This window comes from Aotus nancymaae, unplaced genomic scaffold (assembly GCF_030222135.1).
Source record: "Aotus nancymaae isolate 86718 unplaced genomic scaffold, 86718_ANA_hifiasm-v0.15.2.pri h1tg000057l, whole genome shotgun sequence".
NCBI lineage: Eukaryota > Metazoa > Chordata > Mammalia > Primates > Aotidae > Aotus > Aotus nancymaae.
This window is the reverse complement of record NW_026988471.1, coordinates 63,909,454-63,981,074: the sequence shown is the minus strand read 5'-3', so window position 1 is coordinate 63,981,074 and position 71,621 is coordinate 63,909,454. Positions and strand designations below refer to the sequence as shown.

Below are 71,621 nucleotides of genomic sequence, written 5' to 3'. Positions count from 1 at the left end.
CTCTATTCCTGGTATACATCATTCTCCCGGTCGTTTGTTTGTTTGTTTAAATTCATTTATTTATTTTGAGATGGAGTCTTGCTCTGTTGCCCAGGCTGGAGTGCCGTAGCGTGATCTCAGCTCACTGCAACTTCTGACTTCCAGGTTCAAGCAATACTGCTGCCTCAGCCTCCCTAGTAGCTGGGATTACAGGCACACACCACCATGCCTGGCTAATTTTTGTATTTTTGGTAGAGATGGGATTTCACGGTGTTGACCAGGCTGATCTTGAACTCCTGACCTCAGGTGATTTACCCACCTCAGCCTCCAAAATTACTGGGATTACAGGTGTGAGCCACCATGTCCGGCCATTCTCCTGTTTATATTGGAGATATATTTATGAATTAAACTTTTTTTGGATCTTCTGAGTGAGAACCTAATAAGGTTGATCCAACTACAGTCTTTCCTGCAACACTGAAACCTACTCCCCCAATCTCAAAAACAGTCGTTTCAAACTTTCTCCCCGTCTCCATCTTCAGAATCTACCACATTTCTCCTCACTCCCTCAAGGGGCCAGATCTAATTCCCAGCAAGAACATTCACATCAGAGGACTTCCCCAACTTTTTATGACCCAAACTGCAAACCCATTTGTTTGCACACCTGCCTGCCTTTCTCCAGTCATTAGCACTTTACCAGAAGAGGTGTTCCCCATGCTGTCACAGGTTATGCCCTTCATCTGTGCCCTGAATTTTCCCTACTGCCACAATCTCAGGGACCCATCTAGCAGTAATTCTCTCTCATCTGTTCTCTCCAAGTTCTCCCTCTCTACTGATACCTTTAGACATATTCTGTTATCTTCTATTTTAAAAATAATTATCAACACTACACCTACCTTAAACACCTCCCTGGCCCTTCTTTCATAGTCACACTTCCTGAAAACGTCATCTAACTTGTTTCTCCTTCACCACCCACTTCCCTGTTCTTTTCCTATTTGATTTCTCTGAACATTTGACACTATTAACCATGTATATTAGTCTCTTTTCATGCTGCTAATAAAGACATACCTGAGACCGGGTAATTTATAAAGAAAAAAGAGTTTTAATGAACTCACAGTTCCACATGGCTGGCGAGGCCTCACAATCACGGTGGAAGGTGAAAGGCCTGTCTTACATGGGGGAATACAAGAGAGAACGAGAGCCAAGCGAAAGCAGAAACGCTTCTAAAACTATGTCATGAGACTTACTACCGTGAGAGTACTATGGTAGTACTACTAAAGTAGACCTCTAAAGATGTCGTGAGACTTACTACCGTGAGAGCGGTATGGGAGAAACCGCTCCCACGATTCAATTACCGCCACCGGGTGCCTTCTACAATATGTGGGAATTATGGGAGCTACAACTCAAGAGGAGATTTGGGTGGGGACACAGCCAAACCATATCACCATGCCATTCTTATTTTTAAAAAGACAGCTTTGGCCAGGCCTGGTGGCTGGCTCATGCTTGTAATCTCAGCACATTGGGAGGCCCAGGCAGATGGATGACTTGAGGTCAGGAGTTTAAGACCAGCTTGGCCAACATTGTGAAACCCTGTCTCTACTAAAAAAAAAAAAAAAAATTTTAGCCGGGCATGATGACTCACACCTGTAATCCCAGTACTTTGGGAGGCTGAGGCAGATGGATCACCTGAGGTAGGGAGTTCGAGACCAGCCTGGCCTACATGGTGAAACACTGTCTCTACTAAAAACACAAAAATTAGCTGGGCATGGTGGTGGGCACCTGCAATCCCAGCTACCTGGGAGGCTGAGGCAGGAGAATCACTTGAACCCGGGAGGCGGAGTTTGCAGTGAGCCAAGATCCTGCCACTGTACTCCAGCTTGGGCAACAGAGCAAAACTCCGTCTCAAAAAAAAATTTTTGTGTATGTGTACAAGTTTTTGTGTGGACATATATCTTCTTTTTTCTTGGGTACCTGCTTAGGAGTTGAGTAGCTGAGCCATATGGTAACTTTATGTTTAATCATTTGAGGAACAATCAGATTGTTTTCCAAAGCAGCTGCCCCTGTTTACAATCTCATCAGCAGTGCAAGAAGTTTCCTATTTTTCCACATCCTCTGATATGATATGGCTTGGCTCTGTGTCCCCAGCCGAATCTCATCTCAAATTATAATCCCCACATGTCGAGGGAGGGACCTAGTGGGAGATGACTGGATCGTGGGGATGGTTCCTCCATACTGTTCTCATGTTAGTGAGTTCTCACAAGTTCTGATGGTTTTCAAAGTGGTGGTTTCTGGGAGGCGGAGGTTGTGGTGAGCTGACATTGTGCCATTGCACTCCAGCCTGGTCAACAAGAGTGAAATCCCGCGTCAAAAAAAAAAAAAAGTGGTGGTTTTCCCCTCACACTCTCTCACTCCTGCTCCCTCTCTCCTGCCACCTTGCGAAGAAGATGCTTGCTTCTCCTTCTGCCATAGTTGTAAGTTTCCTGAGGCCTCCCCAGCCATGTGGAGCTATGAATCAATTAAACCTCTTTCCTTTATAAATTATCCAGTCGTAGGTGGTATCTTTTTTTGTTTGTTTTTTTGAGATGGAGTCTTGTTCTGTCACCCAGACTGGAGGGCAGTGGGATGATCTCATCTTACTGCAACCTCTGCCTCCTGGGTTCAAGCAATTCTCCTGCCTCAGCCTCCCAAGTAGCTGAGACTACAGGTGTCCACCACCACCCTCAGCTAATTTTTGTATTTTTATTTTTTAATTATTTTTTATTTTTATTTTTTTTGACACGGAGTTTTGCTCTTGTTACCCAGGCTGGAGTGCAATGGCGTGATCTCGGCTCACCGCAACCTCCGCCTCCTGGGTTCAGGCAATTCTCCTGCCTCAGCCTCCTGGGTAGCTGGGATTACAGGCACGCGCCACCATGCCCAGCTAATTTTTTTTTGTATTAGTAAAGACGGGGTTTCACTGTGTTGACCAGGATGGTGTCGATCTCTTGACCTCATGATCCACCTGCCTTGGCCTCCCAAAGTGCTGGGATTACAGGCTTGAGCCACCATGCCTGGCTAATTTTTGTATTTTGAGTAGAGATGGGGTTTCACCACATTGGCCAGGCTGGTCTCAAACTCCTGACCTCAAGTGATCCTCCCACCTCTGCCTCCCAAAGTGCCGAGATTATAGGCATGAGCCACTGTGCCCATTGTTTGGTAGTATGTTTACAGCAGCATGAAAATGGACTAAGACACTCATGAACCTTTGTTATTATCTGACTTTTTTACTCTAGCCATCCTAGTGGACATGAAGTGGCATCTCATTGTAACACATCATTCTTCTTGAATATGAACCAGTCCTGTGACTTCTATAAGACTATACTCGGAGGAAGAAAGTATGATTTTCTTTTTCTTTTCTTTTTTTTTTTTTGAGACCGAGTCTCATTCTTTACCCAGGCTGGAGTGCAGTGGTGTCATCTTGGCCCACTGCAACCTCCACCTGCTGGGTTTGAGCAATTCTTCTGCCTCAGCCTCCTGAGTAGCTGGGATTACAGGAAGCTAATTTTTGCATTTTTAGTAGAGACGGGGTTTTACCACGTTGGCCAGGCTGGTCTTGAATTCCTGACCTCGTGATCCACCCACCTCGGCTTTCCAAAGTGCTGGGATTACAGGCGTGAGCCACTGTGCCAGGCCGTAACAAAGTATAATTTTCAAAAAAGTTTAAGAGATGACACTTAACACATGGGCAAAATGTGTCAAAACTTTTTACTCATTAATTAAGGATGAAACCAGTAATATGGTAAATTAGGTACAAAGAGTGTTTTGAGAAATCAGAGTTTATATAGTCCTTTTAAAAGTTTAGAATAAAATTACTAGGTTAAATGCAAAATTGGTTAATGTCCTTCAGGCCAATAAGCCATAAATAACTTTTCAGGTTACCCAGTGGTATACTGGAGCCAGCTCACACCAGCTCTTGAGAGCTAATTTTGAAATATTCAGGAATTTTGCCAGCCAGACCTCCTTCTCCTAGCCAGTTTATCGGCACATCAACTGATGTTACCATTTCTACTAGAAAGAAATTATTCAAATGTCTACCAAACACAGTCTAACATGTTAGCAAGTAATTTTATGGATCTCATCCCTTAATTAAAAATAAGGAGTGAAGTCAAACAATGCTATATTGTCCTTGAAAATTGAATCATCCTTGGGTTAACTTGTTAAGCAATGCCTCAGTATGACATTGAACAAATATAAAATCGTCTTCGTGGCCTCATTTCCAAATTTTGAATTTTCTTCTTAAAAAAATTATTATTTCTTTTCTGAGAATTATTTTTCTTCTTAAAAATTATTATTATTATAATTATTTCATTTTTTCTCTTCTTATAAGAGTTTCACTCTTGTTGCCCAGGCTGGAGTGCAATGGCACGATCTCAGCTCATTGCACCCTCCGCCTCCTAGGTTCAAGTGATCCTCCTGCCTCAGCCTCCCGAGTAGCTGGGATTACAGGCATGTGCCACCATGCCCAGCTAATTTTGTATTTTTAGTAGAGACGGGGTTTCTTCATGTTGGTCAGGCTTGTCTCTCGCTCCCAGTCTCAAGTGATCTGCTCACCTTGGCCTTCCAAAGTGCTGGGATTACAGGTGTGAGCCACCACGCCCGGCCAAAAAAAATCATTTTCAGAGACAGAATTTTGCTCTTTCACTGAGGCTGGAGTGCCGTGGTGTGATCTTGGCTCACAGCAACCTCTGTCTCCTGGTTCCAGCGATTCTCCTGCCTCAGCCTCCTGAGTTGCTGCGATTACAGGCGCACGCCACTACGCCCGGCTAGACATCTTTTTAAGTCTAAGAAACATGTACAGTTCTATTCCCTATGAGCCTGCTACCTGGAAGCCTCATCTGCATTAGAACCTCGGCCTCTGCAACACCTTATCTTAACCCAGACACTCCACTTTTATGGATTCCAGGTCTTTTAAGATAAACTCTTTCTACCAATTGCCAACCAAAAAAAATCTTTGAATCCACCTATAAGCTGGAAGCCACTCTGCCCACCCCTTTGAGTTGTCCCACCTTTCCGGACTGAAGCAATATACCTCTTACATGTATTGATTGATGTCTTACGTCTCCCTAAAATGTATAAAACCAAGCTGTAGCCCTACTGTCAGAGGTGTTCAAACAAGAGTGACTCCATTTTGAGTGAGGCCTGGGAAAATGAGGCTGAGACTTTCTGGGCTGTATTCCCAGAAACTTATGTATTCCTAGCCTCTAGAGTTTACAGTTAAGGGAACAAATTAATAATGTTTACGAAAACAGACCTGGACTTGGCCGTGTCCAGAAATCCTGATATCTGGAGAACAAAGGCATTCCTAATTTTGCTTTAAAGATAATAATATCCAGCCAGGCACGATGGCTCACACCTGTAATTCTCGCACTTTGGGAGGCTGAGGCAGGAGGATCACGAGGTCAGGAGATGGAGACCATCCTGGACATCATAGTGAAACCTTGTCTCTACTAAAATACAAAAGATTAGCCAGGCGTGGTGGTGCGCCCCTGTAGTCCCAGCTATGCAGGAGGCTGAGGCGGGGTACTCACTTGAACCCAGGAGGTGGAGGTTGCAGTGAGCCGAGATTGAGCCACTGCACTCCAGCCTGGCGACAGAGCAAGACTCTACCTCAAAAAAAACCAAAGATAATAATATCGAGGCCAGGTGTGGTGGCTCACGCCTGTAATCCAAGCACTTTCGAGGCCAAGGCGGGTGGATCACCTGAGGTCGGGAGTTCAAGACCAGCCTGACCAACATGGTGAAACCCCGTCTTTATAAAAAAAAAAAAAAATTAAAAAAAAAAGATAATAACATTGATTCTTGCAAGTAGCAGAGCACATTTCCCCATATATGCAAGCATTGTACCTAGGGTGGATGCATTTCTTCTCTTACTTTTGGGAACATCGTACTCTGTCTAGGGAGTAGCTGTTCTTTCACCACTTTACTTTCTTAATAAACTTGCTTTTGGGCCGGGCGCGGTGGCTCAAGCCTGTAATCCCAGCACTTTGGGAGGCCGAGGCGGGTGGATCACGAGGTCAAGAGACCGAGACCATCCTGGTCAACATGGTGAAACCCCGTCTCTACTAAAAATACAAAAAATTAGCTGGGCATGGTGGCGCGTGCCTGTAGTCCCAGCTACTCAGGAGGCTGAACCCAGGAGGTGGAGGTTGCGGTGAGCCGAGATCGCGCCATTGCACTCCAGCCTGGGTAACAAGAGCGAAACTCCGTTTCAAAAAAATTAATAAATAAAAATAAACTTGCTTTTACTTTGCACTGTGGACTCTCCCTCAATTCTTTCTTGAGAGAGATTGAAGAACCCTCTCTTGGGGTCTGGATTGGAATCCCTTTCCTGTAACACTATCACCTTGGGCACATGTTCACAGGTTCTACTGGGGCTGTGTCACAGACCATAGCCATTTGTATTTGGCTTGGAATAAATCTCTTCAAATATTTTATGGAGTTTGGCTTTTTTTTTCTTTTTGAGACGGAGTTTCGCTCTTGTTACCCAGGCTGGAGTGCAGTGGCACGATCTCGGCTCACCGCAACCTCCGCCTCCTGGGTTCAGGCAATTCTCCTGCCTCAGCCTCCTGAGTAGCTGGGATTACAGGCACGCACCACCATGCCCAGCTAATTTTTTGTATTTTTAGTAGAGACGGGGTTTCACCACGTTGACCAGGATAGTCTCGATCTCTTGACCTCGTGATCAACCCGCCTCGGCCTCCCAAAGTACTGGGATTACAGGCTTTTTTTTTTTTTTAAGACTCAGTCTCGCTCTTGTCTGCCAGGCTGGCGTGCAATGGTGCAATCTTGCCTCACTGCAACCTCCATCTCCCAGGTTCAAGTGATTCTTTTGCCTCAGCCTCCTGAGGAGCTGGGATTATAGGCGCCTGCCACCATGCTCAGCTAATTTTTGTATTTTTAGTAGAGCTGGACTTTCACCATGTTGGGCAGGCTGGTCTTAAACTCCTGACCTCAGGTAATCCGCCTGCCTCAGCCTCCCAAAGTGCTGGGATTACAGGCATGAGCCACCACGCCCAGCCTTTGATTCTTTTTGTCTACACATACTACTTCACAGTAGCATGGGAAACAATTTTCCATGGGTCTCTCACGTTTTTGCATGTATCCTAACCAGAGGCACTGACAGGCTTTCCTTCCTCCCTCCCTCCCTTCCCTCCCTTCCTCTCTTTCTCTTTTTTTTTTTTTTTGAGATAGAGTCTTGCTCTGTCACCCAGGCTGGAGTGCTGTGGCACAATCTTGGCTCACTGCAACCTTCACCTCCCAGGTTCAAGTGATTCTTCTGCCTCGGCCTCCTAAGTAGCTGGGACTATAAGTGTGTGTCACCATGCACAGCTAATTTTTGTATTCTTGTAGAGACCGGGTTTCACCATGTCGGCCAGGTTGGTCTTGAACTCCTGACCTCAGGTGATCCACCCACCTCGGCCTCCCAAGTGCTGGAATTACAGGAGTGAGATACTGTATCCAGCCAAGTGCTAGCTTTTCAACGATAAGACTGCCTCGGAGGATGGAGATTGCACCTTCTGCTAGAGCAGAATGTAGGTTTGCTTGCTGTCCAGTATTATTAGGAGTATTCCCCAGGCTGGGCGTGGTGGCTCACACCTGTAATCCCAGCACTTTGGGAGGCTGAGGCAGGTAGATCATGAGGTCAAGAGATTGAGATCATCCTGGCCAACATGGTGAAATCTCGTGTCTTCTACTAAAAATACAAAAATTAGCTGGGTGTGGTGGCGCATGCCTGTAATCCCAGCTATTCAGGTGGCTGAGGCAGGAGAATCGCTTGAACCCGGTTGGCAGAGGTTGCAGTGAGCCGAGATCGTGCCACTGCACTTCAGCCTGGGTGACAGAGTGAGACTCAGTTTCAAAAAAAAAAAGTGTTTCTCTCTTGGGTGAAGGTTGGTCAATGTGTTTGCTTGTAGCCCACTATACAAAACTAGGGTTTTCTAAGCCAGGGATTTCTTTCCTGTAATGCAACCCCTGAGGTGTGCAGGCATCACCTGGGCCTCATTGTATCACCTTTAGGAGGAATTGGAATTGGGGAACTAATGCAAGAAAATGATGATTCTTTGGCTATTACTATTGCTGTAATAAACTATCGTTTGACACAGATTTGTCTTGGTTTCCATCCACAAAATTGGCAGACTATTTGCAGCTACTAGCTATTTGCAAGTAGAATAAAATCTCAAGCTCTTCACAGTAATTGACACAAAGCAGCTATTTTTTAACATTCATAGAGACTGGGTACAGTGGCTTATGCCTACAATTCCAACACTTTGGGAGGCCTAGGCGGAAAATCCCTTGAGTCCAGAAGTTTATGACCAGCCTTGGCAACATACGGAAACTCCATGTCTATAAAGAAAAGCACAAAAATTATTAGCCAAGCATGGTGGTGCACACTTACAGTTCCAGCTACTCAGGAGGCTGAGGTGGGAGGATTGCTTGAGCTGGAGAAGTTGAGGCTGCAGTGAGCTGTGATGGTGCCACTGCACTCCAGCCTGGGTGACAGAGTAAGACCCTGTCTCAAAAAAAAAAAAAAAAAAAGCCAGGTACTGTGGCTCCCACCTGTAATCCCAGCACTTTGGGAGGCCAAGGTAGGCAAAACATGAGGTCAGAAGATCAAAACCATCCTGGCCAACATGGTGAAATCCCATCTCTACTAAAAATACAAAAAACTTAGCCGGGTGTGGCGGCGCATGCCTGTAGTCCCAGCTCTCGGGAGGCTTAGGCAGGAGAATTGCTTGAACCTGGGAGGCAGAGGCTGCAGTGAGCCAAGATTGCTCCATTGCACTCCTGCCTGGGTGACAGAGTGAGACTCCATCTCAAAAAAATCACATTACTCTTGCTCTCTCTTGTGCTCTCTTTGCCCTTCTGCCGTGGGATAATGTGGTAGGAAGGCCCTCACCAGATGCCAGCCTCATGATCTTGAACTTCTCAGCCTCCAGAACCATAAGCCAGTAAATTTCTGTTTATTATAAATTTTTTTAAAAATCACATTAATTGTTTGGTGATCCGGAAGGAAATATTTTAAGCATTTTATATCTTGATGTAATTGGTTGCCAGGTGCAGTGGCTCACACATGCAATCCCAGCACTTTGAGAGGATGAGGCGGGTGGATCACGAGGTCAGGAGATCGAGACTATCCTGACCATGGTAAAACCCCGTCTCTACTAAAATACAAAAAAAAAATTAGCCAGGCGTGGTGGTGGGCACCTGTAGTCGCAGCCACTCAGGAGGCTTAGGCAGGGGAATCGCTTAAACCTGGGAGACGGAGGTTGCAGTGAGCCGAGATCATGCCACTGTACTCCAGCCTGGCAACAAAGCAAGACTCTGTCTAAAAAAAAAGGTCTGGTGCGGTGGCTCAAGCCTGTAATCCCCAGACTTTGGGAGGCCAAGGCGGGTGGATCACTAGGTCAAGATATCAAGACCATCCTGACCAACATGATGAAACCCCGTCTCTACTAACATACAAAAATTAGCTGGGCATGGTGGCGCACACCTGTACTTGGGAAGGCTGAGGCAGGAGAATTGCTTGAACCCGGGAGGCGGAGGTTGCAGTGAGCTGAGACTGTGCCTCTGCACTCCAGCCTGAGTGACAGAGCGAGACTCCATTTCAAAAAAAAAACAAAAGAAAAAACAATAATACAAAATAGCCTCCCCATTTGGGTTTTCACACCAAGCAGAAAAATTTCTGCTTTTCAAAAGAGCTTCTCTGCTATTGAGTGAGAGACACCTGTGTATTCGTTCATACCTACTGGTGTGTTGTTCTAGAAGTACCTTAATTCATCTTCTCAGATGTAAACTTAGCATTGTCACAACCACCCCCTCATTCTTCCTATAATCTTCTGTTCAAGTATAATCACTATGCCAATAAGGTGGATTGTGCTTTCCCAAGATGGCAGCAATGATATCTTCCACACCTCATGCTTTTGTGCAATGCAACCTTGTCGCTCTCTTTGCAAGTAGTGGAGTCTATTTTTTTTAATCCCCTTGAATCTGGGAAGGCCCTGTGACTGCTCTGACAAATAGAATATGGCAGAAGTAACACTGGGGAAGTTCAGGCATAATCCTTTACTGGCCTGGCAGCTTTTCCTCCTGCCTTGTGGAACCTTTGTTTCTGGGCTGCTTCCTCTGAGAATTCAGCCTTCATGTTGTGAGAAGCCCAGGCCACACAGGGAAGCCATAAGTAGGTGGGTGCTCTGGGTGGCAGCCTCAGCTGTGCTCTTGACCAACAGTCAGCATCAACTACCAGACAGGTGAGAAAGCTACCTTAGACATCTAACCTAGTTGAGCCTTCAGATGACTGCAGTTCCAGCTGGCATATGACTACAACTACAAGAACTGAGCAAGAACTGCTAAACTAAACCCAGCCAACCCACAAAACCATAACAAAGTGTTATTTTAAGTGACATTGTTTTGGAGTAGCTTGTTGCACAGCCGTAGATAACCAAAACAAAGAGGTCCCTGAATAAAGAACTTCACTTGAGCACATGTTTTTAAACCAATTCTTATGTCCTCAAAGGCAGGAAGCAAGTTTTACTCATGATCCAACATGGCAGCTTGTGCTACTAGTAGACCTTATTTAAGCATTTTTATGAATTGATAAATGTCTACAAAACTAAAATCACTATAAAGCACATATCTTCAACCCCAAATCAATTTTTTTTTTAAAGATGGGGTTTCACCATGATGGCCAGGTTGGTCTTGAACTCCTGACCTCAGGTGATCCACCCACCTTGGCCTCCCAAAGTGCTAGGATTACAGGCTTAAGCCACCGCGCCCGGCCCATTTTTTTTTTTTTTTTTTTAAGAAATTTCCTCTGTTACCTAGGCTGAAGTATGATAGCACAATCACAGCTTACTGCAGTTGGCAGGCACGGTGGCTCACACCTGTAGTCCCAGCACTTTGGGAGGCCAAGGAGGGTGGATCACCTGAGGTCAGGAGTTCAAGACCAACCTGGCTAATATGGTGAAACCCTGTCTCTACTAAAAATACGAAATTAGCCGAGCATGGTGTCACATGCCTGTAAAAAATCTCAGGTACTCAGGAGGTTGAGACAGAAGAATTTCTTGAACCCGGGAAGTAGAGGTTGCAGTGAGCCAAGATCACACCATTGCCCTCCAGCCTGGGCAACAAAGCAAAACTCCATCTCAAAGAAAAAAAAAGTTGTTTGCTAAATTTCAAACCAAGCACTTAGAAATAGCTTCTTCTTCCTTAATTTAAATTTATCTGGTTTCTTTTTGCTTCCTCTTGGGCATGGCCAGATCTCCAGACCAGAATTCAGACAACCCGTTTGACCACAAGTTTGGGCTCCAGTAGGCGGATATTCTGGAACTGGTTTTGCTATTGTTGGGCAACAGTTTGAATCTAATGTTATTGTGGTAGCTCAGCATGGAGGCTCATTTGCCACTGTTTTGAAGGGCTTGAGAATGGTGATCATAATTCTGGGAATACAATCTTCAGATACCAGAGCATAAAGTGTTTTTGTTTCAAAAAAATAGTCATTGGGAAACATAGCAGTGGACAGTGTTGGGGTTCAGAAGCCAATACCCTTAAATATGGGGCTTTGATATGCTGAACTGAACCAGCAGCCTCCAGGTCTCTCTGATCTTCTCCCTGACCTCCACGCACCATCTCTCCCAAAGCACAGTGAAATTCCTTTATCTGCCTAAGATCTGGAACCACCAGAAGGAACAATTGTTTTTTCTTCCCACCTCCAAGACCAAGAACGTAATCACACCTGAACAGATCCTTTCACAAGATAGTGTACAAATTAATCTCTTTTCTCTGAGTCATTCTTTGGCCTTAGTAATCCACTCAACAGAAACTCTCTTCCCCACTCCTGCAGACTGTTTTGCCAGGATGGTATATAAGCTTCTGATCTCCCTCCGGGGTAATTACCCTGTGGTTCTTCCCATGTACAAGTTCATAAAATTTGTATGCCTTTTCTCCTGTTCATCTGCCTTTGGTGAGTTGATCTTTTCAGCAACTCTTCAGAGGGCAAAGAGGAAGTTTCCCCTGGCCTCTACAACAGAATGCTCTCCACCCTCTTCATCAGCCTTCACAATGTGCCTCTACCCTCTCACTTCCTGTGCTCCAGCCTTGCTGATTTTGCAAGTCTTTAAATACACCATGTTCCTTCCTGCTGCAGGACCTTTGCACATGCTATCTCATCCTGCCATATCCACTCTCCACTTCATCAAGCCAAACTCAACATTTTGCGTCAGTTCAAAGATGAGTTTCTCAAGGATGCTTTTCCTGACCTCTGCAGAATTGGTAAGGTGCCTCAGTGATATGCTCCAATTGCACCCTATATTTCTCCATAGCATGTTTTGTAACTGTAACTACATATCCTTAATTGTGTAATTATTTCTCCTGAGGTGCACATTTTTGACATGTTTATGACATAGCTTACCCTAAGCATTAACATGGCTTACTATTGTACTGCCATCATCAGCATAACTTTACCATTCCAGGAAACGCTTACTCATGAAGATAGAAGTTGAAAATAATTTTATTATTGATTTCAGAGACTTCCAGAAAGACCCATCAACTGTTAAAATAATAAATCAAATTGAATCCCAAGATTCTTGGAATCTATTGCCTCAGATTGCTATGCCAACCAATCCGAAATTATCGTATCATGACTCTTATCCAGTGCCAGCCAAAACTTTTCTTTTCCAGCATTAAAAGATTCTCCTTAAACCAAATTTTTACAGCTCAATAAATAGCCCAATCTTGCCCTTACTCTCCTCTGAAATGCTACAAAGACTGTCTAGAAAGTGCTCTGCCTTACCACAATAAGCAAGAAACTAAATGTTGTCTCAGTGACATGTTGCTTTGGTGATATTTTGGGGAAGGTGTTTTTGATACTAACATCTAATCCTGTGTATATTTAATGTGGGAGTACATTTTATCTTTCCTGAAAAGCTGTTATTAAACCCACTGTGGCAATCAATGGTGCCTTAGATTTGAGGAAATACAGTAATTGATTGATAGATCTTTCTCATGAGAATTTTTTGTTTGTTTGAAACAGAGTCTCAGTCTATTGCCCAGGCTGGAGTGCAGTGGAGTGATCTCGGTTCACTGCAATCTCTGCTTCCTGGGTTCAAGTGATTCTCCTGCCTCAGCCTCCCAAGTAGCTGGGATTATAGGTGTGTGCCACCATACCCAGGTAATTTCTGTATTTTAGTAGAGATAGGGTTTCACCATATTGGCTAGGCTGGTCTTGAACTCCCCACCTCAAGTGATCCACCCGCCTTAGCCTCCCAAAGTACTAGGATTACAGGTGTGAGCCACTGCATCCGGCCTCTCATGAGAATTTACATTCTCCAGGAGGGTCTAGACCTAGTGCGTTTTGAAAACTGGCATATCTCCATATCAGAACAGAATCGGTAATTAATACACAACTGAGTGAATGACTGGATCAATAAATAGATGAAAGATCAACACAGGATGGATTTCATGGGGTATATAAAGGCGACTCTTACTGATAAGACTTCCTGGCCGACCCTCTTGTGGTAAAGTGAGTAGGAAAAGATAACTGCACTTTCTCGCCCTTCTGCTCTAACCCAGTTCCAGAGAATATCGCTCAATATATAACATTTTACATGGAGCTCTAATGTGAACTCATATTGTCGTATAGCTGCTTATCTGCTGGTTCAGGATTCTGATTTGCCCAGCCTAGTTATGTGGTATCACCATTACATGAAATAGAAGTTGTCCCCAGGGTTGCCATTGACAAGGAAGTGAAAATGGGTTCCTTTGGGGCACATAGCATGTTGTTATGGCTTGGCTGACAGAAGAGTATCAGCCGATACCTAAGTAACCAGTAAGGAAGGCTATGGTGCCACACTCACAGGTGGTGCCACAGCAGCAGCAATCTGTCACAAGAGCGCCATTATAGAGATTTATCAAACAATGGTTTGGTTGATACAAGCCCGTCATTGTTACATACATATCAGAATACAAGTGACCAGAGGATTGTGACTTGCTTTTTTATTGGGTTTATCTAGAAACTTCACACACTCAACATTTCCTCAGTGCTTAAAACATCTTAGGCACTGTGTAAAGTGCTTTGAGATATATAATTTTTTTTATTTTTTAGAGATATGGTCTTTCTATGTTACCCACAGTGGAATGCAGTGGCACATGACATCCCCCAAACTCCTGGGCTCAAGCAATCTTCCTACCTTAGCCTCCCAAGTAGCTGGGGCCACAGACACATACTGTGGGGCCTAGCGAAATATTTAATGTGTGTGTGTGTGTGTGTGTGTGTGTGTGTGTGTGTGTGTGTGTGTGATGGAGTCTCGCTCTGTCTCCCAGGCTGGAGTGCAGTGGCGCGATTTCGGCTCACTGCAACCTCTGCCACCTGGGTTCAAGTGATTCTCCTGCCTCAGCCTCCCGAGTAACTGGGACTACAGGCACATGCCGCCACACTTTCAGCTAATTTTTGTATTTTTATTTATTTATTTATTTATTTTTGAGATGGAGTTTCCCTCTTGTTGCCCAGGTTGGAGTACAATGGTGCAATCTCAGCTCATGGCAACCTCTGTCTCCTGGGTTCAAGCGATTCTCCTGCCTTAGCCTCCCAAGCAGCTGGGATTACAGGCAACACCATGTCCTGCTAATTTTTGTATTTTTAGTAGAGACGGGGTTTCACCATGTTGGCCAGGCTAGTCTAGAACTACTCACCTAAGGTGATCCACCTGCCTCGGCCTCCCAAAGTGCTGAGATTACAGAGGTGATCCACCACACCTGGCTGGAAAGTGGACTTTAAACTGCATCTTTAGGATGAGCAAGACTTGAAGAAATAGAAAAAGGAGGCATGTTTCAGCGCTAGATTTGGGAAAGGAAACAAAAGCAGAGGGAGTTTACATTTTTGAGACATCCTCTACGGAAGGCATTTTCACAAACATCAGCTTCATCTAATCATCTCAAAAAATATGTAGGACTGTGATGGTACTGAGGGCCCTGACCTCAAGGGTACAAATATTACACTTATAACAATGAGACAACAGTAGATGTTAAGTTAGAAAACACTGAACTGAATATAATTAGGTATGGCTCAGCTCTTGTTTGCTGGTGAATTTCTTTTCTTTTTCTTTTTTTTTTTTTTTTGAGGCAGATTCTCACTCTTTTGCCCAATCTGGAATGCAGTGGCATGATCTTGGCTCACTGCAACCTCTGCCTCCTGGGTTCAAGTGATTCTTCTGTCTCAGCCTCCTGAGTAACTGGGATTACAGGCACAGGCCACCACATCTGGCTAATTTTTGTATTTTCCGTAGAGACAGGGTTTCCCCATGTTGGCCAGGCTGGTCTCGAACTCCTGACCACAAGTGATTCGTTTGCCTTGGCCTCCCAAAGTGCTGGGATTAGAGGAGTGAGCCACCATGCCTGGCTTGCTGGTAAAGTTCTTAGGTTCCAGGAACTAAGTCCCAAAGCTATCCTAATTGACTGAGATCAGATAGGTAGGTGAGAACTGGGTATGGTTGGATGTATGTTCCAAAACAAGTTGTCCAGATTGGCTAGCTAAGCCCTGTGTCACCCCAAGCGCAGGGTATCTGGAATGGTTCTAAGCCCTATTTAGAGAATTTCAATTTGACTTTATCCAACATACCTGTGGCCTGCCCTGCCAATTGTTGAACATGATGGTGGCCTTGGCAGTACTTTGGCCTCATGGAAATATTTCACCATGGTATGTGCAAGCTCTGCAGAGAGAGAAAAAAAGGAAATATTTCACCATGGGAGTTGGGAGTCAGGGAACTAGGTATTCAGGTGGATGTTCCTTTCAGAGGAGAAAAGGCCTGGACTTCAGTATCTGTGGTAGATCCCTTCCTTTGCCCTTTCTTCCCACTGGCTATGCCTGGATGCACAGAAATTTCTTTCTTTCTTTTTTTTTTTTTTTGAAATGAAATCTTGCTCTGTCGCCCAGGTTGGAGTGCAACGGTGCAATCTCGGCTCACTGAGAGCTTTGCCTCCCGGGTTCAAGCCATTCTCTTGCCTCAGCCTCCCAAGTAGCTGGGATTACAGATGCCCACCACCATGCCCGGATAATTTTTTATATTTTCAGTAGAGACAGGGGTTCACCATTTGGCCTAGGCTGGTCTGGAACTCCTGACCTCAGGTGATCCGCCTACTTTGGCTTCCTAAAGTGCTGGGATTACAGGTATGAGTCACTGTGCCCGGCCTGAATTTCTTATCTGTTAGGCATCAAATGGATTATTCCTACTGATTTACTTTTGACTGAGGAAAAAGTAAAAAGATTTATTATCCCAAAGTTTATTAATATGACTGTTCTAGCAGGGCGAAGTGGATCAGGCCTGTAATCCCAGCACTTTGGGAGGCCAAGGCGGATGGATCATCTGAGGACAGGAGTTCAAGACTAGCCTGGCTAACATGGTAAAACTCTGTCTCTACTAACAATACAAAAATTAGCCAGGCATGATGGCACATGCCTGTAATACCAGCTACTTTGGAGGCTGAGGCAGAATTGCTTGAACCTGAGAGACAGAGGTTGCAGTGAGCTGAGATTGCGCCATTGTACTTCAGCCTGGGTAACAAGAAGGCAACTCCATCTCAAAAAAAAAAGACAGTTCTTTCCTGAGGATCCCATCAGCAAATAAGTCCAGTGTCTATTAGGTATAAAGCACTGTGCTAAATGCTGGTGAAAAAGGGTACAGAATGGTAAAGAAGGCGTCCTGCCCTCAAGGAGTCTACAGTCTAGCTGGAAAAACAAAACATATACATGTACAAAACATACACATGTAAAATTATAACTAATTTTACACTTATTGCTATCCAATGGAACTTTCTGCCATGATGGGAATATTCTCGCTGGGCGAGGTGGCTCATGCTTGTAATCCCAGCACTTTGGGAGGCCAAGGTGGGCAAATCACGAGGTCTGGAGTTCGAAACCAGCCTGGCAAACATGGTGAAACCCCATCTCTACTAAAAATACAAAAATTAGCCAGGCGTGGTGGCAGGCACCTGCAGTCCCAGCTACTAGGGAGACTGAGGCAGGAAAATCGCTTGAACCCAGGAGGAGGAGGTTGCGGTGAGTCGAGATTGCGCCATTGCACTTCAGCTTGGCGACAGATCAAGACTCCATCTTAAAAAAAAAAAAAAAGAAAATTCTATATCTGCACTAATGTGGTAGTCACTACCCACATGTAGCTGTTGAGCACTTGAAATGTGGATAGTGCAACTGAGAACTTTTAGCTTAATTTTAAATACTTTAAATAATCATATGTGTCTTACGGCTTCTTAATTGGACAGCTTAGTATGAGACATTCCATGATGGGCACTAAAAATAAGAACCAGCCGGGCATGGTGGCTCATGCCTGTAATCCCAGCACTTTGGGAGTCTGAGGCGGGCAGATCACAAGGTCAGGAGTTTGAGACCAACCTGACCAACATGGTGAAACTCTGTCTCTACTAAAAATACAAAAATTAGCCGGGTGTGGTAGTGCACACCTGCAATCTCGAAAAAAAAAAGAACTGAAGAGATCAGAAAAAATAAAGGTCATTCATTTCAGGTTGATTTGGATAGGCAGGGCTTCCAGGAAGGGGTGTGACTGGAGTTGAGATCTTAAGGATATGTAGGATTCTGATAGGAGAATAAGTAGAAGTTAATACTAGATTCTAGAAATTTTCAGAGAACTGCTGAGGAAACCAGAGAGTAAATATGGAACAGAGTAGAATCCTCCTCTGGCTTTCATTTCATTTATGGTGTTAAAAAGATCATTGGAGGCTGGTGACCTGTAATCTCAGCACTTTGGGAGGCCAAGGTGGGAGGATCACCAGAGCCCAGGAGTTCAAAATGAACACGGACAAAACAGGTACACCTCATCTCTATCAAATATGTCTGTATCAAACATATATATATATGTGTGAAAGTTTACAATTATAAATCCCTTTTCTACCCTTTGAGATGTAAATCTACCACCCAGAATGGTTCTTCAAGGACCTGAAAGCCTCTCTTTGAAAGGCCAGCATTCAAGGAGATAACTCTCTGCCTTACTCCCCAATCAGTAGGTACCTTGCTGTAACTTGCATCACTGCCTCCTGTCATAAATATGCAAAAAGTTTATTTCTCCTCCAGATAAGTCCTAGTGAACAATTGCAGGTGGCCTAATCACGTGGACCAGCCCCCCTTAACACCCCTCAATGCCTTTCCCTTAGCACATCACAGCCTTTAAAAAGTCTCCTGCCTTTTGTTTCCACAATGTTAAGTTCAGCTCAGACTGGGCACTCTTCCCTTTTGCAATAGTTATTTCTGAATAGTCTATCCTTACCACTTTGACTATTGCCTGGCTTCGTTAGTTCTGTTTTTTGTGCTGATTCAGAAGGGAAACAGTGTCTGATATTCCTAGTACTTTCACACCAGGGCAGCTCTAAGTCACCTCAAGCCACACAGCGCTGCCTGTCTTCCTTCTCTGTCCCACTCCAAGCCCCTCCTTGCCTGTTCGCTCACTTGGGGCCCTGGTTCCCTTGCTGGCAGTTAAACTGGATATCTCTGGATTATCTTTAGCTCCTCCCTTCATGCCTTCAGATTCTATCTCCTCCTCTCTGGCATCTCCCCTTCTTTCACGTCTTGATGCAATTGCCCTAGGTCAGGATGCAACATCTCTTGCCTGAATGAATCTAATTACCTTTTTTTTCTCATTTATTTATTTATTTATTTAGAGATGGGGTCTCCCTATGTTGACCAGACTGGTCTCCTCGAACTCCTGGCCTCAAGCTGTCCTCCAATCTCTGCCTCCTAAAGTGCTGGGATTACAAGGCTGAGACACCACACCCAGCTTTACCTATCTTTTTAACTAATCTTCCTATCTTCAGTTTCCACAGAGCTCCTTCTAAAATACTGAACTGTGCCAGGCACGGTGGCTCATGCCTGTGATCTCTTTGGGAGACTGAGGGAAGTGGATCACGAAGTGAGGAATTCAAGACCAGTCTGGCCAACATAGTGAAATCCCGCCTCTACTAAAAATGCAAAAATTATCCAGGCCTGGTGGCAGGCATCTGTAATCCCAGCTACTTGGGAGGTTGAGGTGGGAGAATTGCTTGAACCCAGGAGGTGAAGGTTGCAGTGAGCTGATGTGGTGCCACTGGACTCCAGCCTGGGTGACAGAGTGAGACTCTGTCTCAAAAAATAAAATAAAATAAAATACTGAACTTATTACCTCACATCCCGTCCTTCTCATTACTCTTCTTAGCTCTCCACTGCCTACTGAATAGAGTCTAAATCCCTTAGCAGGCATCAGGGCTCCCCATGATCTGACCTTAGCCTAAGCTTCTCCCACCTCATCTCCCATGGAATCTGTGATCACTATTTCTTAAATACAATACACAGGCATATCCACACATCTGTGATTCTGCTTATATCCTCTTGTCATTCCGGGATAAACAGCTTCCTCATTCCCATTTCTACCAGTGATCAAAATTTTATTTTTTTTCAAGGCCTAACTCAAATATTATCTCCTTCAAGAAACTGTTCCCAATTGTTTGAGTTGGAATTGTTTCTTTCCTCTGTACTTCCACTTCCATTTTATTTTTTTTTTAGATGGAGTCTCACTGTCACCTGGGCTGGGGCTGGAGTGCAGTGACGCAATCTCAGCTCACTGCAACCTCTGCCTTCTGGGCTCAAGTGACTCTCCTGCCTCAGCCTCTCAGGTAGCTGGGATCACAGACATGTGTCACCATGTCCTGCTAATTTTTGTATTATATTTTTGGTAGAGACAGGATTTCACCATGTTGCCTAGGTTGGTCTCAAACTCCTGAGCTCAAGTGATCCACCCACCTCAGCCTCCCAAACTGCTGGGATTATAGGCGTGAGCCATGATGCCTGGCCCCACTATGTATGATTTTTTAAATGTCATGTTCATAATTGAGGTATAATTTATGTACAGTTAACTCACCCTTTTTTGGCACATAGTTTTTTCTTTCTTTTTTTTTTTTTTTCTTTTTCTGAGATGGAGTTTCGCTCTTGTTACCCAGGCTGGAGTGCAATGGCACGATCTCGGCTCACCGCAACCTCCGCCTCCTGGGTTCAAGCAATTCTCCTGCCTCAGCCTCCTGAGTAGCTGGGACTACAGGCGCGCGCCACCATGCCCAGCTAATTTTTGTATTTTTAGTAGAGACGGGGTTTCACCATGTTGATCAGGATGGTCTTGATCTCTTGACCTCGTGATCCACCCGCCTCAGCCTCCCAAGGTGCTGGGATTATAGGCTTGAGCCACCGCACCCGGCCAGTTTTTTCTTTTATTCTTTTTTTTTTTTTGAGATGGAGTCTTGCTCTGTCGCCCAGGCTGGAGTGCAGTGCTATCTCAGCTCACTGCAACCTCCGCCTCTCAGGTTCAAGCAATTTTCCTGTCTCAGCCTCCGCAGTAGATGGGACTACAGGCGCACACCACCATGCCCAGCAAATTTTTGTATTTTGAGTAGAGACAAGCTTTCACCATATTGGTCAGGCTGGTTGTAAGAGTTTTGACAAGCATATGCATTTGAGTTACTAATCATCACCACAATGAAGATATAGGATAGTTCCACCAAACCCAGCTTGGGAAACAGTGAGATCCCATCTCTTTAAAAAATTTTAAAATTAGCTGAGCATAATGGCACACGCCTGTAGTCCTAACTACTTGGGAGGCTGAGGCAGGAGAATTGCTTGAACCTGGGTTGCGGTGAGTTGAGATCACGTTACTACACTCCAGCCTGGGCGACAGAGTGTGACTCTGTCTCAAAAAAAAAAAGGAAAAAAGCAAGCTAATAAATAAATGGACAAACAGCCCTAGGATAATTCTGACTCAACAGTAGGGCAGCCAACAGGGCTCACATTAGTTTAATGAATTAGATTCTGAGTTATTCACTTGAACTAGAAATGTAACTACTTCTAAATACCTAAACATAAAATATATTAAAGTTTGAGCTGGGCGCAGGGGCTCACACCTGTAATCCCAGCACTTTGGGAGGCTGAGATGGCCTGATCACCTGAGGTTAGGAGTTCGAGACCAGTCTGGCCAACACAATGAAACCTGTCTCTACTAAAAATACAATAAATTAGCTGGGCCTGGTGGTGCGCGCCTGTAATCCTAGCTATTCAGGAGGTTGAGGCCAGGGAATTGCTTGAACCCGGGAGGGGGAGGCTGCAGTGAGCCTAGATCAAGCCACTGCACTCCAGCCTGGGCGACAGAGTGAGACTCCGTCTCAAAACAACAAACACACACAAAAATATATATATTAAAGTTTGAATCAGCAAAACTTTTAAAAAGTATGATTTTTAGCTACTTTAAATTTGGGAAGGAATTCTTAATGCAATTGCACATAAATTTCATAAATTTCAGTGGGGGTAGGAAACACCCACCTACCACTCCCAGGCTAAGCTGCCTCTGATCTCTTTGCATAATATTCTACAACACGATAGCTAAGCTATGAGCCTTTCTGTCTTTGGTACACAGCAAGTACACTTAAGACTTTCAGGGAAGCTGAGAGAAACAGATGTTGGGGCTCAGGACATACTACCTCAAATGTCACTCTGGGGGACTAGCATATGCCCTCCTAAAATATACTTCTTTCGTGGCATGTTTTGAGCTGGTTATTCTGAGAAACCTGCAGACATAGGAATAGCTCTGAAAAGCTTTCCTTTTGTAAAATAAATGTTATGTCTATAAAGGAAATCTATATTAGTAAAGTATCTGTATCAGAAAGAGGGCTGTCTCAAGATAACATTTATTACCTGAGAGACTTTTTATCTGCAAGGCTGGACAAACTTTCTTCACCATGCATTTCCCCTCTTGCCCTCCTGTAGCTTATCACTGCCTCTCCCAAGGCCCCAAGCCCCATTCTTTTTGTAAGATGGATTCTTGCTCTGTCGCCTAGGCTGGAGTACAGTGGTGTGATCTCAGCTCACTGCAACCTCTGCCTCCCCTGGGTTGAAGCGATTCTCCCACCTCAGCCACCTGAGTAGCTGGGATTACAGGCATCCGACACCACACCCGGATCATTTTTTTTTTTTTTGAGGCGGAGTCTCACTCTGTTGCCCAGGCTGGAGTGCAGTGGCACCATCTTGGCTCACTGCAACCTCCATCTCCTAGGTTCAAGCAATTCTCCTGTCTCAGCCTCCCCAGTAGCTGGATTACAGGAACCCACCACCATGCTTGGCTAATTTTTGTTTTTAGTCAGGCTGGTCTTGAACTCCTGACCTCAAATGATCTACTCGCCGGGCCTCCCAAAGTGCTGGGATTACAGGTGTGAGCCACCACACCCCAACAAAGTTTTGTATTTTTTTTTGAGATGGAGTCTCGCTCTGTCATCCAGGCTGGAGTGCAGTGGGGTGATTTCGGCTAACTGCAACCTCCACCTCTTGGGTTCAAGTGATTCTCCTGCCTTAGCTTCCTTAGTAGCTGGGATTACAGGCACCTGCCACTACACCCAGCTAATTTTTTTTGTATTTTTAGTAGAGACAGGGTTTCACCATGTTGGTCAGGCTGGTCTCGAACTCCTGACCTCATGATTCACCCACCTCAGCCTCCCAGAGTGCTGGAATTACAAGCATGAGCCACTGTGCCCAGCCGCTAATTTTTGTATTTTCAGTAGAAATGGGGTTTCACCATGTTGGCCAGGATGGTCTTGATCTCCTGACCTGATGATTCACCCACCTCAGGCTTCCAAAGTGCTAGGATTACAGGTGTATACCACCGTGCCCAGCCAGACATAATTCTTTGTTGGGAAAGAAAATAGTTAATTAAAAGAAGTTTGGGAGTATACTTCCCAGGGGAGGACAGATTGTGTTTTTGGCTCAGGATGAGTTCTAGACATTTTTCTGAGGGGTTTTTGGTGTGTATGTGTGTGTGTGTCTTTACCAGTGACTCAGGTCACAGTTTTCTGAGATTTTTTTTTTTCCCTAAGATGGAGTCTTGCTCTGTCACCCAGGCTGGAGTGCAGTGGCGTCTAGGCTCACTGTAACCTCCACCTCCAGGGTTTAAGCAATTCTCCTGCCTCACCTGCTGAGTAGCTGGGATTACAGGCACGCACCACCATGCCTGCCTAATTTTTGTATTTTTAGTAGAGATGGGGTTTCACCGTGTCGGTCAGGCTGGTCTTGAACTCCTGACCTTGTAATTGGTCAATCTCGGCCTCCCAAAGTGCTGAGATTACAGGTGTGAGCCACCGTGCCAGGCCAGTTTTCTTAGTTTTTATTCTTTGAAGTTACAATAAACAGGAAGGGTCATAGACTTTAGGGTCCAGGGTAATGATCACTTTTTTTGTGCCTATTACTGAACCATTCAGGATACTCCTTGGTTGGTGACGGTGTTCATTTCAGAAGCCAACATGTGAAGAAACTCGTATAACTTTTGAAAATTTATCAACTAAGGCCCATGGCAGAATTTGAGGGTTAAGGGGTGTAATTAGTGTATAGGTAGATATAAGTGCCTTCTTTCTATATTTTGGCGTTGTAGGAATTTAGAGTAATTCTGCAGTAAGTCTCAGGAGACAATTTTCTTAGTTCTTAGAAGCTGGAAGATAAACTTTGGACAATGTATTATACTATGCCCTTTGTAATTAAATAACTCAAGATAACGTGTTAAAGTTTAGTGGAGATTTAAATTCCTGAGCTGATTAAAGAGAGCTGTTAAGACCACAGGTTTTTAAAAAATGAGTTAATAAATAATACTCTCAGAAATTGTAGGCATTATGAAGTGATGAATTGCATGTTTTTATTGTTTATTATTTTCCAATCTTGCAGAATGGCTCAGGATTAGTAACAACTGAAAATAAGACATTACAACTTAACTTGAAGGCTGGCACGAAGGGAGGACTTGGATTTTAGGCTGGCTCTGGGCTGTGTCCCTCCCATCCATGGAATGTGGAGCCATTGAAGGTTGTGGGGTCACGGTAGAGGTGCTGTCTCAGAAAGATACTCCCGATTGTGTGCGTAAATGGGCTGGGGCGGAGAAGAGAGAGGCAGAGCCCATTAGGAGACTACTGCAATATCCAGGCTGACGAGTTAAGACAGGGGCGGCAGTAAGAATGGGAAGAAATCAAAGAAAATGGTAGTGTGCGGGGCCAACAATGGACGATGAACGAACCAAGGTGTGGCCGGGTGAAAGAACCGCTCCGGGCTGTCCAGGGAGCCCCTTGACTTCCCTTCGGTCCTTAGAGCGGACGTCCTCCGACTAGCCAGCCGGGTGGCGCAAGCCTCAAGCTGGTCAGGTCAGCAAAAGCCGAACGGGAGGCAAGACACGCACGTCCCTCGGCCACCCCCCTTCCCCCGCCTCGCCCCGCCCCGCCCCGTCCCTGCACCCCGGCAGTCTCTCTAGTTTGACCACTCCCTCCTGTCCCACCATTCCCTCCGGTCCCCCGCCTTCCCCGACCCCCAGCCTCAGTCGGCCGCCGGCACCGCCCTCCGCCCCCCTCCGCCCCCTCCCGCGTGGGGCGCTTACTCGCCCGGCTGCCACGTCTCACTGCTGACATCATCAGGGTCGCTCGGCCTTAGCCAATCCGCCAGGGGGAGTCCGAGCGAAGTTCTAGCCAGCGAGTCAGAGGGGAGGGGAGCAAGGAGGGGCGGAGGGTGGAGAGGTGAGGGAGTGGGGAATGGGACAGGCGACAACCCTTCAAGTACGCATGCTCCAAACGCGCGGGTCTTGGCGGGAAAGTGAGTCCTGGACTCCGCTGCGCACCGTCTGTTTTCAGCTCGCGTAGCCGCGCTCGCGACTCCCATTCCCGGCATGCCAGGCGGTGCGGCCGCCCTCCGGCTGTGTAAAGGCTCTTCGGTCTAAGGCTTCCCTATTTCCTGGTTCGCCGGCAGCCATTTTGGGTGGAAGCGATAGCTGAGTGGCGGCGGCTGCTGATTGTGTTCTAGGGGACAGAGTGGGGGAAGACGTTTGCTCTCCCGGAACAGCCTATCTCATTCCTTTCCTTCGATTACCCGTGGCGCGGAGAGTCAGGGCGGCGGCTGCGGCAGCAAGGGCGGCGGTGGCGGCGGCGGCAGCTGCAGTGACATGTCCAGCATGAATCCTGAATAGTGAGTTCAGGACAGCACCGGTCGGCTGGGTCCGTGGGCCAGCTTGAGGGATCTTAAAGGGGGCGAGGAGGGTTGGGGCGGAAGTCGGAGCCTCAGCTGGGGTGAGGCAAGGGTGACGGGTCAGGAGAGGCTGGCGGCCGAGAGCCGGACCCCATTGTCTGACGCGGAGGGGCGGCCGGGCGGGGGAGGGGTCGGGCCGGAGGGGTGAGACGCTCGGGCCTGGACCAGGTCAGGTTGGAGGGCCTGAGTGTGGGGCGGGTGCTGAGGAACTGTGCCGAGGGGCCTGAGGCGGTGTGAAGGAGTAGCTTTTTTCGGAGGCAGTGACTTTTGAAGGAGGACTTGTTTCTGAGGGGAGGGGATGGCGTGGGAGAGCTCTCCTAGAGGGCACTGGCAGACCCTGCGCCCGCACTCTGCGGAACTGTCAGGATCCTCGGGGTGGAAACCAGCTTTACTTGCAAATCCTGAGCTTCTTGGCTCCCTCTCCTTCCATCCTCTCCGCCAGGTTTCAGGTAATATGGATGCTTTTCGGGACTGCGTGGGATTGAGGGGAATGAATAGATGGTGAGAAGCGATTAAACATTTTTAAGTTCTCTTTTTGAGTTGTGTCTTGAAAGAGTTCTTTAAGAACTCGGCGGTTCCATTGCCCTCCTAAAAACCTGGGCACTTGTGAGAAATTTTTTTTTTTTTTTAGAGGACACCTAAGTCATTTTGTCTTCTGTAGGTCAAGGAAAAAAAGCACACACACAACTAAAGCCAAGGAATGTTTTTCTGATACTACCAGATTAAAGGAACCCTGCTGTCAAGTTAAAAGAGAAACGAATGGGACCTATGATAGATCTGTATGTAGGTTTTGGATTACCTGCTTGAATGCTTGCAGATAGGGAACGATAGGCAATGAGGTTCCATGACGTGTCATGAAAAGTTAATGCATTTCTTTTTCTTGCTTACTCAAGAAGTCACCACAGCAGATGTGACACACCTGGCACCTTTCCTGGGAACTGGTGTTCACTTCCCTTGGGTAGACATTGTTGGCTCTCCTCAATGGCCCTTTAAACATTTCCTCTACAGTTTACATATATGTAAAGTAATGAGTAATGGGAAGAGATAGAATTGGTATTCCTTTTCAGTGTCAAAAGCCTTTGAGGGATGGGGGAAATGAGTATTTGTTGTAAAAGTTGAGTTTATTTGCTGCTTTGATCAATTACTGCTAAACATTTTCCCCTAAAAAGTCCACCCCACCAGTTTAGCTGACTGTCATATGTGTGTCACATGGCTCTTGCAAAATGCATTCTTCAAGTTTTGTAACACCGTGGCTTGATGCTGAAATCTTTTGCACTAAACTGAAACCATAGTATTTTATTAGAATTTTATGCTTTAGAAGTTGACAGTAGTGTACTTGTAGTGACATATTTGCTTTGTTGACAGTTAAAAAAATTTTTTTTTCAAGGGCTCCAAGGACAAAGTTGGTTTTGCACAGGTGAACAGAGTTGAACTTGAGGTTCTTAATTTAGTGGTTTTCTTGGTAACAGTAAAGAACATGGATTTACCGCTCTATCAAAGTTTATAAACCTGTACTATTAAGGGCTTTTTCTGAATTTGCTATATATATGTTTAGTACTGTAAATAGATATTCAAGATTAGTTGAGAACTTTGACAAGTTAGCCTCTGAATTTATTTCCCCTTTTGTTAAATAGGATAATTGGAATCATTATTCCTTTCAGGGTAGTGGTGAAATTCAAATGTATATAAAAGAATTTGGAAAACTGTATGAGCATTCTTCAGGTAGTATGCATAATTTTCACGAAAGGTATTCGATTAGTGCTAAGATTTAGGAATACAATCTTTATGCTTAAGGAGTTTAGGAATATAGATACAGATTTTATACATGTCAAATACCAGTAAATACAGCAAATTCCAGATGTGTGTCGTTGATGAGAGCAACAAGATTTCAGGGGGAGCTATCTGGGTTTTGGAAGACTTTGTAGAAAAGAGACCTGAAAGGAAATTATCAGCAATTAGATTTGGAGGAACAGAGGGAGTGAGGAGGAATTTTCAAGGGGGAGAAGCAGGAATGGCTCATAGATGACAAGGAAAGTAATTCTTGAGTAAATGTGGTGTCACATCATCCTTTTCTTTTGAAGACTAGATTAATGACCTCAATGGGATCAAATCCAGAAATAGTTTTTATATTTTTTCTGGCATCAAATACATGAATATCTGGCCTACTATGTTTGTAGTCTATCTAGACTGTCTAGTAAAGTAAAACAGGAATTTGGGAAAACTTTTGCTAAAGTGTTAGTGAAAATTAGGGTTAAGAGGAAGTGAGGGATATTTTATTAGAGAAGGTTACAAGGCAGCCAGCAATCAGATTTTTAGCAATCTGACTTTAGTAGTTTCTTTTTGTTTTTAATGAAGCTTGTTATCTTTGTAAAAGTAATTAGAGAAAATTTGGAAAATAAAGGAAAGAAAGAAAAGTTCTTTAGTGTTTTATCACCCAAATACAAATTCATTTGTTTTAAACATCTTGTTCCAAACTCCAAAGTCTTATGCTTTCTCTTCAATTACAACTTTAATGGGTGGATACTTTTCCTGCTTCCAGTATGTTATCTTAGTACTAACAATGGTGTATTAGCTAATGTTTACAAGTGTACTCCAGATGTTCCTTAACTTACTTTGGTTTATCATTACTAATTTATATTGTTTCTTTTAGAAATTTATAATCTATGTTATGGGTGCTGCTGAATTTGGTAGTGAAAATGGATTCTTGACAAAAAAGTTCTCAAGCAACAGAATTTTTAGATTTATATTGGTTTACATAAGAGTTGATAGCTGTATTCCCTTTTTTTTTTTTTTTTTTTTTGAGACGTAGTCTTGCTCTGCCGCCCAGGCTGGAGAGCAATGGCGTGATCTTGGCTCACTCTTACTGCAATGTCCGCCTCCAGGTTCAAGAGATTCTCCTGCCTCAGCCTCCTGAGTAACTGGGATTACAGGTCCCAGCCACCATGCCTGGATAATTTTTTGTATTGGTTTAGTAGAGATGGGGTTTCACCATATGAGCCAGGCTGGTCTTCAGCTCCTAACCTCGGGTGCTCCGCTTGCCTTGAAGGCCTCCCAAAGTGCTGAGATTACAGATGTGAGCCACTGTGCTGGGCCTTTTTTTTTTTTTTTTTCTTTTGTGAGATGGAGTCTCACTCAGTCCCCTAGGCTGGAGTGCAATGGCACGATCTCTTCTCACTGCATCCTCCACATCCTGGGTTCTAGCAATTCTGCTGCCTTAGTCTTCTAAGTAGCTGGGATTACAGGCATGCGCCACCACACCCGGCTGATTTTTGTATTTTTAGTAGAGATGGCGTTTTGCCATGTTGGCCAGGCTGAGGCAGGTGAATCACCTGAGGTCAGGAGTTCGAGACCAGCCTGGCCACCATGGTGAAACCCCAGCTCTACTAAAAATACAAAAAATTATCCAGGCGTGGTGGCTAGCGCCTATAATCCCAGCTACTCTAGAGGCTGAGGAAGGAGAATCTCTTGAACCTGGGAGGTGGAGGTTGCAGTGAGCTGAGATCACGCCATTGCACTCCAGCCTGGGCCACAGAAGGAGACTCCATCTCAAAAAAAAAAAAGCAATTAAAAATGTAATCTGAACAGTGAAAAAAGTAGGTGGAAAGGGTCAAAGCTTTTTTTTTTTTGGATCTGAAGAAAAATTTGGAATTTTTTTGAGCTAGGTATTGAAGCAGCCAGTGATTATTTCGGCACACTGGTTAAGAAATACTTAACATGGCTGGGCATGGTGCCTCATGCCTGTAATCCCAGCACTTTGGGAGGCTGAGGTGGGTGGATCATTTGAGGTCAGGAGTTTGGGACCAGCCTGGCCAACATGGTGAGACACTGCCTCTACTAAAAATACCCAGACTGGTAGTGCGCGCCTGTAATCCCAGCAACTTGGGAGGCTGAGGCAGAAGAATCGCTTGAACCTGGGAGGCGGAGGCTGCAGTGAGCCGAGATCGTGGCACTGCCCTTCAGCTTGGGAGACAGAGTGAGACACCATCTCAAAAAAAAAAAAAAAAAAGAAAAGAAAGAAATACTTAACATTATTTTCATACTAGAAACATTTTTCATAAACTGTTGGCTTCTAGTGGATTTTTTTAGTGTTGAGAAAGTCATTTTGATTGCTTCATCTTTAAGGAATGTGTTAATAATAAAGCATGTGTACCTTTCTTCAGTATACTAGCTAACTAGAGTAGGAAGAAATATAGTAGTCTACTTGGATCAACCATAATTCTTTAATGCAGAAAAATTACCTTGTTTTCAGCCCCGACCCCCTTAAGTCTATGATGGCTCCGGAATCTCTGAAAATTTTATCAGTGCTGTAGACTTTGCTTTCTTTTCATGGTAGTATCAAGGAGCATTTGACTTTTTTTTTTTTTTTTTGCCTGCATTGTATTTCAAATAATTTTTTTTTTTTTTTTGAGTTGGAGTTTCACTTGTTGCCCAGGCTAGAGTGCAATGGCATGATCTCGGTTCACTGCAACCTCCGCCTCCCGGGTTCAAGTGATTCTTCTGCCTCAGCCTCCCAAGTAGCTGGGATTAAAGACACCCACCACCACACCCCACTAATTTTTGTATTTTTAATAGTTTCTCCATGTTGGCCAGGGGTTTCTCCGTGTTTAGACAGGGTTTCTCCATGTTGGTCAGGCTAGATTCAAACTCCTGACCTCAGGTGATCTGTCTGCCTTGGCCAACCAAAGTGCTGGGATTATAGGCGTAAGCCACCGTGTCCACCCTGTTTCGAATAATTTTTTTTAAAAAACTTAAGTATTTGAAAGTGAAAGCAGGTTGTCTTTGTGACTTTTGGTGGTGGTGGTTTGAAAAACTCAAAAAAGTTTAAAGAAGAAAGATAACTAGTATTCTTGTCTAGAATATGATTTTTTAATGTCCATAGAATATCAACATCTGGTAATTCTTCCAGTAATTGAAGTTTTTCAGTAGTTGTATAGAACCTTTACAAAATATATATTGAGAATTTTAAGTGAATGAGATGATGATCTTGTAGGATCATTTAAAGATAAGAACAGAGGCCCAGCTCAGTGACTCATGCCTGTAATCCCAGCACTTTGGGAGGCCCAGGCAGGTGGATCACCTGAAGTCAGGAGTTTGAGACCAGCCTGGCCAACATGGCAAAACCCCATCTCTACTAAACATATAAAAAGTAGCTGGGTGTGGTAGCACCTGCGTGTTGTCTCACCTACTTGGGAAGCTGAGGCGGGAGAATCCCTTGAACCCTGGAGGCGGTGGTTGCAGTGAGTTGAGATTGCGCCACTGCACTCCAGCCTGGGCGACAGAGTGAGACTCCCATTCAAAAAAAAAAAAAAGATAACTGAAATTTCATGTTAAAAATTTTTTGTAGCCACTGGGCCTCCTGTGTTGTCCAGGCTAGTCTCAAACTCATGGCCTCAAGCGATTCTTCCAAAGCACTGGGTGGGCTACCATGCCCAGACTGAAATTTTGTGTCGAAAAATTTCCCTGTTTCGGCTGGGCGAGGTGGCTCACACCTGTAATCCCAGCCCTTTGGGAGGCTAAGGTGGGCGAATCACTTGAGGTCAGGAGTTGTACACCAGTGTACTCCAACCTGGGCGACAGTGAGACTCGGTCTCAAAAAAAGATAAAAATTTCCCTCTTTCATCAAATTAAGTTGAAATGAAGGAAGTTGGATTTTTTTTTTTAACCATCAAATCTTTTAGATTTTATTTTTAAATGTTGTCTTAAAGATGAAAGTGCTTCAAAATCAAATATTCCCTTGCTAGTTCTCTACTTGGCTTTTTTGTTTGTTTGTTTGAGACGGAGTCTTGCTCTGTCAGCCATGCTGGAGTGCAATGGAGTGATCTTGCCTCACTGCAACCTCCGCCTTCCAGTTTCAAGTGATTCTCCTGCTTCAGCCTCCGGAGTAGCTGGGACTACAGGTGCACACCACCACGCCCAGCTAATTTTTGTATTTTTAGTAGAGATGGGGTTTCACCATGTTGGATAGGCTAGTCTCCCAACTCCTGACCTCAAGTGATCTGCCTGTCTTGACCTCCCAAAGTGCTGGGATTACAGGTGTGAACCACTGCTCTGGCCTCTACTTGGCTTTTAAAGAGAATTTTGCTTTCTGAGTAATTTTATTTCTCAGATATCTTGGTCTTTTTAATTCTCGAAGCAGTCTTAATAATTTACCTATGTGGTAATAACATCCTTCTATATTCACATTCCATAGCAATCTGTTAGTTGTGTGTTGGATATGTGTATGTTTTTTCTTTCCTGGGTAGTTTTGACTATACCTGTGATAGTTTCACTATTTGTAGTTGTAATAGTTAAGTTTTATTTTGGATAGTAAAGAATAGTTTTTTTGTGTGTATGTATGAAAGGTATATACTTTCTTAATATATAAACATGTTTAGGGTAAAATAAAATGCTGTTTAAGGTTTTGAGATTCAAAACATTTGCCAATCACTTTTGAGTGTCTGTTTTTTGAAATACAGGGTCTTACTCTGTCACCCAGGCTGTAGTACAGTGATGTAATCAGAGCTTACTACAACCTCCAACTCCTAGCTGGGTTCCAGTGATCCTCCCACCTCAGCCTCCTGAGTAGTTGAGACTATAGGTGCATGCCACCACACCTGGCTAATTTTTTTTTGGTTTTCTTCCTAAGAATGGGATTTCAGTATGTTGCCCCAGGCTGGTCTCGAATTCCTGGTCTCAAGGGATCCGCCTGCCTCACTTTCCCAAAGTGCTGGGATTATAGGCATGGAGCCCTACGCTTGGCTGAGTTATCTTATGATGAAGAAAAACAGAAAATGGGTGTAGTGTGCCAGTGCATGAGGTATTTTAAATGTGTAGCTTACCAGTTTTTTGTTTTTTTTTTTTTGAGATGGAGTCTCGCTGTCACCCAGGCTAGAGTGCAGTGGCGCGATCTTGGCTCACTGCAGCCCCTGCCTCCCGGGTTCAGGCATTTCTCCTGCTTCAGCCTCCTGAGTAGTAGGAGCTACAGGCGCCCACCACCACGGCTGGCTAATTTTTGTAGTAGTAGAAACGGGGTTTCACCATGTTGGCCAGGCTGGTCTCCAACTCCTGACCTCAGGTGATCCACCTGCCTTGGTCTCCCAAAGTGCTAGGCTTACAGGCGTGAGCCACTGCATTTGGCTGCTTATCAGCTTTTTACCACTTTGTTGGAACTATATTTTGGAGTTTTCCTTTGAGAATTAGGCAAGATGCCCAGACTTCCCTTCCTCCCCCTTTTAGAGGGAGAGGGGAGCAATTAGACTATCACTTTGTTTTCCTAAAGAAGGTGGGGCTTTGATTACTGCTTTGATACCTGGAATGTAATTTAGGGAAGAAAATTTAGGTCTTGGCCTTTGGAACCACCCTGGGAGTGTTGCAGATTATAAATAGGTAATGGTAGAATGAGATTCAGGGGGAAAAATGGTTCTGAGGAGCCAGAGAACTAAGTGTTAGTTTGTTGGCTGACTGAAACATGTGAGAAATAGGGTACAGAAAAAGTAGGAACTAGTTTTCCTTGGTACTTCTGTGACAGGTTGGCCCAGTTGGCCAGAAAACCCTACACTGCTTTATTAAATCCAAGGTTGTGATAAGTTCCAGTTAAGTTTACTGTGTTCTATGCTTATAGATTTCCTGATTAGGAAAAGTAGTGTTACATATGCATGACTTTATTCACAAGAGGTACCATTCTTCGGAAACATCACTTTTTAATAATACTAAGTACTGTTTAACTAGCGTTCACTCTTGGTGCCAGCACGTGGCTATGGTCTTTTTTTTTTTTTTTTGAGACAGGGTCTAGCTCTGTCACCTGAGCTGGAGTGCAGTGGCACAGTCATGGCTCATTGTAGTCTCAACCTCCTGGGCTCTAGTGATCCTCCAGCCTCAGCCTCCTGAATAGCTGGGACCATATCTGGCTAATTTTTTTTTTTTTTTTGAGACAGAGTTTCGCTCTTGTTGCCCAGACTGGAGTGCAGAGGTGTACTCTTGGCTCACTGCAATCTCTGCCTCTTGGGTTCAAGCAGTTCTCCTGCCTCAGCCCCCCAGCTAGCTGGGATTATAGGTGCTTGCCACCATGCCCGGCTAATTTTTGTTTTTAGTAGAGATGAGGTTTCGCCATGTTGGCCAGACTGGTCTCGAACTCCTGACCTCAGGTAATCCACCTACCTTGGCCTCCCAAAGTGCTGGGATTACAGGTGTGAGCCATCGTGCCCAGCCTTTTTAAAAAAATTTTTTTAAGAGATGAGATGTTGCTATGTTGCTATGCTGGTCTCGAACTCCTGGGCTCAAGTGATCCTCCCACCTGAGCCTCTCAAAGTGTTGGGATTACAGGTGTGAGCCACCACATTCAGCCATCCGTGGTCTTTTTTTTTTTTTTTGTCCTTAGCTTTTCAGCACCATCTATGGTCTTTACATAGGACATTTTATACAGTCCTGCACCTCAAACTAGTGATCTTCAACAGTGAAACTCAGTGAATTATGTAATTCATGTTTTCCAAGAACAGTGATGGATTTAATTTCTCTGAATGTATTTCCTTTGTATAACAATAGTACTTAAGTGGAATTATTCTTTGTCCTTTTTCCTCTGCTTATAGACATTTTCTAGTAACTAGGACAGTTACATTTAGCCCTCCCTTTTTTTTTTTTGAGATGGAGTCCCATTCTGTCGCCCAGGCTGGAGTGCACGATCTCAGCTTACTGCAACCTCTGCTTCTCCAGTTGAAGCGATTCTCTGGCCTGAGCCTCCCAAGTAGTTGGGATTACAGGCATGTGCCACCACACTGGCTAATTTTTGTATTTTTGGTAGAGAAGGGTTTCACCTTGTTGGGCAGGCTGGTCTTGAACTCCTGACCTCAGGTGATTCGCCCGGGCCTCCTAAAGTGCTAGGGTTACAGGTGGGAGCCACCGCTCCCAGCTGCTGCTAAATTGGTAAAAGCCCATTTGAAACAATTTGGTGAAATATGTGGATAATTATGTAGTGCTTTTGTGTAGATTGATGGTTTACATCTATCCTGATGAAGAGCAGTTAGATTCATTACTTAACTAAAGTTAGTAACTAAAGTTAGTGAAATCTGAACTCCAAATTAGGCATTTCACCAGGCTCTTTTGAGCTGAACTAACCTACTATCTTTATTTTTATTTTTTAGACTAGTCCAGTGCAGTAGTGAGAAGGCGGGAAAGAGTAGAACAAGGAGTTCAACCTGTAACTGACTGTGAACAATCAGTTGAGATAACTCACTACCTTTGAAACAGCCTATTTGTATTAATTTTTTTTTTCTTTTGCAGACACAGGATCTCCCCATGTTACCCAGGCTTGTCTCTGACTCCTTGGCTCAAGCAGTCCTCTTGCCTTAGCTTCCCAGAGTGCTGGGATTACAGTCGTGAGCCACTGTGCCAGGCTGAGCTTATTCTATACTAACAAAAGTGTTCTAATTTAATTTAAGCAGTGAATTACACTTTGTATCTGGTCAGGTTCTGAGTGCTAGCTTATATATGATTTGATTTATTCTGATAGGTTTGTTTTTGTTTTTGTTTTTGAGAGAGAGTCTAGTTCTGTCACTCAGGCTGGAGTGCAGTGGAGCGGTTGCTGCCCATTGCAACCTCTGCCTCCCAAGTTCAAGTAGTTCTTCTGCCTCAGCTTCCTGAATAGCTGGGATTACAGGCGCCCACCACCATGCCTGGCTACTTTTGTGTATTTTTAGTAGAGACAGGGACAGGGTTTCACCATGTTGATCAGTCTGGTCTTGAACTCCTGACCTCAGGTGATCTGCCTGCCTTGGCCTCCCAGAGTGCTGGGATTACAGGCGTGAGCCACCACGCTAGGCCTCAAGAACTTTTTATTTTTAATTTAATTAATTTATTTATTTTGAGATCGAGTCTTGCTCTGTTGCCCAGGCTGGAGTGCAGTGGCTTGATCTTGGCTCACTGCAACCTCCGCCTCCTGGGTTCAAGTGATTCTCCTGCCTCAGCCTCCGGAGTAGCTGGGATTATAGGCACAGGCCACAACGCCTGGCTAATTTTTGTATTTTTAGTAGAGACAGGGTTTCACCATGTTGGTCAGGCTAGTCTCAAATTCCTGATCTCGTGATCTGCCCGCCTCAGCCGCCCAAAGTGGTGGGATTACAGGCGTGAGCCACTGCACCCAGGGGACTTTTGTTTTTGAGACGGAGTCTTACCCTGTCACCTAGGCTGGAGTGTAGTGGTGGGATCATGGCTCACTGCAGCCTCGACCTCCTGGGCTCTGGTGATCCTCCCACCTCAGCCTCTGGAGTAATCAGGGCTACAGGCGCACATGCATGCCTGGTAGTTTTTGTAATTTTTTTTCTTTGTTTTTTTTTTTGTAGAGACTGGATTTTGTATGTTGCTCAGGCGGGTTTTGAACTCCTGAGCCCAAGCGATCCTCCCTCCTCAACCTCCCAACGTGCTGGGATTACAGGCATGAGCCACTGTACCTGGCCTTTTTTTTACCTTAAAAGCTTTTTATTAAGAAACAACGCAAATCTTCTTGTGGTTGTGTGTGTGTGTGTACACACACACACACACGTACACGTACACACATGGAGAATTTTACCTTGGAGGAAAGCTTGGTAAAGAAAATAGCCCTTTTGACCAGATTTGGTGGCTCACACCTGTAATCTCAGCACTTTGGGTGGCTGAGGCAGGTGGATGACCTGAGGTCAGGTGTTTGAGACCAGCCTGGCCAACATGGCAAAACCCCGTGTCTACTAAAAATACAAAATTAGCTGGGTGTGGTGGCAAATGCCTGTAATTCCAGTTACTCAGGAGGCAGAGGCAGAATTGTTTGAACCCAGATTGCGGAGGTTGCAGTGAGCCGAGATTGTGCGACTGCACTCCAGCCTGGGCAACAGAGTAAAACTCTGCATCAAAAAAAAACAAAAAAAAAAAAAGGAAAATAGCCCTTTCTGTATGATCAGAGTATACTAAAGAGTTTTTTTTTTTTCCTGTTTTTTAAAATTTTTGTTGTTTATTTTACATTACAAAACATGGACTTTGTTTCAGGGGCTTACAAATTAGTTAAGAAAATGACTCATGTTTAAACAAGCATAATCAATATAACAGTTAATACAACTTAAATATTGTGATATGTTTAAGGAATAGGATGGCTAAAGATTTGGGAAAGGTGCCTATGATTTCTGTTAACAGAAAGTATTAGTTATGTAGATTCAACTGGAGAGGAACAGAGCTCCCAGAAGGACTCCAGAACCCTTGATGCTTGTCTGAGTGGGGTCAGCAATCAGCACTGAGTTCCCACAGGCCAGAAAGTTTGTATGTGTACATTATTTCCTTTAACGACACAATAATCCTGTGAAGAAAATGTCCTAGTTTTACAAACAAGGAAACAGAGGCAAAGAAGAGTTAAATGGCTTGCCCAGGGCATTCAAAGTAAGCAGCTGAGTTGGAATTTTAACTCAAAGGCTTTGGATATCACAGTACAAATAGGCTGTTTCTACAAATTTAACATTTTAGGCTGGTTGTGGTGGCTTACCCCTGTAATCCCAGCACTTTCAGAGGCTGAGGTGGGTGGATCGCTTGAGCTCAGGAGTTCAATACCAGCCTGGGCAACATGGTGAGATCCCGTCTCTACCCCCCCCCCAAAAAAAAACAGTGGCACGTGCCTGTGATCCCAGCTACTTAGGAGGCTAAAGTGGGAGGATCACTTGAGCCTGGGAGGTGGAGGTTGTAGGTTGTAGTGAGCCGAAATTGGGCCACTGCACTCCAGCCTAAGTGACAGAGTAAGACCCTATCTCAAAAAAAAAAAAAAAGAAAAGAAAAGAAAAAAAGAAATATTTTAGTCAAGTAATTAGACACTAACATTTTGTGGTCAGTTACTTTAAGAATTCATGATTAGAGGCCTGACAGATCCCCTCTCTACAAAAAATTTAAAAATAAGCTAGGCATGGTGTTGTGTACCCATAGTTTCAGCCACTCGAGAGTCTGAGGTGGGAGGATTGCTTGAGGCCAGGAGTTTGAGACCTGGGCAGCATATGAAGACCTCGTCTCTACAAAAACTAAAAATAAAAAATAGCCAGGTGTGGTTGGTGTGCTTGTGCTCCCAGCCACTTGAAAGGCTGAGGCAAGAGGTTTGTTTTTTTTTATTTATTTATTTTAAAGAGACGGGGTTTCACCATGTTGGTCAGACTGGTCTTGAACTCCTGACCTCAGGTGATCCGCCCACCGTGGCCTCCAAAGTGCTTGGATTACAGGCGTGAGCCACCATGTCTGGCCCTGAGGTTTGTTTGAGTCTGGGAGTTGGAGGCTGCCATGAGCTGTGATTGTATCATTATACTTCAGCCTGGGTGACAGAGCAAGACCTTATCTTGGTGATGCTGGTGGTGGTGGTGGTGGTGGTGGGCGGGTCTGGGGGGCAGTTAAGAAGGGTTTGTGAGGTGTGTTATTTATAAATGGGCTTAACTTTACCTTTATATCTTCGGTTGAAAGTAATTGTATCCATTCTCGTTTTTTTTGTTTTGTTATATATTTAAACTTGGAGCCTTAGAAGTCATGGATATGGCTCATGCCTATAATCCCAGCACTTTGGGAGGCCGAAGCGGGTGGATCACGAGGTCAGGAGATTGAGACCATCCTGGTCAACATGGTGAAACCCTGTCTCTACTAAAAATACAAAAATTAGCTGGACATGGTGGCGCACGCCTGTAGTCCCAGCTACTTGGGAGGCTGAGGCAGGAGAATTGCTTGAACCCAGGAGACGGAGGTTGCGGTGAGCCGAGATCGCGCCATTGCACTCCAGCCTGGGTAACAAGAGCGAAACTCCGTCTCAAAAAAAAAAAAAAGTTATGGATATGTTTCTATGAAAAGCAAATGAAGCGGAGAGCTGCCTTTTGCTGTAGAAGGCACATTTGCTGCAAAACATGTTACTGTTTTATGCCTTCTAGGCTTTGGGAATTGTGACTTGTATAATCATAGTACTTATAACTATTAGTTGGCAATTTTTAAACTTTCACTTTAGATTATATATGTCAACTCCTGTGATTGTTTGTCACCAATTGAACAGAAGCTTTGGATAAATAGCTTCAGAGTTTTTGTCTATACCTCTGAAATTTGTATTGTTACCTCATGGTTTTGGTAGGAAGAAGGAAAAATAACAATGACCACTTATTGTGCTTCTGTATGTGCCAGACAATATATGCTAGATGTTTTAGAAACATGATTTATAATCCTGATGAGAAGCCTATTTGGGTGGTAGTGGGTGCTAATTGAACTTTCCTTCTTTTTTTTTCTTTTCTTTCTTTTTTTCTTTTTTTGAGATGTTATCTTGCTCTGTTGCCCAGGCCGGCGTGCAGTGGCACAATCTCAGCTCACTGCAACCTCCGCCTCCCAGGTTCAAGCAATTCTCCCTGCCTCAGTCTCCTTAGTAGCTGGGACTACAGGTGCCTGCCACCATGTCTGGCTGATTTTTGTATTTTTAGTAGAGATGGGGTTTTGGCCTGTTGGCGAGGCTGGTTTTGAACTCCTGGCCTCAAGTGATCCATGCACCTCAGCCTCCCAAAGTGTTGGGATTACAGGAGTGAGCCGCTGCACCTGACCAGCTTTGAATTTTTAGAACACTATTCTAAACAGAACTAAATTGCAACCTGGAAAATTAATCTATTGTCTTTTATTTTTATTTTTTTATTTTGAGACGGAGTTTAATTCTGTCGCCCAGGCTGAAGCAGTGGGGCGATCTCGACTCACTGCAACCTCTGCCTCCCAGGTTCAAGCAGTTCTTTGTGTCAGCCTCCCGAGTATCTGGGATTACAGGTGCCCGCCACCACGCCTAGCTAATTTTTTTTTTTTTTTGAGACGGAATCTCGCACTCTTGCCCAGGCTGAAGTGCAGTGGCTCCATCTTGGCTCACTGCAACCTCTGCCTCCCTTGTGCAAGTGATTGTCTTGCTTCAGCCTCTGAAGCATCTGAGATTACAGGCGCCCTCCACCATGCCCAGCTAACTTTTTGTATTTTTGGTAGAGACGGGATTTCACTATGTTGGTCGGGCTGGAAGTTTTGTATTTTTAATAGAGACGGGGTTTCACCATCTTGGCCAGGCTGGTCTTGAACTCCTGACCTTGTGATCTACCCGCCTCCACCTCCCAAAGTGCTGGGATTATAGGTGTGAGCCAGCACGCCCTGCCCAATCTATTGTCTCTAAATTTAATCAAAGAAAAACGTGTAATTTTAGTGGTTGATTTTGGGAACAATTTCTTTAAGATGCTTCATCTGAATGGAAACAGTATTTGTTTTTTAATTGCTGGAGTATTTCTTTAAATTTGGAAAAGACCGTTGCCCTCTCAGATTCCTGGCAGTTGGTCATTTTGACTATTTATTTGACTGACAGGCTGCTTAGTCCACAGCTGAAGGTTTATTTAGTTTTTTTAAAAAATTATAAAAGTAATATATGCTCACTGTAAAATTCACAGTATAGATGCATATGAACTAACTAAAAGTTCTTACCTCTTGTCTCCAGCAAATGCCAGTTTTGAATTATATTCTGTGGAGTGTACTTAAAGTGAGTAAAGAAGATTATGTCAAAAATGATCATTGCAGTTGAAGTTTTTTATTAATTTCATATCCCAATTTTATTAAAATAGTATGTAGTTGAATAGTCTTGATAATTTTTCCTTAAACTTTATTTGGCCAGTGTATCAGGATTTTTTTTTTTTTTTTTGAGATGAAGTCTCACTCTGTCGCCCAGACTGGAGTGCAGTGGTGCAATCTCGGCTCACTGCAACCTTTGCCTCCCGGGTTCTAGTGATTCCCTGCCTCATCCTCCAGATTAGCTGAGATTACAGGCACCTGCCACCATGCCCGGCTAATTTTTTTTGTATTTTTAGTAGAGATAGAGTTTCACCATGCTGGCCAGGCTGGTTTCAAACTCCTGACCTCAAGTGATCTGCCTGCTTTGGCCTCCCAAAGTGCTGGGATTACAGGTGTGAGCTACCACGCTCGGCCCAGGATTTTGTTTTAAATTTGATATGTGAGCTTAGTTTTTTGCTATTTTCAAGTAAGATATTTAGAAGAAGATAAAATAACATTACTGTCTTAGTCTGTTTTCTGCTGCTATAACAGAATAGCACAGACTGGGTAATTTATAAACAGTAGAAGTTTATTTGGTTTATGATTCTGGAAGCTGGCAAGTTCAAGAGCATGGTTTTGGCCTTTGTGCTGTATTTTATATGGTGGGAGGTGGAAAGGCAAGTGGGTATGTCAAGACAGATAGCAAGAAGGGACTTGAACTCACTTTTATAACAAAGTGACTGCGGAGATAGCTAACCCACTTTTGAGAGAACCCATTGCCCTCATGACCTAATCACCACTCATTAGGCTCTGCATTCGTACACTGTTGCATTGGGATTAAGTGTCCAACACGTGAACTTTGGAGGATACATTCAAATCATAGGAATTTCTGTCTGAAAATGAATCCATTCTAGATGAAAGAGAATGAATTTAGCTTCAATGGAACTTTTTAAAATAGGCCTTTTCTTAGGTACTTACAGCTGGTATTATAAAACTTATGTTTCTGTTTGTATAAATTTGTATTTGTATTTCTATTTGTACAAATACAATTACATACTATAGTTCTCTCCTGTTAGACTTTTTTTCTTCCTTGGCATATGTTTCCAAAGGGTGGAATGTTGAAAGTTGGATTAATGACCATCAGCTTTAGTATTCATTGACATGTAAACCTTGTCTGGAAATCTAGATGTTATTTCATGAAAGAAGAAAAAAATATATTCTCATTTAACCCAAAAAGTTAACTTTATATACTTGTGGCTGTATGGGAGCATCCCATTGCTGTCTGTTAACAACCTTGACCTACTCTACCTACATAGAAGTAATTTGTGTTATGATAGGTGTGCTGTACTGACAGATATGCCAAACACATTTGCAAGGGTGTTAACTCATTGAATAAAAACGCTTTTCTCCTCCTTTTAAATAACATTTTTTTTCCTGGTTATAAAAGTTGTACAACCTTACTGCAGGCTGTTAAAAAGGTATAAAGAAGAAACTATTGATCCATTATAATCCTATAATTTAGAAATACTAATTTTCTTTCAAATCTTATGTTTGTGCAAAAACATTTTATTTTTTAATTTATTTATTTTATTTTTTTTTTTTATATTTTAAAAAAAGACAGGGTTTCACCATGTTGGTCAGGCTGGTCTTGAACTACCGACCTCAGGTGATCCGCCCACCTTGGCCTCCAAAGTGCTTGGATTACAGGCGTGAGCCACTATGCCTGGCCAATTTTTTAATTTTTTTAGAGATAGAGTCTTGCTATGTTGCCCAGATGGATCTCCTGGTCTCACGTGATCTTCCTGCTCCAGCCTCTGAAAGTGCTGAGATGAGCTAGCCATGCCCATGGCTAGCTTTTTTGTTTAAAAAACAAAAAAGATTGTATTTAAAATTCTGTAATCCTTTCACATAACAGTATTATTTTGGAGGTTTTAGAATTCCCAGTAGCATTTTAGATTCAGAAAGAAGCCGATTCATCCGCTACTTCATACTTTAGGCAAGAAAAGCATTTCACCTAAATAGAATTTTGAACCTAAAATCTATTTTTCTAACTTTCTATTTAAAGAATATTGTTCCATGCTTTCACAATAGTGATTTTTAATTTTTATATTTTTTATTTTATTTATTTAGAGATGGGATCTCACTCTGTCAGCTAGGCTAGAGTGAGTGCAGTGGTTTGATCCTAGCTCACTGCAACCTCGAACTTCTGGGCTCAAGTTACTCTCCTGCCTCAGCCTCCTAAGTAGCTGGGACTACAGGTGTGTGGCACTGTACCAGGCTTTTTTTTTTTTTAAGGTATAGAAAATTTTAGTGCTTGCATACAAAAATGGCATAGATGTGTATATCAGTGAACATCAAGATTATATTCAGATCATAAATGTACATATATGTACCGATGCCATTTTTGCTTGCAAACAAATAATGGAAATAGAACGCTAAACTGAAAGTTGAAACAAGGGTTTTGGGGTGGGCCCTCTCACTGATTTGTAATTGAATGTATAGTTCATTTTTTCCCCATCTGTTAAGCAAAAGACGATTCTAATGTTAGCAAAACCCACATATCCTGTCATTGATCATTTTTTCCTTCCTTTTTTTCTCTTTCTTTTTGAGACAAAGTCTTGCTCTGTCGCCTAGGCTGGAGTGCAGTGGCGCAGTTTCGGCTCACTGCAACCTCCGCCTCCTGGGTTCAAGCGATTCTCCTGCCTCAGCCCCCTGAGTAGCTGGGATTACAGGTGCACATCACAACGCCAGGCTAATTTCTGTATTTTTAGTAGAGACGGGGTTTCACCATGTTGGTCAGGCTGGTCTCAAATTCCTGACCTCATGATCCACCCACCTCAGCCTCCCAAAGTGCTGGGATTACAGGTGTGAGCCACCGCTCCCAGTATTCTTTTTTTTTTTTTTTTTTTTTTTTTTTCAAAGAGATTGGGCTTCTCACTATGTTCCCTAGGCTGGTCTCAAACGTTCCTCCAACCTCAGCTTCCCAAAGTGCTGGGATTAACAGGCACAAGCCACTGTGCCTGGCCCTGTCATCAATCATTTTAACTTCATGCAAATTGAGTAGAATAAAACTCATCCTTACTGTACCTTATTTGCTTTTGTTTTTTTGTTGGAACCTCCCATATTGCTAAAGTAGACCAAAAGTTGACTTGTAGGAAAAACTGAAAGCAAAAATAGTTTTTCTCTTGTTGCAGTATTTGATGCCCACCATCCAGTCGTTAAAGCCTACTGTTAATGTCTCTCAGCCTACTCCTTTCTGTCCAGGCTTATTTTATGCCATTCTTACCTTAACGGTCTTTTAGTTTTCTCATAGAGTGAACTCTTTACATTAAAATATAATATCTGCTCATGGTAAGTTTAACAGAATATTTATTGATAATAGAAATACTTGTGCCTCAAAAGCAGCTTTATTTTATAAATCCAGCCCAATTAGATTTAATTTGAGAAAACATAAAATGTCTCTCATATTGTTTAAAAATACCATGAGCAGCCAGGCTCAGTGGCTCACGCCTGTAATCCCAGGACTTTGGGAGGCCAAGGTGGGTGGATCACTTGAGGTCAGGAGTTGAAGATCAGTCTGGCCAACATGGTGAAACCCTGTCTTTACCGAATACAAAAATTAGCTGGTCATGGTGGCATATGCCTGCAATCCCAGCTACTTAGGAGGCTGAGGCAGGAGAATTGCTTGTATCTGGGAGGCAGAGGTTGTAGTGATCTGAGATCATGCCATTGCACTCCAGCCTGGGCTGGATTCTGTCTCAAAAAAATTTGAGACAAAAATCTTTGAGACTGTCTCAAAAAAATAAAATAAAATATGAGCTATTTATTTTTTTATTTTTTTTTATTTTTTATTTATTTATTTATTTTTTGAGACGGAGTTTTGCTCTTGTTGCCCAGTCTGGAGTACAATGGCAGGATTTCGGCTCACCACAATTTCTACCTCCCCACAACTTCCGCCTCCCTGGTTCAAGCAATTCTCCTGCCTCAGTCTCCCGAGTAGCTGGGATTACAGGCGTATGCCACTGCAGCCAGCTAATTTTCTATTTTTAGTAGAGACGGGGTTTCTCCATGTTGGTCAGCCTAGTTTTGAACTCCCGACTTCAGGTGATCTGCTCACCTCAGCCTCCCAAAGTGGTGGGATTACAGGCGTGAGCCACTGCGCCTGGTATAAGCTAGCTTTTTGAAGCGATTGTTCGTCATATTTTATTTTGTTTTGTTTTGTTTGAGATGGAGTCTCATTCTGTTGCCCAGACTGGAGTGCAGTGATATGATCTCAGCTTATTACAACCTCCGCTTCCCAGGTACAAGTGAGTCTCCTGCCTCAGCCTCCTGAGTAGCTAGGACTGCAGGTGCACACCACTACCCCCGGCTAATTTTTTATTTTTAGTAGACGGGGTTTCACCATGTTGGCCAGGCTGGTCTCAAACTCCTGACCTCAGGTGATCTGCCTACCTCAGCCTCCCAAATTGCTGGGATTACAGGCATGAGCCATGCCCGACCTCCTCATAATTTTTTAACCTTTATAAGAACCTTTTAAAACCTTTTCTAAAACCCTTTTTATTTTGAACTAAATTTAGACTTACTGAAATTGTGAAATCAAGGTAGAGCTCTTATATACCCTTCACTCAGCTTCTCCTGATAGTAACATCTTACATACGTGGTACATTTGTCCAAATTAAGAAATAAACATTGGTACGTTGTTAACTAACCTATAGACTTAATCTGGTTTCTCTAATTTTTTCACTAATGTTCTTTTAATGTTCGAGGATCTAATTCAGTATACCATACTGTATTTAGTTGTTATACAATGTTAGCAACCTTCAATCTGTGACAGTTTCTCAATCTTTCTCATGTTAGTTATAATGGCTTTAATTTGAACTGTAAATTATTAGAAACTCATTATTATTATTATTATTTTTGGAGATGGAGTTTCCCTCTTGTTGCCCAGGCTGGAGTGCAGTGGTGCAGTCTCGGCTCACTGCAACCTCCGCCTCCTGGGTTCAAGTGATTCCAATGCCTCAGCCTCCCAAGTAACTGGGATTACAGGCATGTGCCACCATGCCCAGCTTATTTTGTATTTTTAAGTAGAGATGGGTTTTCACCATGTTGGTCAGGCTGGTCTCCAACTCCTGACCTCGTGATCTGCCTGCCTCAGCCTTCCAAAGTGCTGGGATTACAGGCATGAGCCACCTGGCCATAATGTTTTAAAATAACAGTATTATATTTGTAAAACTTAAAAAGAATGTAGTAGTTGAAAAAGGTAATTTTAAAAAATTGATATTAATTTCTTGAAACCATAATGTAACTTATAATGCATTTAGGAAGCATTCTTTTCTTTTTTTTTTTTGGAGACAGTGTTTTGCTCTTATTGCCCAGGTTGGAGTGCAGTGGTGTGATCTTGGCTCACTGCAACCTCTGCCTCCCAGGTTCAAGTGATTCTCCTGCCTCAGCCTCTTGTAGCTGGGATTATAGGTTCCCGCCATCACGCCCAGCTAAATATTGTATTTTTAGTAGAGATGGGGTTTCACCATGTTGGCAGGCTGGGCTCCAACTGCTAACCTCAGATGATCCACCCACCTCGGCCTCCCAAAGTCCACTACGTGTGGCCCTGTTTTTTTTTTTTTTTGAGACTCCTTTTGCCCAGGCTGGAGTGCGGTGGTACGATCTCAGCTCACTGCAACCTCCACCTCCTGGAAAAATACAAAATCATGTATATCTTCTACAAAAACAATATGTAAATTCTAAGGTTTTTGTCTTTTTGAAATTGCTTTAAAGAATTTATGGAACTGGTGTTCTGAGTTGGGAAGATCTATAAGGAATTTCTTTGGAGACCATGGGTGAATAATATGTTGTTGTAGGTCCATGAAGGAATCTCTGGGGAGAGTTTTTGTGTTAGGCCTGGCAATGTTAGAGATACATAAAGAGAGCCTGGTTTTCAGTGGTTCTGGAAAATGCTTTAATACAAGTGTAGAATGTTAATAAAGTTTTGCACTTGGATAAACAGCTGGTGATTTTACCACATTTCTAGTTTGAAATGCAATATGGGCTTTCAGAAGTTAAATGATCATCATTTTGCAGGGAGAATTCAAGCTGGATACTAGAGAAGGATCACAAAAGCCCCTTCATTGGAAGAGTTGTATGAAATAATTTTTTGATCTTGGAATTTTTTTTTTTTTGGAGACAAGAGTTTTGCTCTTATTGCCCAGGCTGGAGCCTGGAGTACAGTGGCACAATCTCAGCTCACCTCCACCTCCCAGATTCAAGGAATTCTCCTGCCTCAGCCTCCCTAGTAGCTGAGATCACAGTCGTCCACCACCATGCCCGGCTAATTTTTGTATTTTTTTTTTTTTTAAAAGATGGGGTTTCACAATGATGGCCAGGCTGGTCTTGAACTTCTGACCTCAGGTGATCCACCCACCTCGGCCTCCCAAAGTGCTAGGATTACAGACGTGAGCCACCGCGCCCAGCCTAATTTTTGTATTTTTAGTAGAGATGGGGTTTTACCACGTTGGTCAGGCTGATCTCGAACTCCTGACTTAAATGAACTGCCTGCCTTGGGCTCCCAAAGTTTCGGGATTATAGGCATGAGCCGCTGTGCCTGGCCTGATCTTAGAATTTGAAGGAGAGACTAATATTTCATTGGCAAAAGCAATGAAAAATTACCTTTGTGTATTCTAATACTATAGAGGAGTGGGATTTATTTAGAATGTTTTAAATCTCTTGGGTGCTCCAAGAGTGCATATCACTGATTTTTCTTTTCTTTCCTTTTAAGTGGAAGTTCACTGATGTTAAAGATCATAAGTGATATTGCCTATTTTTTTAAATATCATCCTGTCATGTTTAGTGATCTGTCAAAAGGGCTGTTGCTGTTTGCAATTTTGGCTTCTCTTGAGCCATGCATGGGCTTCAGGAGATGTAGTCTTCACAGTGAGTTGTTATTTGTAGCTGTATTTTTGTTATTGTATAACTTATAGTAATGCAGTATGCTTTTATTAACATAATTTTCTTTTTCTTTTTGCAGTGATTATTTGTTCAAGTTACTTCTGATTGGTGACTCTGGGGTTGGAAAGTCTTGCCTTCTTCTTAGGTTTGCAGTAAGTTAAAGTTGAAATACCTTTACGATTAATGATACAATTAATGCTGTGTGTGTTTTCTAGGTAGACAAAAAAATTAAACAGTTTTATTCAGAATAAGTTAATTCTTCCAGAATTTATGTATTTAAAGCTTCCAAATATACATCCCCAGTGGTATCTTGGACTGTTACATAGAAAAATGTTGTTGCTCTTAAAAGAAATTCAGTGTAGTATGGTTATAAAGTCAGAATATCTAATACTTTTGGTCAAGGTCAAACAGCAGTTCTAACATAGGCAGCAAGATAAAGGGGATAGTTGGCCTGTGTTGAATGTGACTTGATGAAAATAAATCTTCAAGTTAAACTTTAGTAGAATAAAAAGAAAAAGCAGAGCCAGTGGTGCAGTGGCTTATGCCTGCAATCTCAGCTACTTCGGATGCTGAGGTGGAAGGATCACTTGAGTCCAGGAGTTTGAGACCAACCTGGGCAACTTAGCAAGACTCTGTCTCTAAAAATAAAATAATAATTAATAAAAGAAAAAGTAGGGCCTTGGGCAAACTTTGTTGGCCAATGGCATAGTTCTAAATGCTGAAGCTGACAGATAAAGGACTTTGGACTTAACAGAATCCACAATGTCCTTCATAGTCTTTATCAACTACCTTTAAATTTAGAATATGTCGCTTCTTACTATTTAGATCATTGTTTCTCAGAGCATGGACCAAAGACTCCTGGGGATCACCAAGACCCTCTCAGGTAGTCCATAAGGTCAGAATATCCTAATAATACTAAGACATTAGTATTTGTAAGGAAATATTTACTTGGTAATAATACTAATATAAAAGATGTTTGCCTTTATCAGTGTTGACATTGGTTTTGGTGGTACAAAAGCAATGGTGGGTAAAATTGCTGGTGGTTTGGTACACATCAAGGCCGTGCTAAGCCCCAAATTGTACTCATAGTGATGGCATTCTTTACCTCTGTGCACCCACAGGGACAAAAGAAAAGCCCTACCATTTTTATTGAAGAATGTCCTTGACAAAACAGTTAAAAATTTTTTTTTTGAAAAATGTTGATTCATGAATATTCCTTTAAAAATATTTGTGAAGAAATGGGAAGGTCACATAAAGCTTTTTTTTTTTTTAATTTTTTTTTATTTTTAAGACAGGATCTGGCTCTGTTGCTGAGGCTAGAGTGCAGTGGTGCGATCTCTGCCGCCCAGACTGAAGTCATCCTCCCACCTCAGCCTCCCAGGTGACTGGGACCACAGGCATTCACCATCATGCCTGGCTAATTTCTGTATTTTTTCTAGAGACAGGGGTCTCACTTTGTTGCCCAGGCTGATCTTGAACTCCTGAGCTCAATAGATCCACTTGCCTCAGCCTCCCAAAGTGCTGGCAAAAGCACTTTTTACTGCATACTGCTTCGTGTGTTGGTTGTTTGGGAGAGAAGAAAACCATTTGTAGTATTTTGAGTTGTAAGCTGAGCTAACTGCTTTTTTTCCACATGGAAGACCTTTTTTTTTTTTTTGAAATGGAGTCTTGCTCTGTCGCCCAGGCTGGAGTGCAGTGGCGCGATCTTGGCTTACTGCAGCCTTCGCCTCCCTGGTTCAAGTGAGTCTCCTGCCTCAGCCTCCTGAGTAGCTGGGATTACAGGTGCGCACCACCATGCCCGGCTGATTTTTGTATTTTTAGTAGATATGGGGTTTCACCATGTTGGTCAGGCTGGTCTCAAAACACACACACACACACACACTCTCACCCTCTCTCTCTCTCTCTCACACACACACACACACTATATTGATAAGATTGGTATTCTCAGTATATTAAACACATTTGCACATCAATAAGAGAAGACTATTTGTCCTAATGGAAATATGGGCAAGTACATGGGCAGTCAGTTGATAAGAGAAGTAATACAAATCACCAATAAATGTGGAAAAAAAAAACCCTCCACTTTATTTTTAATTAAAGGACTGTAAGTTAAAATTAGATATATAATTTTTATTAAATTGGAAAATATTAAAAATAAGAATAATTCTTAAGCAACTCTCAGTAGGTGGGAAGAATCTAGCTGTAGCCTGAGTTGTTTGTGCTTCAAAGAAAACTCACTCTGGGATACCCACTGCTTTAAGTCAGAGGTTTTCCGGTACTGCCTACATAGTAGAATACCTGGAAAGTATTTTTAAAATGCTGATTTCCATACCCTCAAAATATTAATGGAGACAATTGCGATGAGGACTGTAATAAAGAAATGTGTAATAAAATTTGAGAGCACAGAGGGAAGAATCTCTGTTGGCTGAGGAGTTGGAGAAATTGTTTGGGCACTCAGTATTGCCTGAGCTCAGAATTGAAGGATGAATAAAAAATTGTCCCGTGACCCTAGGGCTGGGAGTAAGTAGGGTTATGCAGAAAGAGATAACTGAGGCTTTTGGGCAGGAGGAATAGTAATGGCTCAGAGGCAAGGGAGTAAAGGTCACTTAGGGATTTACAGTAATTCAGCATTTCTTTCTTTTTTGGTGGTAGTGGGGAAACGGAGTCTAGCTCTGTTGTCCAGGCTGGAGTACATTGGCACCATCTCAGCTCACTGCAACCTCTGCCTCCCGGGTTTAAGCAATTCTCATGCCTCAGCCTCCTAAGTAGCTGGGATTACAGGCACGTACCACCACGCCTAGCTATTTTTTGTGTTTTTAGTAGAGATGGGTTTTACCATGTTGGTCAGGCTGGTCTCGAACTCCTGAGCTCAAGTGATCTGTTCACCTCAGCCTCCCAAAGTGCTGGAATTACAGGCATGAGCCACTGCTCCTGGCCAAGAATTCAGTATTTCTATCTAAGGACCTGGAGGTTAGACATACTAAATGAATATTTATTGCATTCATTTTGTGCTCTACATACTTTTTTTTTTGTTGTTGCTCTGTTGCCCAGGCTAGAGTGCAGTGTTGCAATCTCGGCTCTCTATGACCTCCGCCTCCTGGGTTCAAGCCATTCTCTATCTTGGCCTCCTAAGTAGCTAAGTTTACAGGCGTGTACCACCACACCCCCTAATTTCTGTATTTTTAGTAGAGATGGAGTTTCACCATATTGGCCAGGCTGGTCTTGAACTCCTGACCTAAAGTGATCCGCCCGCCTTGGCCTCCCAAAGTGCTGGGGTTACAAATGTGGGCCACTGCACTCGGCCTCTACATACTTTCTTTAGTACCTGATACTTATTAGGCACTCAGTTATAAAATAACTTTTAAAAAATGAATACCTGATAACAATGAGAGGAGCATTTTGTCATTGCCTTAAAAGTATATGTTCTTTTATCCAGTGATTCTAGATGTGCATTAATATGAATATGTGAGGATAAATCAATATAGTTACCCTGTAGTCCATTTGAAACTCTCTCTGGTCACGTTATAGTTCTCTTTAGACGTCTTTTTTATTTAAATCTCATGCATGAATTGGATGTAGCATTATTAAGACATGCCCATGCTTGTTTCCTGTAACCCGTTTTTTCCTTTCTCTTTGCTGAAGTGTTGTGATACAGATCCCAAACGTGTTATTTCCCCCATACATACTTCAGTATGTATTTCTTCCCCCCAACCTCCTGAGATGGAGTCATGCTCTGTTACCCAGGCTGGAATGCAGTGGTGTGATCTTGGCTCACTGCAACCTCTGCCTCCCAGGTTCAAGCGATTCTCTGCCTCCTACCTCAGCCTCCCGAGTAGCTGATACTAAAGGTGCCTGCCACCACCCCGGCTAATTTTTGTATTTTTAGTAGAGACAGGGTTTCACTGTCTTGGCCAGGCTGATCTCAAACTCCTGACCTCGTGATCCAGTCCCATTGGCCTCCCAAAGTGCTGGGATTAGGCTTGAGCCACCACGTCCAGCCCATATTTCTAAAAACAGTTTCTTATAAAATTACAATGCCATTATCAACGTACAAAATACATTTTCCATTTGGTTGTTTTGTTGTTAGTCTTTTAATCTAGAGTTTTATACCTTCCCTTTTTTATTTATATATTTTTCATGTCATTGACTTTTTGCAGAAACTGGAGCACGTGTCCTGTAGATTGTCCAGTATTCTAGATTTGTCATTTTGCTTCTTTGTGATTTCCTTATGCTTATTTATTTATCCCTCTTTCTGTAATTAGAAATAAGACCTAGAACTGCACTATCCTTGTAGTAGCTGCTAGCTCTATGTAGCTATTTAAATTTAAATTAATTAAAATTGAAAACATTGGTGGCTCACACCTATAATCTCACACTTTAGGAGGCCAAGGTGGGAGGATTGCTTGAGCGCAGGAGTTCGAGGTGTCAGTGAGCTATGATTGTACTCTAGCCTGGGCAACATCGAGACCTTGTCCTTTAAGGGGAAAATTTGAAAAAATTAAAAATTTAGCTTTCTTGTTTCACAAGCTGCGTAGGGCTAATGGCTACCGTATTGGCTAGCACAGCTTATAGAACCTTTCCATTGTCACAGAAAGTTCTGTTTGGCAGTGCCGTTCTAATTAGACTTGATTTGATTAAGGTCCATCTTCATTGGCAGATTACTTCTTAGGTGGTGTTTTGTGTTTCACATGATGATAGCCTGGTCTGTTCATTCATATATCTTTTCACAAGAAGTATTTTCACTTAAAAGTACGTTTTATTTCCATTCTGAATAAAATTTCATGGCAGGTACTTGAGAGAATCAGTTATAATTTTAAAAGTTTAGCACTGGGTTAAAAAATTGGTGAGAAACATATATTCACAGGAAAACTTGTACACAAATGTTCATAGCAGCATTATTCATAATAGCCAAAAAGTGGAAACAACCCAAATTAGATGTCCATCAATTTATGAATGGAAAAAATGTGGTATATTTATACATGTAATATTATTCAGCCAATAAAATGGGCCAGGCATGGTGGCTTACACCTGTAATCCCAGCACTTTGAGAGGCCAAGGTTGGTGGATCACTTGAGGCAAGAAGTTCAAGACCAGCCTGACCATCATTGTGAAACCCTCTCTACTAAACATATAAAAATTAGTCAGGCATGGTGATGCATTCCTGTAATCCCAACTACTTGGGTGGCTGAGGCATGAGGATTACTTGAACCCAAGAGACCACAGGTTGCAGTGAGCCGAGATTACAACACTGCACTCCAGCCTGGGCAACAGAGCAAGACTCTGTCGTGAAGTACTGATGCATGCTATAACATGGATGAACCTTGAAAACATTATGCTAAATGAAAGAAGGCAGACACAGAGGGCCACTTAAATGATTCCATTTATATGAAATGTCTAAAATTGGCAAATCTAAAGAGCTAGAAAGTAGATTAGTGGTTGCCAGGGAGTGAAGGCAGGTTCTTTCTGGAGTGATGAAAATATCCTGGAATTCATAGTTATAATTAGCAACCTTGTGAATGTGTAAGAACCACTGAATTGTCCACTTCAAAAGGGTAACTTTAATGTTATGTGCACTAAAAAAAATAAAATCATAACAGGGAAACAAGATTGACTTCTAAGAAAAAGTCCATTAAGAGTGGAATGAAATGATTGTTTTGTGGTGAATAAATTGGGTGGATGGGTTGTAAGAGTTTTGCCGATTAGTGATTAGAAAAATTATTCATAGCATGGACTCAGTCGCCCATGCCTATAATCCCAGCACTTTGGGAGGCCAAGACGGACGGATCACCTGAGGTAGCCTGACCAACATGGTGAAACCCTGTCTCTACTAAAAATACAAAAATTAGCCAGGTGTGGTGGTGGTTGCTTGTAATCCCAGCTACTCTGGAGGCTGAGGCAGGAGAATTGCTTGAACCTGGGAGGCGGAGGTGCAGTGAGCCGAGATCGTGCCATTACACTCCAGCCTGGGTGACACAGCAAGACTCCATCTAAAAATAAAAATAAAAATTATTCATAATCATTGAAAATATAAAATATTTTTCTATATGATGTATGTAAAGAATTTGCCAGGTTGGGTGCGGTGGCTCATGCCTGTAATCCCGGCACTTTGGGAGGCCGAGGCTGGTGGATCACCTGAGGTCAGGAGTTCAAGACCAGCCTGGCTAACACGATGAAACCTTGTCTCCAAAAATTAAAATAAAAGAATTTGCCAAGAGAGGATTTTTGGGAAAGATAAAAAATGACTATTGAAGAGATCTTAAGCAAAGAAGAAACTACGGTTAAGTAGTGCTTTATAATCAGAATATGAAGTAAGTACTGAAAGTGGATGGAGTGGATATTGTCAGCACGTTATGCTTTATAAATTTTGTTTATAAACTTGGACTGTAGATAAAAGTAAACATGATTCTTTTTATCTACTCTTGAACAACATTTTTTTTTCACTTAGACTTGCATCTGCTCCCCTGAACAATAATTTTAATTGTTAATTATTTCCCCCTTCAGGATGATACATATACAGAAAGCTACATCAGCACAATTGGTGTGGATTTCAAAATAAGAACCATAGAGTTAGATGGGAAAACAATCAAGCTTCAAATAGTAAGTGACTTTTGGCTAGAATTTTTTTTTGAATTCATTTTGGTAAATTTGTAAAGTATTATTATTTTACATATATTTAATATGCTAACAAAATTGAATGTAAAATGTCTTAAGAATCATGTACTTAAGATAGAATGGTAGAATAAGAATTATTTATATTAAAAATAATGTTTTCAAAATTAATTAAGCCTCATTGAATTTTCTATTCGTAAAGCGAGAGAAACTCATGTTTTAAGTCAAACTTGGTCCTTATCTTTTTCTTGTAGGGAAATCTAAGTTTAAAATTACCTTGTCACCCCCCAAAAAAAGATTACCTTGTCCTACAGTGAAAGTGTTATGGACCATTTTCTGTTCGTATTTTTTAATACTGTGCTGAGTGCGTGAAACATTAAAGGAAACCTAGGAAGAGATTCTTCCTTTGTGGCTCAGTTGAAGAGAAGTATTTATTTAGTTCTGTTCTAAGTATTTATTTAGTTCTGTTTTAAGTATTTATTTAGTTCTAAGTATTTTTATTAGATATAGTGTGCACCAACTCTGTAGAAACGTAGAATTTTGTTGGAAAGGAACATCGTTTTTGTGACATGTTCATTTTACCACTCAAAAAAATGAATGCTGCAGAATTTAATGACTTGCCTACAGTTACTGGTAGAACCAAGTAACTGAAGCTCTGTCTTCGATATTTTGTGTCCCTGTGCCATCCTATCCCCTTTATCCATCTTTACACCTCAGCCCCCAATTAAATATAGGCAATTATAATAGTTGTGTCTCTTCAGTATGGGTCTGAGTCCTATCAATGTGGTCATATCTATGGTCTTTTAAAAAATAAGTCTCTCAGCATTTTTCAGAGTAGGCTATTAGCATGATGTAACACAGGAAACCAGTGACTGCCCCTTTTCATGGAACTGATGACACATGGAACTAGAAGGAGTCCTGTATTGGGAGTCAGAAGACTTAGATTTGTTGACTTGGTTCTGGTGTTTACTTGTTAGAGAACCATGGGTTTGTGTCTTGGGGGAGAAGTCTAAAGTAACCCTGAGACCCAGTTTCCTTTCTAAAATGAGTGTGATGACACCTGATTTACTAATTTATAAGATAGCTGTATAAATCTAATCGCTTTGTGTATGTGACAATATATGTGAAAGCCTTTGTAAAATTTTGGGCAGTATATACTGCTTATGATATGGTGTTACTATGATATGATGTGCCCAGATAAACGGGTGTTCGATGGGTTAAGTTGCTCCTTTTCGTTATATGATTCTGATGAGGAAAAGAAGGTACGTGACAAAATATAGGTGAATGTGGATATTGATACAAGTAAACACACTTGATGTGTCAGATTAGGATTTGCAAAGATTCAGTTTTCAGAAATAGCTTGAAATACTTTCAATCAGCGAACAAATTACCTTCCACATTTTTTCCCACTATGAGTACAGTGCCAGCTTTTTATTTGGCATCATAAAGAGTACATAAAGATCTACCCAAAACTGTAGTTTAAACTACTGTAGTTTAAAGTTCTGATATGGAGTTATGATATCATGATATTTTATATCATGGTCTTCATAAGATATGGGTGTGTATTTGTGTGTGAAACATTCATGTTTTGTTACTTTCCTGTGGCTGGAAGGGAGCTTATAGGACACTCTTAGTTTGTCTTTCATCTTTTTTTTTTTTTTTTTGACAAGGAGTCAGTTTTGTTGCCCAGGCTGGAGTGCAATGGTGTGATCTCGGCTCACCACAACCTCCACCTCCCAGGTTCAAGTGATTCTTCTGCCTTAGCTTCCCAAGTAGCTGAGATTACAGGCATGTGCCACCATGCCCAACTAATTTTTCTGTATTTTTAGTAGAGACGAGGTTTCTCCATGTTGGTCAGACTGGCCTCGAACTCCCAACCTCAGGTGATCTGCCTGCCTCGGCCTTCCAAAGTGCTGGGATTACAGGTGTGAGCTACTGCACCTGGCCCTGTCTTTCATCAAATAGGAATTTCTTTTCCATGCCTGCGGCCTCTTTTTGAACATTTTGTTTGTTTGTTTTTGTTTTTTTATTTTTTGAGATGGAGTCTTGCTTTGTCTCCCAGGCTGAAGTACAGTGGTGCTGGCCTGTAATCCCAGCACTTTGGGAGGCCGAGGTCAGAGAATCACTTGAGACCTGGAGTTAAAGACCAGCCTGGTCAACATAGAGACTCCATCTCTACCCAAAAAAAAAAATTAGCCAGATGTAGTGGTGCATGCCTGTAGTCCTATCTCCTCAGGATACTGAGGTGGGAGGATCATTTGAGCCCAGGACTTCAAGGCTGCAGTGAGGTAAGATTGCACCACTGTACTCCAGTCTTTGTGACAGAGTGAGACCCTGTCCCAAAAACAAAACAAGGCTGGGCACAGTGGCTGGCCGGGCATTGTGGTTCACACTTATAATCCCAGTACTTTCGGAGGCCAAGGTGGACAGATTGCCTGAGCTCAGGAGGTTGAGACCAGCGTGGGCAACATGGCAAAACCTCATCTTTGCAGAATATACAGAAAAACCACAGACAGATCACTTGAACTCTGGGCAACATAGCAAAACTCTGTCTCTAAAAAACACATAAATCAGCCAGGCATGGTGGTGTGTGCCTGTAGTCCAAGGTACTCAGGAGGCTGATGGAGGAGGATTAATTGAGCCCAGGAGATGGAGGTTCCAGTGAGCCGAGATCACATCTTTGCACTCTAGCCTGGGCAACAGAGCGAGACCCTGTCTCAAAAAAAAAAAAGGCGGGGTCTTTCTGTGATTGTTCATTCATGAGGCTTTATGAAAATATCTACATTACACCAGGGACTTGGAGGTTACAGAGATGAGTAAAACATAGCCCATTAGGAGGAGCTCTTATTTCAGTGGGAGTGACAAACATGGGAAAAAATTACTCTGATTATGAAGGTAATGAGAATTACATACAAAGGAAAGTACCGTTAGTACTATTAGGATTTAGAGTCAGGAAGGTTTTCAGAGTATCAGGGAAACATCAGCAGTTTTACTCTTTCTGCTGGACCTGGTGCATGCGCTAATCTGTTCTTACACTGCCACAGGGAACTGACCAAAACTGGGTGATTTATTGAAAAAAAAAAAAGGTGTTTAATTGACTCACAGTTCCTCATGGCTGGGGAGGCCTTAGGAAACTTACAATCATGGCAGAAAGGGAAGCAGGCATGTCTTACATGGCAGCAGGTAAGCGTGTGTGTGAAAGAAGCGAAGGGGGGCCGGGCGCGGTGGCTCATGCCTGTAATCCAAGAACTTTGGAGGCCAAGGCTGGCGGATCATCTGAGGGCGGGAGTTCAAGACCAGCCTGACCAAAATGGTGAAACCCCGTCTTAAAAACAAAAAGAAGCGAAGGGGCAAGAGCCCCATATGAGACTGTCAGATCTTGTGAGAATTCATTCACTATTGCCTGCATGGGGGAAACGGCTCCTGTAATCCAATCACTTCCCTTACTCAGCACGTGGGGATTACAATTTGAGATGAAATTTGGGTAGGGACACAGAGCCAACTCATCAGTGCCTATAGTCCCAGTTACGTGGGAGGCTGGAGCAGGAGGAACACTTGAGCCCAGGAGTTCAAGATCTGCCTGGGCAGCATAGCAATACTTCCATTTCATAGAAGAAAAAAGAAGGAAATTTTACTTTTTGGATGCCATTGCTTATTTTAGTCAGCTATAATTTCTTGTTGACTTTTAGTAATAAAGCAATTTATCCTCTTCTTTCTTTGTGAAAGGGTTGGTGAGCAGGGAAGAAAAGGAAACTTATTTTATTGAGCAGCTTCTATAGTCAGGCACATTTTGCAAACATTAGTTCATTTAAACCCCTTTAACAGCTGAACAAGGTGAATGCTGTCTAGCATTTACAGATGAAGAAACTGTTAGGTGACTCTAATAGTAAATAACCAGGAACCTGAATTCGATGTTTTGAAGTCAGGGTAGCTTGATTCTAGAGTTCTAACTGCTTCCTCCAAGGATACACTGAGACTTTGAGCCTCTTTTTTTAAAATTTTTTTTTATTATTTTATTTTTATTTTTATTTTTTAAAGACAGGGTCTCACCATGTTGGTCAGGCTGGTCTTGAACTCCCGACCTCAGGTGATCTGCCCGCCTTGGCCTCCAAAGTGCTTGGATTACAGGCGTGAGCCACCACGCCCGGCCGAGCCTCTCTTTTTTTCTTTTTTGAGACAGAGTCTTGCTCTGTCGCCCAGGTTGGAGTGCAGTGGCATAATCTCAGTTCACTGCAATGTCTGCCTCGAGGGCTTAAGCTATTCTCCTGCCTCAACCTCCCGAGTAGCTGGGACCGCAGGCGCTTGCCACCACACCTGGCTAATTTTTGGATTTTCTAGTAGAGACGAGGTTTCACCATGTTGGTCAGGCTGGGCTCAAATTCCTGAGTTCAAGTGATCCTCCTGCCTTGGCCCCCCAAAGTATTGAGATTACAGGTGTGAGCCACTGTGCTGGGCCTTGAGCCTCTTTATTGATTACTATCTATTCTTTTGAGCTCTCAGGCTTAGTAATCTGGACAAAAGAAATAAGGCTCGTGATGATTTGTATTTTTCTTTATTTGCTTTTTTTAGATGAACAGTTGTTGACATATTGTCTTTTTTTTTTCTAGTAGTAGAGTATGTTAAATTATAGACATTTGATATTTTACTCCAAAATGCTTCAGTATGCATCTCTATTTTGTTATCACATTAAATAGAACTGACATTAATTCCTTAATACCCAGCTCATCTTCCAGTTTATGCAAAATTGCAACTTGTTTTTAGCTCCATGTTGACTGGGTCAGGAAAAGGAAGCGATTTCACTGCATACTACTGAACTTTATTTATTTTTGTCTTTGAGACGGAGTCTCATTCTGTCACCCAGGCTGGAGTGTGGTGGCACGAATCTGTAATCCCAGCTACTTGAGAGGCTGAGGCAGAGAACTGCTTGAACCTAGGAGGCAGAGGTTGCGGTGAGCCAAGATCGTGCCACTACACTGCATCCTCTGCCTCCTGGTTCAAGTGATTCTCCTGCCTCAGCCTCCCGAGTAGCTGGGATTACAGGCGTGCGCCACCATGCCCGACTAATTTTTGTATTTTTTAGTAGAGATGGGGTTTTACCATGTTGGTCAGGATGGTCTTGATTTCTTGACCTTGTGATCTGCCCGCCTCGGCTTCCCAAAGTGCTAGGATTACAGGCGTGAGCCACCATGCCCTGCCTTTTTTTGTTTTAAGTTTTGTCACGCCCTGCCTTTTTTTGTTTTAAGTTTTGTCATTTAAAATCGTAGGCTCAGTGTCAAGTTTAGAGTTACGCTCCATAACTTTATAGCTCCCTCCCCGAAAGACTGTTATATCTTAGTCTCCACTTTGCTTAGGCTTTGTTTAATAGTAATCATTTCGTTATTTTTCCATTACTGTTAATGAAGATGTTGCCTTTTATCAATATATTTTAGAGGAGTAGGTAGCTTTTCTGATTATTCAAAAAAAATTTTTAAGAGGTCATGGTCTAAGAGCACTTTTTTTTTTGAGACAGAGTTTCGCTCTTGTCACCCGGCTGTAGTGCAGTGGCTCGATCTGGGCTCATTGCAACCTTTGATGCCTGGGTTTAAGTGATCTCCTGCCTCAGCCTCCCAAGTAGCTGGGATTATAGGCACCCACCACCATGCCTGGCTAATTTTTTGTATTTTTTTTCTTTGTCCTTTTTTTAAAATCTTTATTTGTATTTTTTTCTTACTTTTTTTTTTTTAACAGCACGATGCTGCCAGTGAATTTTTTGTATTTTTAGTAGAGATGGGGTTTTACCATGTTGGCCAGGCTGATCTTGAACTCCTGACCTCAGGTGATCCACCTGCCTCGGCTTCCCAAAGTGCAGGGACTACAGCAGTGAGCCACCGCACCCAGCTTAGGAGTACTCCAACAAAACGATCATTCCCCTTGTTAAAACCAAGACTTCGACCAGTGTGGTGGCTCACCCCTGTAATCCCAACAATTTAGGAGGCTGAGACGGGCGGATCACATGAGGTCCGGAGTTTGAGACCAGCCTGGCCAACGTGGTGAAATTCTGTCTCTACTAAAAATACAAAAATTAGCCTGGTTTGGTGGCAGGTGCCTATAATCCTAGCTACTTGGGAGGTGGAGTCAGGAGAATTGCTTGAACCTGCCAGGCGAGGTTGCAGTGAGCTGAGATCGAGCCATTGCACTCCAGCCTGGGAGGCAGAGTGAGACTCCGTCTCTAAAAAAACCAAAAAACAAAAAACAAAAACAAGGCTTTTTACATCTAAAAATTGAGTTTGCTTCTAGATGTTTTGTTTTTTAAGAGATAGGGTCTCCCTCTGTCTCCATAGGCTGGAGTGCAGTGGCACTGCAACCACACCCTCCTGGGCTTAAGCAATCCTCTTGAATAGCTGCAACTACAGGTGTGCACCACCATACCCAACTAATTTTTTAAATTTAGTTGAGACTGGGTCTTGCTATGTTGCCTAGGTTGGTCTCCAGTTTCTGGTCTCAAGTGTTCCTCCTGCTTTGGCCTCCCAAAGTGCTGGGATTACAGGCATGAGCCACTGCACCTGGCTAATAGTTTTTTTTGTTGTTTGTTTGTTTGTTTTTGAGACGGAGTCTCTGTTGCCCAGGCTGGAGTGCAATGGAGCTATCTTGGCTCACTGCAACCTCCGCCTCTTGGGTTCAAGCAATTCTTCTGCCTCAGTCTCCTGAGTAACTGAGATTACAGGTGTGTGCCACTACACCCAGCTAATTTTTGTGTTTTTAGTAGAGATGGGGTTTCACCATGTTGGTCAGGCTGGTCTTGAACTCCTGACCTCATGATCCGCTTGCCTTTGTCCCCCAAAGTGTTGGGATTACAGGTGTGAGCCAGCACACTCGACCCTAACAGTTTTTTTAAAACCCAGAACTATAATGCAGTGAAGTCAGCCTTTGTTTTGGAGTTTGAGTCTAAATGGTTGAAGTGCAGTAAATTGCTCTTAAAATACATTTTATAGAAGTATTTGGAATCAGGCTGGGCACGGTGGCTCACGCCTATAATCCCAGCACCTTGGGAGGCTGAGGCGGGTGGATCACGAGGTCAAGAGATCGAGACCGTCCTGGTCAACAAGGTGAAACCCCGTTTCTACTAAAAATACAAAAATTAGCTGGGCATGGTGGCGCGCACCTGTAGTCCCAGCTACTCGGGAGGCTGAGGCAGGAGAATTGCTTGAACCCAGGAGGCGGAGGTTGCGGTGAGCTGAGATCGTGCCATTGCACTCCAGTCCGGGTAACAAGAGCGAAACTCCATCTCAAAAAAAAAAAAAAAAGTATTTGGAATCATCTTCCTTACATTGTTTTCTCTAGGATGAAGACAACACCTGGCCAGGCATGGTAGCTTATACCTGTAATGCCAGGACTTTGGGAGACTTGAGTCAGGAGGATTGCTTGAGTCCAGGAATTTCAGACCAGCCTGGGCAATATAGCAAGACCCTATCTCTATGAAAAAAAAAAAAAAACTTAGCCGGGTTTGGTGGCATGTTCCGTAGTCTTAGCTACTCAGGAGGCTGAGGTGAAAGGATTGCTTGAATTAGGGAGATTGAGGCTGCAATGAGCTCTGATGATGCCGCTGCACTCAGCCTGGATGACAGAATAAGACCCTGCTTTAGAGGGGAAAAAAAGACAGCTGCTTGAGATAGTTAAAGTTCTGTCTTGACTAGTAGTTACCTGAATTAGGTCCCTGCAGTGCTTTTAATCATGGTAGAATGTGCTGGCAAGTAAGTTTGTCTTATATGGGGGAGTTCTATGTTCAAGAGCTTTAGGCCAGTGGCATACCTAAACACAGTGTTAAAGGTGGTAGGGAACGTGAAAAGTATGACATAGTTCCTGCTGTCAACAGCTTGTAATTTTAGTATCATTATCGCAAGCTCAATTGTAGGTACTACCTTTTCTGGACTTTCAGGTACTTATTACCATGCGATTTAGTGGTATGAGTTGAGGACTAATGTTTCTATATCACATCCTGATAATCTCCACAGTTATGAAAACTAAACTATTTTCTTTCCCTCCTACACTTTTCCTCAACTTTATTTTAATGGATTTGTTTGAATTTCTTGATTGTTTTGTAATAGTGGGACACAGCAGGCCAGGAAAGATTTCGAACAATCACCTCCAGTTATTACAGAGGAGCCCATGGCATCATAGTTGTGTATGATGTGACAGATCAGGTAAGTTTCAAGAGGAGATTGTGTTACAGTGACAAAGTAGGAAGTCATTATTCTATTAATGTCAGAATATTTGTTTCACAAGCCATCAGTATTAATTTTATGGCAGAAAATTTTGTCCACTCTCAAATATAAATATGAATCACTTAAAAGACATTTGTTTTCCTGTAATAAATAGAACATTAGTAATTAGTTTTATATTTGTTTTCAAGGGATTCCCATTGTATTTATTATCAACTAAATAACTTTGATCAAATAGCCAAGACACTAACATATACTGCAAGAGTTTGTAGGGATATCGTGAGGTGCTTGGTTTATACTGTGTTCTTGATGTTAAGTATCAACAGGAATATGGACTGGTAATTAGAATTTGTCCATCCAAATGGCCAAAAGTGGGATTAGGAGGTTTCTGCCTGTGGAAGATGTGGTTCAGAAATAAAGGATTTGAATAGGAGAGGCTGTAGGAGGATCTTAGTATGAGAATGAATATCTGAAGATTAGCTGTGAGAGAAGGCAGGGCAATGGAGGGAACAATGTGGAACAGTGTGAAGCATGTGGTCCAAGGACCATAGTTTTTTTTGTTTGTTTGTTTGTTTGTTTTTTGTTTTAAATCAGAAACTTAGATTTCATTGTCCTTTCTATCAAAAAAGGACAAAGATAAACGTTCAAAATTGGAATTTCTTTTTCTTTTGGCAAATGTTAAATCTTACCTCAAATATGAAATCATAGTTAATTAGAGATAACTTACATGTAGACATTTAGATTCAGTGCCATTAGAAGTGCTGGGTGGATGATATCTGCAGGAGAAAAAAATGATGCTGGTTTCAAAAATCTTTAGTCATATTATCATGAAAGATTTTTAAATGAAAACATTCCTCCTCTAAATATGACTGGAAAAGAAAATGAGTATCTTTATTTAATAATATCTTTTGACATCTCTAGTAACAGTAGGTCATCTTATTCATAAACCAAAATTTTATCAAATTTCAGGCTGGGTGTGGTAGCTCACACCTGTAATTCCAGCACTTTGGGAGGCCAAGGTGGGTGGATCACCTGACATCAGGCCAACATGGCAAAACCCCATCTCTACTAAAAATACAAAAATTAGCTGGGCGTGGTGGTGTGCACCTGTAATCCCAGCTACTCAGGAGGCTAACACAGGAGAATCGCTTGAACCCAGGAGGCAGAGATTGCAGTGAGCTGAGATTATGCCACTGCACTTCAGCCTGGATGACAGCAAGACTCCGTCTCAAAAAAAATTTTTTTTTCCGAATTTCAAAACCAGGTTTTTTAGTACATTTAAATTGCATATTCCAAAACAATTGGGTTTGCCTGAGTTGCAGTTTAATTTTAAGCTGTATTTCCTTTTCAAATAGGATATTTTCATCATTAGCCTATAAATTCTAGTTTGTCATCATTTAGATATTTATAGTCATTTTAATATATCTGTATATGACCAGTTACAGTGGCTAACGCCTGTATACTCAGCACTTTGTGAGGCCAAGGTGGGCCGACTGTTGGAGCTCAGGAGTTTGAGACCAGCCTGGGCCACATAGTGAAACCTTGTCTATACAAAAAAATGAAAAATTAGTTATGGTGGCATGTACCTGTAGTCCCAGCTATCCAGAGGGCTGAAGCGGGAGGATGGCTTGAGCTTGGGAGGTGAAGGGTGCAGAGAGCTGTGGTTGTGCCACTGCACTCCGGCCTAGGCGACAGAGCGAGACTGTCTCAAAAAAAAAAAAAAAAAAAAAAAAAAAAAATCCCTTCACTCCTTAGGAGTGGTTATTTTGTAGCTAATGTTGTCTCACTAGCTCTTTGTTATTTGTCTATTAAGTCAGGAAGGATGTTTCTGTTCATTCCAGAACTGTATTATCAAACTTTCAAATGTCTTTTTAGGAGTCCTTCAATAATGTTAAACAGTGGCTGCAGGAAATAGATCGTTATGCCAGTGAAAATGTCAACAAATTGTTGGTAGGGAACAAATGTGATCTGACCACAAAGAAAGTAGTAGACTACACAACAGCAAAGGTATGTTTCAAGTTTAATTTTCATACTGAATTTGAAGGTGAATTATGTATGGGTTATACAGTCATTCTGATGCCACAGCCACCTTAACTTTAAAAAATATGTGCACTAGAATATTCTGACAGTGACAATTTGTGTAGCATCTATTTGGATCCAGTGAACTTAGTTCCTCACGCTCCATTGTGGATGGTAGAAATGCACTAAGAATTACTGGAAAAGATTTTTCAGTGTTAATTGTGCTTCATTATTCTCTTAGGAATTTGCTGATTCCCTTGGAATTCCATTTTTGGAAACCAGTGCTAAGAATGCAACGAATGTAGAACAGTCTTTCATGACGATGGCAGCTGAGATTAAAAAGCGAATGGGTCCTGGAGCAACAGCTGGTGGTGCTGAGAAGTCCAATGTTAAAATTCAGAGCACTCCAGTCAAGCAGTCAGGCGGAGGTTGCTGCTAAAATTTGCCTCCGTACTTTTACAGCAACGAATTTGCGATCTGAACCCAAGTGAAAAAACAAAATTGCCTGAATTGTACTGTATGTAGCTGCACTACAACAGATTCTTACCGTCTCCACAAAGGTCAGAGATTGTAAATGGTCAATACTGACTTTTTTTTTATTCCCTTGACTCAAGACAGCTAACTTCATTTTCAGAACTGTTTTAAACCTTTGTGTGCTGGTTTATAAAATAATGTGTGTAATCCTTGTTGCTTTCCTGATACCAGACTGTTTCCCGTGGTTGGTTAGAATATATTTTGTTTTGATGTTTATATTGGCATGTTTAGATGTCAGGTTTAGTCTTCTGAAGATGAAGTTCAGCCATTTTGTATCAAACAGCACAAGCAGTGTCTGTCACTTTCCATGCATAAAGTTTAGTGAGATGTTATATGTAAGATCTGATTTGCTAGTTCTTCCTTGTAGAGTTATAAATGGAAAGATTACACTATCTGATTAATAGTTTCTTCATACTCTGCATATAATTTGTGGCTGCAGAATATTGTAATTTGTTGCACACTATGTAACAAAACAACTGAAGATACGTTTAATAAATATTGTACTTATTGGAAGTAATATCAAACTGTATGGTGATAAGTATTGTTTTAATTCTTATGGTTAAAGGGAAACAGAGCCTTACATTATATTCAACACAGCCATTTGTGTGTGCACAGTGCAACTAAGGCATTCAAGACCTATTGTAGAGCAGCATCCAGTATTTGCTTTCTAGATAATACACCCAATAAAATGACTTAGACTTCTGTGCTGTTTAGGGATTTAACCAACTTTAGTGGTTCAGGGAGCTCAAACTGTATGGAAAACAAGTTTAGAATGTATGCTATGCTATCTAGCCCATTATCTCTGATCCTTCTCTAAAACAATCTGAAATGGCTTCATTGATCAATATTTCATGAATGCATCAGTGGTACAGGTGGAAAGCAGCACACCTTTCCTAATTGGCAAATGATCAGACTAACGTGCTGTTTTTCTTCCATGCTTTCAGTCAGATTCCACTATTTTATCCTCCGCAGTTGCTTAACTTGGTGTTGGAGGAGGGTTTCAGCATTAAGATAGGACGCAGGAAGTTTATTGCTCTAATTTTAGAAATTATATCCCTAAAAATTAAAACATGAATACTGGATGGTAATGATAATTGAGGGAAATATATTTTGATGACATTTTGCATGTATGAAGATTTTCTTAAATAGGACCTTCAAGATCCTAGGGGTTTGGTTTTGTTTGTTTTTTAATTGTGAGGAATGAAAAATCTGCCCACGCTGGCATTTTAAGGTGACTGAGGTCAAAGGTTGTTTCTTAGGTTGAAGTAGCATCCAAAACATTCTTCACACAGGGGCTTGGGATATGGCTGCTGGCAACACATTTTGTTGTGGGCTCCTTAATTTCATGATAAAATTTAAGCTAAAAACAAGCCAAAAATTAATAGGTTTTTTAATTTTTATTTTTCACTAAACAGGCAATTGAAATACATGGTACAAAAATAAGTGGTAAGATAATTGTAAAATGAAATGGACAGAATAAATATTCAATTTTCCATCTATGAAAATTTCACAATAAAAATCATAGTTTACTTTGTATTATAGGCGTGCTTGGTGGATCTCTTCATCTTCACAGAAGGCAACTGACAAATTCCTGAAGTTACCATTACCAATAGTTATTTTGGTGAAGATCTTTAATGCTTCAAAAGTTTTGTTTTTGCCTTAATACAGTATAAAGGGGGAAAGAGTTCAGAAACTATTTCCTAAAGTAGCTAAATGACACAAAACAAATGTCAGGATATTTTGATGCCATACCATGCACTTCAGTTTTATACAGTAAAATTTGTTTAAATCATCAGCTTATTCTTGGTGAGTTAGCGGAAACATTACATGAACTTAAGATGAGTATTATTTACAGACTTAGTTTGGAAAATTCCAGCATCCTTTCCCCCATGGCAGTAAAGATTGGGATTTACAACAACATATTTCAGCATGCCTCACAATTTGCCAATAAACACAGTTTTGGAAAAAATATATTCCCCTTTTATACTCCCGTTTTCAAGTACAAATAAACAGTTCAAGGCTACTATGGACTTTAATAATCTGTTCACTTAGTAAAGGGAATTATCACTTCTTCTAAATATAAGGTGCTGCCATAAATTAGTTTACATAGTGAAGAGTGTTATAAATCTAAGCAGCTGCAAACTCTGGGGAAGTCCTTTCAGAATGATAGTCATTATGGTCCAAGCAGTAATTTCCTATTCTTTGACCTTGAATTTCCCTTAGCCTGTATCTTGCCTTTCCAGCATATTGTACATCAAACCTTGTGTTCTGTTCCCACCTAAGCTTCAAAATAGCCCTGTATTGACAACATCTTCCATTTGCTGAGCTTACCCATGGATCTCCAAGAACCCAGATCTTGAAACCGCCGATCCAGCTTTGAGTATTGTCACTTCCCTATGGATTCAACTTCCATTAATTTTAAGGGACTGCTAAGTTATTCCAGTGTGGCACCACAGTGCAATTAGCAAGCTCAGCTACTTGACTCTAACCTGGCCATGTTTCTTACTAGGTGGAAACAATTTCAGCCTAGTTTTAAGGGAAGTCTTAAAGCACGGCTGTGTAATTAACAGTTGTGTTGATACTCTTCAGGAGCATTCACAGCCAGGTCCAGAACTAGCACCCTTTAGTCACACCTTATTCAGAGGATGAACAAAAATACCTTAGAGCATCTCTAGGTAAGTAACACTTTCTTGGGAAACAGGGTATTGTGTAACATTCTGTGAAAACGCCTGTCAGTTAAAGCTGATTATTGGTTGAATGGGAATATAATGCCACATTCTGCATTCAGTTAAATATTGGCCAGTTTCTTTCTGTAGGGTTTTCATCTCCAACTTTTATGCTAACTAACAGACTTCCATGCCTGTCAAATATCAGTAAATAAATGGGTTTAATTTCATAAGGGCTATTCAGAACATACTTAGTGGAAGGGCATGTTCCTATTTATAAATATACATCAAAGAGAAGGTGAAACTTACCAATTTAAGAGGCTGTCAGACATCTCTGCCTTTCTAACCAATTCTAGGTTTTTAAGAATGCTTTATATACAGGTTTATAATGGACAATTATTTGCTAGAGTGGTTTTTCTCTTTTAAAGTCTCACTGTGTATGGAACTAAGATTAATATGGCAGTCATTTTAATTTTGATCATGCCCTTAAGCATTATTTATGATAAAGCATACCATAGCAGCATCAGGCACTTGAAATACTGCATTTTATGTGCAGCTACTATTGAAGAGCTAATCTTTAAAGAATGTAATGGCTATTTTCCAGTGACTATAAAGTCTGAGAAATTTGGAAGCAAAAAAAGTCACATTAATAATAGGACTTTAGTTTCCATTGTTATATTGTGCTTTCCTCTTCTAGGTTCATTCATGGCCCAAACAGAACTTTAAAAGTGCTTTTCTGTAGACTCTGCAGTTTTACCAGCAATAACTGATCATTTTTCTTCAAAAAGCTATAGAATTGATGCTTCAAATGGTTGATCGAGTTTTTTCTATCAAAGTACTTATATGTCAGTGCCAAAACAACTAAGAATTCCCTTTTTCTTCACTATTGACAGCTTTAGTTTCTGTACTGTACTGTGTCATCCTATCCATTCCCTTCCCTGAGCCTGGACTGCTCTTCCAAGGGAGACTAGGTGTGAAGGGATGAGTCCTCCCAAAGGTGCCCTTAAGCTTGATAATTAGCTCCACCGCCATGCTAAAGCATGGCTGCAGATCCCCAAGTCCCTGACACGTTTTCTTATCAGAAACTGGTTAGCCAGGAAAGCAAAGACATCAGCCCTGAAGAAGGCAAAAGGTGTCATAATCTCCCAAAGTAATCTGTAGAGGGTGTTAGTCATTTAACCCTTTTTCTTTTGCAGACAAAGGATTAAAGTCTCTTCTTTCTACCTAAATCTTCAAAGACGGATTGACAAGCCCAAATTTCCTTTTATGAAAAGACCCAAGGTTTCTGGCCAGCCATTCGCGTTTTTCAGTTTCTTGGATCCTCTTGCATGCCTGAAAATATCGAGTATTCAGAACCTTCCACCAGCCCTTGGTAAATGACCTTACCAGGTGGAATAGTTTGAGCTTTGTCTGCTGTTTTTTAATGGGATAGAGGGGAAGGCAAGATGTCTTATATTATCAAAAATTGCAAAGCTACACGCTCTTTGTGGAGAAGCACCAAAAGGAAAACCTTAGTTTGGAAGGATTCATTGTAAATAAAAACAGTAAATCAACAGCCCTCCATTCAGGGAGGAGAAAGGCATTTTAAAGCTAGTATATTGAAGATTTCCCCCTTGACTTCAGTGTTGAATGACTCTTGCAAGGACTTGAAGGTTTTTTTTTCTCACCAGCCTGTGTTTGGCTGACAGGTTGCATTTGCCTGAGAGGATGCCTGAAAGGGAAAAAGCAGCATCTGTAACAGGCATAATGTAGAGAAAGAAATGACAACTTCATTTTAGAACCAAGATGACTACTCAGAGTTGCTCTGATAAAATACAGGGACTCCCTGCTCTTAACATATAGTGCTCACCTAGAAAATCTACGAGTTAAGTACTACAAACCTTTTGTTGTAGGCAGGATGTTTCAGGGAAAGCGCAGTCCAATTGTGGAATTACGAAAAACACCGGCAGTGGCAACTCTGTAGTGGACGCCACCCACCCTTGCTGTCTTAGCCCTTTCTTTTCTGTCATTCTGTTTGACTTTCTCAAGGGAGCAAAAGAAAGCTGTACTACCTGTTAAGTCTCCAAGGTGTGTTAACCCCTCCATCCCCCTAGCCTTTCTGGAAGGAAGTGGTATGGGAGATGGGTGGAGACGCTTTGTGTGGGGCAGGGCTGGTGGTACAAAGTTAGCAGTAACTCTGGGTTTCTCTGGGCACTTGGTGCTGTCAGAGATGCTTGGAGATGGAGTACCAAATGAGCTGGGGAGAAGATCCTGCAGAACAGGGGCTGCCAGGTCATGGCCCCATATTGGAAAAGTGTACCTGTGCAGAAATAAAGTAGGTATATAGATAAGTTGTGCTGCTCTTGTCTTGGGGCGGCAGGGGTGGTGGTGAAGAGTGTGCCATAGAAATGGCAGCAGAGAGGCACCCTCATCCTCCACAGGCAGCAGGGGTGAACAGTAATGGAAAGCACTACAGTGAGCCTTCACAGGAAGACCAGCAACTCCTTTTTTAGTACCACTGGCTGTCCTCTTCCAGTATCTCATTTGTTTCAATAATAGTTCTTGGCTCAACAAGCTTCTAAGTAGTGGCCAACTGTTATAGCAGGGTTGGTGGGCATTTTCTTCCTTCAGTTCCTCACTTACCAGGTTAAACCCCTTCACATGGGTGCTCCATTGCTGCCATGGGCTTTTTGTCAGGGATGAGGGTGCAGCCAGCCAGCATGTCCAGAGAGGCCAAGATAGAGTCATACAGGCGATCTGCGTGGCTCTCCAGCTCACCAGGCTGCTTTGCGATCCTCCCAAGGACATCCTCTAAAACTAACAATGAGGGTCAAAGAAATTAAACCAAAACCAAAACCCATGCAAGTGTTGTCCAGTAAGCATTTCTGAAAGAACATACAAGGGTATAGTATTTTGCACAAAGTAGGACCTGGCAGTAGTTTCTGAATGTCTACCCTTAACAGTGATTTTCCAGGGACTTCTGTTGCACTGGAGAATCTGTTGTTAACTCCTGATTAAAGCTGAGAAAATAATTCACCGACTCCACTTTGAAATTACATAAGTCACAAAGAGGCAAAGATATGGTTCTCTGAATGGCTGGTATTATTTGACTTTAGAGGTAAGACAGGTCCTGTCTTGGGCATAAGGCTTAAATGAAATAAAATGACACGCCAAGGTTCAGATGCTTACCCCGCTACCAGGTCCTATCCATTTCTATTGGCTGGGAGGAATGTCGTTTCACGTGAGTGGTCTGGTAATAGTTTTGGGAGTGCTTGGGACCCTTTTTTTGTACAGCTTTAGTGAACAGACGGAAAAAGAAAATGACCTGGCGGTGCACAGTAGCTCACTCCTGAAATTCCAATACTTTGGGAGGCCGAGGCAGGCAGATCACCTGAGTTCGGGAGTTCGAGACCAACATGGAGAAACCCTGTCTTTCCTAAAAATACAAAATTAGCTGGGCATGGTGGCGCATGCCAGTAATCCCAGCTACTCAGAAGGCTGAGGCAGGAGAATAAGTTGAACCCGGGAGGCAGAGGTTGCGGTGAGCTGAGATCACAACATTGCACTCCAGCCTGGGCAACAAGAGCAAAACTCCCATCTCAAAATACAAAAAATAATAAAATGACATGAGAGTCGGCTAAGGGAAGATTCACTCCAGTTGTCAGAAGTGTTCATGTGAGGAAGGGATGGGCTAGGGTCAGAGTGCATCGCACATAGCAGGCTTTTTTCTCTTTTCAAAAATTTATTTTTGTTAAGCACAAAGGCTGTCTTAGTTTCCTGTGCCTTTATCAGCTATGCTAATGCTCGCTAGTTTCCTGCCACAGCTGCAACATCTGTCAGCAGAGGAAGGGAAAGGGGAATCTGCCTATCTGTAGGCAATGCTGACTGGATGGTCGGAAGGAACACAGGCTGGCTGTACTGAGATCTTCTAGGGAAGCCACATCAGTGTGGTGTCATCAGGGCAAAGTGCTGTCCACAGAGAGTTGGCGAGGCCTGGCAGAGGAACACAGCCAGAGCGTGTGGTAAAACTTGGCTGTAAGGGTGGCTGGACTGGGTTCTACCCCTCCAGTTTCTTTTTTTTGGAGACAGAGTCTTACTCTGTCACTGAGGCTCCAGTGCAGTGGTGCGATCTCAGCTCATTGCAAACTCCACCTCCCATGTTCAAGCACTTCTGCCTCAGTCCTGAGTAGCTGGAATTACAGGCGTCTACCACCATGCCCAGCTAATTTTTGTACTTTTTGTAGAGATGGTGTTTTGCCATGTTGGCTAGGCTGGTCTAAAACTACCAACCACCAGGTGATCCACTCACATCAGCCTCCCAAAGTGTTGGGATTACAGGCATGAGCCACCTGGCTGTTTTTGAAATTTTATTTAGACCGTTAGAATGTTTGGTTGGGGCCAAGTAAAAGAAGTTGGGAAGGAATGGAATACATGTTTGTATGCTGGCTCTGTGAACTTTGACAGCATGCTCCTGGCGGAAGAAAGGTAAGTTTTGCACCCACTGGAGAGCGACACTGAAGTCTCAAGGGGAAAATAGCCACATTCCTGATTATTTCAAGCAGACGGGGAAGGGTAGTGTGTCAATCTGAAAGAGCCTGGATACGTACCTAAAACCAAAGAAAACCCCAAAGCCAGTAAAATAACTTTAGATCCCTTTGAGAGAAGGGCAACGTAGGATGTTCTTATTACAGATTAAGCACAGAAAAGTATTACTAAATTGATTTTAAATTGAAGGTAAAACCTGAAGCTTTTAAGAGGCCTACTTTTACATGTGGCCTCCGTGAAGAGAGGAGGTTCCTGGCATTTCAGCCCTTTCCCTTCCTGCTCAGGCCTCTGCACCTCCAGACACTAGGAAGCTGTGGAAAGCCAGGGCCCAGGGGCTCTGCCAGGCTGCCACTTCTCCTGTGGCCTAAGGCAAATCCACAACTCTCTGTTTCACAGGCTGTGAGTAAATGGAAACATTGATATGCCAACTGCTTCAGTAAAATGCTGGTGTAGATGACATGTAGCAATCCTGGCACATGGAATTTCTGCCCCAATAAAAAAATCTAAAAATCTTAGTGAAAATGCCAGAAGAGCCAA

At 42.6% G+C, this 71,621-nt stretch overlaps 2 protein-coding genes across 2 annotated transcripts in view; one reads left to right on the top strand and one right to left on the bottom strand.

Annotated features, from left to right (window-relative positions):
* The first annotated feature begins 24,808 nt into the window (after positions 1–24,808).
* On the top strand, positions 24,809–65,430 carry RAB1A (RAB1A, member RAS oncogene family). The gene is made up of 6 exons (XM_064364184.1): positions 24,809–25,030; positions 46,614–46,686; positions 53,036–53,131; positions 61,228–61,323; positions 63,217–63,348; positions 63,602–65,430. The coding sequence occupies exons 1-6, from the start codon at positions 25,008–25,010 to the stop codon at positions 63,797–63,799; spliced, it is 618 nt and encodes a 205-aa protein (XP_064220254.1). The 5' UTR covers positions 24,809–25,007; the 3' UTR covers positions 63,800–65,430.
* Positions 65,431–67,733: 2,303 nt separating this feature from the next.
* CEP68 (centrosomal protein 68) overlaps positions 67,734–71,621 on the bottom strand; it is a 26,196-nt gene continuing 22,308 nt past the window's right edge. Inside the window, exons 6-7 of the mRNA XM_012477213.2 lie at positions 69,183–69,356; positions 67,734–68,271 (exon numbers count right to left, since the gene is read on the bottom strand). Coding sequence (XP_012332636.2) covers positions 69,187–69,356 — 170 coding nt within the window. The 3' untranslated portion in view covers positions 67,734–68,271; positions 69,183–69,186. The remainder of the gene's footprint in view (positions 68,272–69,182; positions 69,357–71,621) is intronic.

Excerpts from the sequence above, each read along its gene's own strand:
- RAB1A (XM_064364184.1), top strand. The coding sequence starts at position 25,008 with ATGTCCAGCATGAATCCTGAATA. Across the intron at positions 46,687-53,035 it reads GCCTTCTTCTTAGGTTTGCA|GATGATACATATACAGAAAG; the intron begins GTAAGTTAAAGT and ends TTCCCCCTTCAG. Across the intron at positions 53,132-61,227 it reads AAACAATCAAGCTTCAAATA|TGGGACACAGCAGGCCAGGA; the intron begins GTAAGTGACTTT and ends GTTTTGTAATAG.